The 72089-nt window shown below is 41.9% G+C and overlaps 1 protein-coding gene across 1 annotated transcript; it reads left to right on the top strand.

The window, feature by feature from the left end:
• The first annotated feature begins 10530 nt into the window (after window positions 1-10530).
• On the top strand, window positions 10531-49838 carry LOC121862049 (histidine-rich glycoprotein-like). Its single transcript, XM_042359981.1, has 2 exons — window positions 10531-10698; window positions 49164-49838. The coding sequence occupies exons 1-2, from the start codon at window positions 10531-10533 to the stop codon at window positions 49836-49838; spliced, it is 843 nt and encodes a 280-aa protein (XP_042215915.1).
• The last annotated feature ends 22251 nt before the right edge of the window (window positions 49839-72089 follow it).

Below are 72089 nucleotides of genomic sequence, written 5' to 3' on the forward strand. Positions count from 1 at the left end.
CTAGGACCGCCTCCCGAGGACCTCCGCGTCATGGCAGATGGTTCACAGATGGCCCCAGCCCTGGGTTCACTCTATGCACATGTCACCTTTGGCAACAGGTCGTGTCAGGCCTGGATTGACGTGCATAATGGTGTCCCGACTCCCTTGCTGTCCTACAGACATTGTCAAGAGTTGGCCATCATCTCCCAGGACTTCCCAACACCGATTCTCGAGGTAAATTACGCCAACAGGGTGCACGAAGGGAGCAGCAATTACCCTGCTGCCGCCCTACCCCTACCTCTGGCCAGTGACACCTCTCCTTCGGTAGTTGTCCCTGCTGCATCACGTCCCCACGCCTTGGCTCGCCTTCACGACAGTCACCGTGGAGCTGAGGCCACCAAACGACGTGCACGACAGACTGTGTTCCGGCCTGGCATCGACCCCGACATCTCCAATGCTGTCCAGGTGTGTAAGCCCCGCCACGTATTACAACCCAGCCAGCAGCAGGTACCCTTCATGAGTGACGACAACCCCACCCGCCCCTTTGAGTCTGTGTCGGCCGACTTTTTCTGTGTGTCAGGAAAGTCCTTCCTGGTTATCGTCGACCGTCTCTCTGGTTGGCCGGTTGTCATCAAGGGCGGTAATGACACGACGTCTGCCGCCACCATCAGCAAGTTCCGCCACTACTTCCGTGACGTGGGCGTTCCTGTACGCCTGCGAACCGACGGAGGGCCTCAGTTCACAAGCCGGGACTTTGCTGCGTTCCTTGACCGATGGGGAGTCCGGCATGTGTTGTCATCGCCCCATTACCCGCAGTCCAACGGCCACGCTGAGGCTGCTGTCAAATCTTTGAAGCACCTCATCCTTAAGGTGGCCCCTTTTGGGAATATTGACTGCGAGGCCTTCGACCGGGGTCTTCTTGAACTCCGCAACACACCTAACTACACCGGACGCTCCCCTGCCCAGGTTTTGTATGGACGCCCCCTTCGTTCTTGTGTCCCTGCTCACCCTCAATCCTTCTCCAAGGAGTGGCAGGCTAAGACAGAGGATTGTGATCGCCGAGCCGCCGAACGTGTTCAGGACGTCGTCGCCCGCTACAACGACCACGCCCGTTCTCTCCCCAGGTTGAGTGTCGGTACCCAAGTCCGTGTTCAGGACCCGACCTCCCTACGTTGGGACAAAGTAGGCGTAGTCATGGGTCTCGGCAGGTCACGGGACTACCAGGTGCGGTTACCCAGTGGTCGCGTGTGGTGGAGGAACCGCCGTTTTCTCCGCCCCGTAACACTGCCTTCTGCTGGCCCCGCCACCAGTGTTGAGTCCCACACCCTTCCCAGTGATGAAGTCCCTCGACGCTCAGAACGGACCCAGAAGAAGAGGTCCGCTCAAGACTTTGCTATGAGCGTATAGGGGGGAGGGAGGTGTATGTATATTATGTATGCTGGATTATGTATTATGTATGTATATTATGTATGTGCTCCATTTATATTTATTCAGCCTAGCTAGCAGCGTGTGGCAATGTTATTACCATATCCCACACGCTTAATTAATGTGCCTGGCGACGTATGGAAGCTGCTAATGTATCACTTGCCATACGTCGTCTAGGGTAGTTGACCAGGACCTTAGCTAGGGAGCAGTGCTATCCACCTCTGTGTACATACTCTTATCCAGTAAACCGAACCTACAAAACTATACAGGTGTTTGTGTTCTCTCCTGTATATAGAACTTATTACCCAGAACATCTAACAGAAACCACACCACCTAGTTTCTGAGATAAGTATAGAGTCCCAGCACCGAATTGATCCATAGCTTTGATGAAATTTTTAGCCAAACCGAGCTTTAGATGCAGTGGAGGCAAAAATATCTTTTCTGGATCTACAAGCGGATTGTGAGCACAGTTAAACCTTCCAGGCGCATCTCTTGGTCTTGTCGGCCAATCCTTTCTCACATAGTGCTCTGCATCAGCTCTGCTGTTCCACAAGCACAAAAAGCACATGTGCTTTGTGTAGCCACTCTGAAGGCCCAGTCGTAAACTGATGACTTTGAGATCGCCACATATCTTCCACTGGTGTTTTTCATACTGTATAGCGGCCAACAGAATTTTCATTGTTTCATAGCTCTCAGTCATTTTTGTTGCGTGTGCTATTGGGACAGATGGAAGCCGATTGCCATTGTGTAAAAGAACAGCTTTCAGAGAGTCTTTTCCTGAGTCTATAAACAGCCTCCAATCCTCTGTCTTGTATGTTTCAGACTTGCAGAGTTGTTGCATGAGAGATACTGCGTCCTCGCAATAACAAAGGTTGTTTGCCATCTTGAAAAATTCAGACAGCTGTCTATGTCGGTAACGCGCTGTAGTGATATGCACTCCATCTTCTAGCAGGTTACGCTGTTTTGGTCTGGATCCCAAAACTTCAGCCTTTTCTTTTGATAAGTTTAGGTCCCTGATGAAATCATGAAGCGCTTCTTGAGTAAATAGTTTAGGCCTGGTATTTTCAGAGTCATCCTGGTAGTCGTTTTCCATTGAGGTAGAGGTAGAATCGGAATCACTCAATTCTTGTTCAGTCGGTGGATTTGGGGCTGGAAGTTCAGCACTGTGCGGTACTGGTCGGATTGCAGAAGCAATATTGGGGTACTGTACCTTGCCTCGTGTCTTGATTTTTATTCCCTTAATATTTGTGAGACAGAAGTAGCAGTCACTACTGTGGTCTTTAGGTTCACGCCATATCATTGGTACAGCAAACGGCATTCCTGAACTTCGTTTACCACACATCCACTCGCTCAGGTGGTTAACACAAGACTTACAGGCTACATGAGGTGCCCATTTCTTGTCTTGGTCACCCAAATGACATTTGAAGTAACTTTTGTAGTTCAGTCGAACTGCTTTTGTGATTGGTTTCTTGAGGCTACCAGGAGTGATGGCACCACATATGTAGCAAAAACTGTCAGCACCGTTCACACACTTGCGACGTTCCATGTTTTGTTAATTTCAGAGTAATTACAAATCATGCAGGTGTAGATATGCAATATCATGAATCAGCAAACTGAAACAAACAAAAAAGCACAAATCAGGACAAAATAATTGCATAAGTGGAGCCAATGAGCATATAAATTACTGTATGAAAAGCATGGTACACTAAATATATAGATATGCTGGTTCTGGAAAACTGAGCCAGATACAACTATACGAATGTCATAATTGAGTTCAGCACATACAATTAGACTAGAATCAGACTGTTTTGATCCAGAACCATGAGAATTGTTTTTTGTTGACCAGTGTTATCAATAATAATAATATTATTATCACTTAATATTTTTATATTTTTGTTCTGTAATTTTTATTAAGTATTATATTTTTACCCCCAGGCCCTGATGTGGGTCATTGACCTGTGCTTTTACGGGATAATCTCATAAGAAAAGACTAATCATCACCGAGGCTCACTCACCGGGCAGCACTCTGGTGATACTCAACCCCTAGCTTGTAGTGACGTCATAACTCCCATTATCCTTCGCGCGGTCCACCATCTTGTAGGTATAGACGCGTTGCGAGAGGTGCGCAGCTGCAACGCTACGAGAGAGTTATGCAGCTGCAATGCTACGAGAGAGGTGTACAGCCGCAATGCTACGAGAGAGGTGTGCGGCTGCAACGCTACGAGAGAGGTGTGCAGCTGCAACGCTACAAGAGAGTTGTGCAGCTGCAACGCTACAAGAGAGTTGTGCGGCCACAACGCTACGAGAGAGTTGTGCGGCCACAACGATATGATAGAGGTGTGCGGCTGCAACGCTACGAGAGAGGTGTGCAGCTGCAACGCTACGAGAGAGTTGTGCGGCAACAACGATACGAGAGAGGTGTGCGGCCACAACGATATGATAGAGGTGTGCGGCTGCAACGCTACGAGAGAGGTGTGCAGCTGCAACGCTACGAGAGAGTTGTGCGGCCACAACGCTACGAGAGAGTTGTGCGGCTACGAGAGACAACAACGATACGAGAGAGGTGTGCGGCCACAACGATACGAGAGAGGTGTGCAGCCACAACGCTATGAGAGAGTTATGCAGCTGCAACGCTGCGAGAGAGATGCGCAGCTGCAACGCTACGAGAGAGTTATGCAGCTGCAACGCTGCGAGAGAGGTGCGCAGCTGCAGCGCTACGAGAGAGATGCGCTGCGCATGAGAGAGGAGTGCGGCCGCAACGCTATGAGAGAGGAGTGCGGCCGCAACGCTATGAGAGAGGTGTGCGGCCGCAACGCTATGAGAGAGGTGTGCGGCCACAACGCTATGAGAGAGGTGTGCGGCCACAACGCTATGAGAGAGGAGTGCGGCCGCAACGCTATGAGAGAGGTGTGCGGCCGCAACGCTATGAGAGAGGTGTGCGGCCGCAACGCTATGAGAGAGGTGTGCGGCCGCAACGCTATGAGAGAGATGCGCTGCCACAACGCTATGAGAGAGGTGTGCGGCCACAACGCTATGAGAGAGGAGTGCGGCCGCAACGCTATGAGATAGGAGTGCGGCCGCAACGCTATGAGAGAGGTGTGCGGCCGCAACGCTAAGAGAGAGGTGTGCGGCCACAACGCTATGAGAGAGGTGTGCGGCCACAACGCTATGAGAGAGGAGTGCGGCCACAACGCTATGAGAGAGGTGTGCGGCCGCAACGCTATGAGAGAGGTGTGCGGCCGCAACGCTATGAGAGAGGTGTGCGGCCGCAACGCTATGAGAGAGGTGTGCGGCCGCAACGCTATGAGAGAGGTGTGCGGCCGCAACGCTATGAGAGAGGTGTGCGGCCGCAACGCTATGAGAGAGATGTGCGGCCGCAACGCTATGAGAGAGGTGTGCGGCCACAACGCTATGAGAGAGGTGTGTGGCCACAACGCTATGAGAGAGGTGAGCGGCCACAACGCTATGATAGAGGTGTGCGGCCGCAACGCTATGAGAGAGGTGTGCGACCACAACGCTATGAGAGAGGTGTGAGGCCGCAACGCTATGAGAGAGGTGTGCGGCCTCAACGCTATGAGAGAGATGTGCGGCCTCAACGCTATGAGAGAGGTGTGCGGCCACAACGCTATGAGAGAGGTGTGCGGCCTCAACGCTATGAGAGAGATGTGCGGCCTCAACGCTATGAGAGAGGTGTGCGGCCGCAACGCTACGAGCGAAGTTGGGTCTCAACACAAAGAGTGTGTTGTTGTAACAATAACAGGATTCAAGTCCTATTTGTATTATATAATATCATAATGGTGGCCTGTGGTCCAGGGCCCCATAAAGTACAAAAGATACCTCAGACTGTGGTATCTTTTGTACTTTATGGGAAGTCATAACATTAATACTGACCCAGACTTACAGCACCCTCAGTGAGGCCAATTCAAAATTTGACCATTCCGAAATATACAGTAATTAATGAGGTTGGAATTTCTATATTTAGTAAGAAATCAAGCTCATTTTATTACTATAGTGATGACAAATGGTGTCAAGTATAGTGATGATGGATGTTGTTAGGTATAGTGATGATGGATGGCGTTATATGTCGTGATGATGGATGGTGTTTAGTATAGTGATGATGGATGGTGTTTAGGTATTGTGATGATGATGGTGTTACAAATAGTGATGGTATGGTGCTATATACAGTATAGTGATGATGGATGGTGTTATACATAGTGATGATGGATGGTGTTTATATATAGTGATGATGAATTGCGATATAGGTAATGATGATGGATGGTGTTAGAGGTAGTGATGATGAATGGTGTTACAGGTAGTGATGATGGATGGTGTTATATGTAGTGATGATGAATGGTGTTATAGGTAGTGATGATGAATGGTGTTATAGGTAGTGATGATAGATGGTGTTATAGGTAGTGATGAAGGATGGTGTTTTAGGTACTGATGATGGATGACGTTATAGGTAGTGATGATGGATGGTGTTATATGTAGTGATGATGGATGGTGTTATATGTAGTGATGATGGATGGTGTTATAGGTAGTGATGATGGATGGTGTTATAGGTAGTGATGATGAATGGTGTTATAGGTAGTGATGATGGATGGTGTTATATGTAGTGATGATGGATGGTGTTATATGTAGTGATGATGAATGGTGTTATAGGTAGTGATGATGGATGGTGCTATAGGTAGTGATGATGGATGGTGTTATAGGTAGTGATGATGGATGACGTTATAGGTAGTGATGATGGATGACATTATAGGTAGTGATGATGGATGGTGTTTTAGAAAGTGATGATGGACGGTGTTATATATGTAGTGATGATGGATGGTGTTATAGGTTTGGATGATGGATGGTGTTATAGGTAGTGATGATGGATGGTTTTTAGGTCGTGATGATGGATGGTGTTATAGGTAGTGATGATGGATGATGTTAGGTGGTGATGATGGATGGATGTTATGGGTCGTGATGATGGATGGTGTTGCGGTAGTGATGATGGATGATGTTGCCATTAGTGATGATGGATGATGTTATAGGTAGTGATGATGGATGTTTAGGTAGTGATGATGGATGATGTTATAGGTAGTGATGATGGATGGTGTTATAGGTAGTGATGATGGATGACGTTATAGGTAGTGATGATGGATGACGTTATAGGTAGTGATGATGGATGACGTTATAGGTAGTGATGATGGATGACATTATAGGTAGTGATGATGGATGGTGTTTTAGAAAGTGATGATGGACGGTGTTATAGGTAGTGATGATGGATGGTTTTTTAGGTCGTGATGATGGATGGTGTTATAGGTAGTGATGATGGATGATGTTATAGGTAGTGATGATGGATGGTGTTATAGGTCGTGATGATGGATGGTGTTATAGGTAGTGATGATGGATGATGTTATAGGTCGTGATGATGGATGATGTTATAGGTAGTGATGATGGATGATGTTATAGGTAGTGATAATGGATGATGTTTTAGGTAGTGATGATGGATGATGTTTTAGGTAGTGATGATGGATGGTGTTATAGGTAGTGATGATGGATGGGGTTATATGTAGTGAAGATGGATGGTGTTATATGTAGTGATAATGGATGGTGTTATAGGTAGTGATGCTGGATGGTGTTATAGGTAGTGATGATGGATGGTGTTTATGTAGTGATGATGGATGGTGTTTAGGTAGTGATGATGGATGATGTTTAGGTAGTGATGATGGATGGTGTTATAGGTAGTGATGATGGATGGTGTTATAGTAGTGATGATGGATGGTGTTTTAAGTAGTGATGATGGATGGTGTTATAGGTAGTGATGATGGATGGGGTTATATGTAGTGAAGATGGATGGTGTTATATGTAGTGATAATGGATGGTGTTATAGGTAGTGATGCTGGATGGTGTTATAGGTAGTGATGATGGATGGTGTTTTAGGTAGGGATGATGGATGATGTTATAGGTAGTGATGATGGATGGTGTTTTAGGTAGTGATGATGGATGATGTTTTAGGTAGTGATGATGGATGATGTTTTAGGTAGTGATGATGGATGATGTTATAGGTAGTGATGATGAATGGTGTTATAGATAGTGATGATGGATGGTGTTATAGGTAGTGATGATGGATGGTGTTATAAGTAGTGATGATGGATGGTGTTTTAAGTAGTGATGATGGATGGTGTTATAGGTAGTGATGATGGATGGTGTTTTAGGTAGTGATGATGGACGATGTTATAGGTAGTGATGATGAATGGTGTTATAGGTAGTGATGATGGATGGTGTTATAGGTAGTGATGATGGATGGTGTTTTAAGTAGGGATGATGGACGATGTTATAGGTAGTGATGATGAATGGTGTTATAGGTAGTGATGATGGATGGTGTTATAGGTAGTGATGATGGATGGTGTTTTAGGTAGTGATGATGGGTGGTGTTATATGTAGTGATGTCTGTCTGTTTGTTTGTTTGTGTGTTTGTGTGTCAGTACGAGAATCTCGGAAACTACTTTACCGATCTGTAGTGATGTTGGATGGTGTTTTAAGTAGTGATGATGGATGGTGTTATATTTAGCGATGATGGATGTTGTTATATGTAGTGATGATGGATGGTGTTATATGTAGTGATGATGGATGGTGTTATATGTAGCGATGATGGGTGGTGTTATAAGTAGTGATGATGGATGGTGTTTTAAGTAGTGATGATGGATGGTGTTATAGGTAGTGATGATGGATGGTGTTATATGTAGTGATTATGGATGGTGTTATATGCAGTGATGATTAGACAATAAAATAATAACAGTTTAGTGCTAAAAAAAATATACTTTTGTGTACCGTTGTAGTGAAAAACGTGGTGGAACTTACATACACCGTTAATGAACTATTGACGGAAGAAGAAGTTTTGAGGACTGAACAGTGAGACAATGTTGAGCCTCCCCGAGGGTGGCGTCCTACCGCGGCCTAGCGAACGAGCCGCCCGGAGGGTGGCGTTTCTGCTAGTATATATATATATATATATATATATATATATATATATATATATATATATATATATATATATATATATATATATATATATATATATATATATATTGTTACGACCGTGTCGTATTTTTATATTTTTTTTTATATAACATGCTTCCATGTTCCATATTATTCCTGTAATGATGTGTTGTATTTACTATTATATACTCTAGTCACCTTAACCCTGTGCTGTTAAGGTTTTAACCGTTATTATTTGTTCTCTAACGACCATCTGCATCGTTAAGCGACCCACCGGCGGGTCGCGTGGCGGGAACCGACCTTATAGATAGGACCCACCAACTGACAGAGTTAGTTCAGTCCTCTTGTCATACAGTCCACATCCTTTGAGTGACACTCGTCACCTGTTACTTATACTTAATTTATTTGTGTTGTTCCTGTCGCCACCAATGTGGTATATCTATGTGAGTACCTATTTATGTCTCTATTTATGTCCATCAGTATTTGCTTCGTTACATTTAAGTAATTCAGTGTTGTTTCACGTTAGTTAATTTCAGTGTTAGTTTTTATATGTTTATGCTGTGTTAACGTAATCCAATGCTTTATTATTATTCTTTTGATGTTTCGATGTTTAGTATCATTTGTGTCTTAAAAGTTTCGATGGTGAATCAATTTGTGACAGCCTACGAGGCTCTTTATTGTGTTGATATTTAATTAATTTAATTCTTAAAGGTTTACTTTATTTATTTTTATTCCCTTTTAATTTACTTCACTTTTTTGTTTGGTTACGCCTAGAACCTGGATATTGAAGTAAATTAAGAGACGGCGTAACTATATATATATATATATATATATATATATATATATATATATATATATATATATATATATATATATATATATATATATATATATATATATATATATATATATATGTGTGTGTGTGTGTGTCACGCTAAATAGAGATAATTGCAGATTAAGCTTTAAAGGCATTCGAAGTTTTTGTTTTCATTGTTGTAACTCAGTGGAAATTAATTCGTTTATCGTACAATTTGTTTTGTTTCATTTAAGGTGTCGTTTACTACCATATAAATACTATAACTAGAGTAGGTTAGGTTAATTTTGGTTTGATTTCGTATGAAACTATTAATTTATATGTATTTTTATGATCTTGATTATTTTTGGCCAGTCAGAAGCTTCCAAAAAACGATGAATATTTATAACTCAGGAAATATTTATAACTCAGGGTACCGCACAGTGCCTCCTGGTTTCTTTTCGAGCTTTGCTGATCTTCCTGCTCCAGCCACACTAAATGAGAGGTAGCTGCCAGGTTGGAATCACGTGTGTAGTGTCATATGAACTGTTTACCGTTTCCTCAGGGCAACGGTGTGATTCTGTCTGGTCACTTTTTGATAGCTGCATATATCTTCCGTACTCTGCAGCCAGTGGTGGGCAGGGTCCTCTTCAAATGACGTTGTTAACTTTATTAAGCCTCACATTCTATCGCCCAGATGACCCTTGTTGCAGACGTGATTGCAGTGTTGGCCATTCCACTCGTTGTCACAGAGACTCGTAAAGAGTGTGAATAGAGGCTGCAAGACAACGGGCTACTCCAGGACAGAAGGCAATTGCTCAAGAAAGAATTTACAGTGGCCAGTGGGAAGTCCCCAGCGTGATGTGGATTCGCCAGCTGCAGACAACCCCTCTCCATGTCTGAGGCGATTTCTCTGATGCTCTTTTCCCAGTCGGGTAGTTTGCCATTATCCTCTGGGGGCGTTGGTATGGCTGCTTAGGTTTGTGATGGTCCCACACTGGGTGACTGCTTCCCTAAAACTTTGGTCATTAAACTCCTGCATCCGTTTTAATGTGTTCTGGATTGATCTGTCTTGTCAGTTTATAGGAGGCCATGTAGGAGGAGAGAAACTTCGGTAAATCAATTTAGGAGGCATTCCACCCAAGCAGACTCGAAGAGTTGCTTAATCCCATTGAGAGTCTTCTATAAGGGAAATGTTGAGGGCTTTTGCGAACATGGATTTTAATTGCTTACAGTAATCTCTAAATTAGTGGTTGTTGAAGGGCTGGACGCACACTAGGAAGTACGTTGGCCTAAGAAAGGAGAGATACTTTTTGAGAATGTATAAGGTATCCTCTACAATCTACATGTCATCCAGCTATGGCACTGACGTCCAGGAGAGTCACGAACAGACGCTGTCGGGTGGATGGGTGCTTTGGGCGTCAGGCAAGACGCTCCACACTCGTTTGGTCGTGTATTCATCAGTCGAGATGGTTACTGCTGGAGGCGACGGCTGTATCCACACGGCCGTTCATGTAACAATACTTCACTCCTTTTTCCTGATTTAAATGCTAATTCGAAGATGCCCTTCCTTTGAAGAACCAAAGTTCTTATCCTTCGATTTTCAACACATTTAGTATGTTTTTACGATGTATTGGAAGAGCCAAATTCACTGAGAAAGTTTCTGTTAGAATTAGTCTTGTGTCTCGAGAGTAACTAACTCCACCAATCAAATGAGGCATTTAGCTAGTAGTGTCCGCAACGACCACGACATTCACGGACGCCACGATTGGTACAATTGTTTAAATTGTTCTAGTGAGGTCTACCACACGGTCGCCTAATATGTTGGCCAGGATAGTATTGAACACGGAACTGTGTGGCAAGGTAGTGATGAATACGGAGTTCTCTGACAAGTGAGGGGACACAGAGAAGAAGGATACTCGCTGATGATTGTAATAAGGAGACACATTTTCCAAGGACATTAAGTACACAGCTGCTGTGTCATATCGTCAAAAACTTTACAGCGAACTTTTGCCTTTCCAAGAAACTTACAAATTTAAAATGAAATGACTCTTTATTAGCGAGTTCGGCGAACATTCATAAATACCTTATCCCAACGCCACAAGTCTGTCTTAACAACAAACTCCACACCTTTCAAGTTCTTTTTTTTTTATTCCTCTCCACCAGCAGTATGGAACAATTACCACAACAATCATCAATAAAATACTATCAACAGACAAGTGATGTTGATAGATCTAGGAAGAGGGTCTTCCCCTCCTCAGCATCACCTTCCTTACCTACATAAAAACAAGAGGGAACATTAAGTCAAGAAGTCTTCTTCATAGGAGTGAACGCCAAAAGAGATTGATATTAAACTAATAACTCATAAATCCATTCACCAGTTGTAAGAATCAAAACCTGAGAGTACTGTACAGTAGTTACATCTAATCAGGTTTTTGTTTTAAGAATATATTAACAATATAATAGTAAGATCTTGTGAAAATTTTTAGTAAGTAGCATGATTACGTTTTGTGTGAAGTTACTGTGTTCGTGAAACTTTTAAACAGCTAATATTGTAATGTAAAGAACCAGTTTCTAATATTTAATGTTATGTGAGGAAGTGCTTGTATTATGGATGTAAAAAAAAAAGGTGGTTCTTAATTCACTGTTGCCATCAGGCAATCCAGACACAGGTACACGATCATGATCTAATGTTTCAGATATATCTTGTGGGAAAATATAATGTTGCCTCATTTCTCAAGTATTCAATGATCCGCTTACTGACTCCCGCTGGTGACGATCAGCTGAAATGGTCTGCTGTAAACGAACAGAATTGGTTCTCGTGTTGTCATTTACATACTCAACAGTGATGGATTGGTGAAGCGACGGCGTGTGATTGGTTGATTAGTTAACCAGAAAGACGCGGGAATATGAGCTAGAGAACAGTTAACTATCATTTTATTCAGTGTGAAATAATATTACAAATTTCTTTTAATGCTAACTAAATACATAAACTATTCATATTCGTAACAAGATAATACATTATTTGTAAGCTAGCCATCGAAACTGGTGTACGGCAGCGAGAGGCGTCCTTATATAAAACATTTTTGCAATTTATATTTAATTGGTGGAGACTAGACTTTATAGTGGATAATATCATGTTTGTAGTCATAAATAATCAATTACCTTATAATACTGAAATAAGCTTAGCTTCTACCAATCCGAACAGTTGTTCGCTAGCACCCATGTTAGGTTTATATAAAATAACAAACACGAGAACCATTTCAGGAACGTACAGTACAGTACAGTACACACCTGACCTCGTATAACAAGTGAGTAGCAGGTCCTGGCAGTGGTCAGCAGCACCTGCAAAATACCTGGGCTGAGTGACCTAATGGTTGAGTCACGTGACGAGTGCTTTGTGCAACTGGCAAGTCATCTGTGCGAGATATTCACACCATGACGCTGGGCATTTTAAAGTTGTTTTGTGTTTAACCAGCGCTCAGGGCGGACGTGAATGATTCAGACCCCAGATCTGATACTTTGATTGTATTTTAGTGTTGCACAATCTTGACAATATTTTTATATCTAGTAATAAATGCAATAAATAGGGTGCGGCGGCCGAGTCGATACAACTCTCCTCCCCTATCCTGAGGGTCCATCCAACTTAATACCTAACTCTACAGCTGGGAAAGTGAAGATGGTTGAGTGCATTATCGACTACGCTGCCTCCTTTTGTATCGAAGTCTTAAATTACAGTTTGCTGCACCTGCACTGTCCCTAACGATTCGTCAGGTCTATGGAACCCATTTCCCAATAAATACCACGTTAACCTTATCGCACTGCCTTTATTGACCCATAAGTACTACTGGATCTCATCGCTAATTCTGTTTTTATCAGGAAATAAATGACACCGGCCCGTGTCGGACAACCACGCTATCCCTTCTTGAACTAAATAATCTAAAACAGACAGAATTCGACAATCATGATTTTTCCCAATTATTATTGTTATTATTATTATAATTATTATTATATATAGACTGAAGATATATATCCACAAAAACAACATCCCAAGTAAAGAGTCAAGTCAAGAACATCTTCCTTAATTTCCACATTCAGATCGGTCATAATATGCTGCTTGAACTTTGATGGAGCAATCACAAAACCCTCCAAACCTTGTCCAACTATCTATCAATATACCATAAACCAACTTACTAGTCATTCAGGTTATCCTAGTGTTAAAAAGTAACATCAGAATCTCGCAGCTCAGCTTATTACTGATGTAGTATTTATATTTTTTTTATAAAGTAGATTAATCCATAAGAGAGAGATGATATCAAGTTATTCGTTCTTGAGATTAGTACAACTTTACGACAAATAGAACTTTTATTATTCAAAGGTGGAGGTCCATCTATGGCTACCACAGACGCGAGAATGTCTTTTTTAGGTGTTCCTGGAAAAAGTCATAGGTAATTTGTTCCTCAATTCTAAAAGTGTCTGATGTTCATTTAAAGCGAACAGTAAATATTTATTTATGTTGTAGATACACAACGGTAGCGTGGAGAAGATAAATATTTATTCAAAAGTGTATATACAGTACAGTATATCGCCACCATGTCATGCCAAGAGTATATTTACGAGCAGTCTTTAACACAGAGCACACTACACCCCAGCAGGATTTTACCAGCTGGAAGTCACGAACGGTAAAATAAACGTGAGGAAAGAACTCGGGCTGCTTTCTCTCACTGTAAGAATATTTGTACTTAATACCATGTTCTGGTCGCCCCACCCAAGTAATGGTGAGTGACGGCTGGGGTTCTCCAGCTCATGTTGTGGACCAGCCTCACCCAAAAGCCCTTCCAAATAACAGAATAAATGAATGTGGATCGCTTAATGGCTCCTACGTTGTGAGTAACCCTTGTGTCTCGTTTAATGGCTCGCTACGTTGTGAGTAACCTTTGTGTTTCGTTTAATGGCTCCTACGTTGTGAGTAACCCTTGTGTCTCGTTTAATGGCTCGCTACGTTGTGAGTAACCTTTGTGTTTCGTTTAATGGCTCGCTACGTTGTGAGTAACCCTTGTGTCTCGTTTAATGGCTCGCTACGTTGTGAGTAACATTTGTGTCTCGCTCCATAATGACCAAAGTAAACACAATTACTCAAAGAAAAAAAAATCGTCTAGACCAGTAAGTAAATTACGCTTTTCCATAATTCATGTGACGTGTCACACACACACACACACACACACACACACACACACACACACACACACACACACACACTACTACTACTACTAATATTACTACTTTGCTGTCACTCGGAATCGAGTATGACGATCATCCAGCTATGACACAATGATATTAGTTATTAAGGATGTCACCTAGGTTGGTGAGTTCTGAAGTGGCGAAAGAGGCCGATACGGGACGGGCAGGATCGATCACAGATGTTGCACATGTGAGGGCTACATCTAGTGCGGGAGGGGCGGCGGCAGCATCTTTCCGGCGCTGGCGCTTGTCTGCCTCGTTATGCAGTCGGGCTAACTCGAAAGTATTGACACCTTCTTGTGTAGTGATCCTCCAAGCGCTACGGTGTGGAGTAATCATCTCCCAGGTGAGGGGGTCGATTTCACACTTTTTCAGGTTTGTCTTTAGACTATGCTTATACCTTTTCAGTTGCCCACCACCGTTATGATTACTAGTCGTTAGGTGACTGTAAAGTAGCTGCTTTGGCAGTCTACCTTCGTCCATGGGAGTAACATGGCCAGTTCAGCGTAGTTGTTCATAGATAATGGTACCCTCGATGCTTCTACAGTTGGTATCAGCAAGAATATTGACATTTGTTCAAGAATATTGGCATTTGTTCTCTTGTCTTCCCAGCGAACTGGGAGGATGGAACGTAGATTATGTTGGTGAAAGTTTTCAAGTGCTTTGATGTGCCACCGGTATGTGACCCATGTCTCGTTGCCATATAGCAGGGCGAGGAGGACCACTGCTCAATATACGTGTAACTTTGTAAATGAGTTCAGCTTCCTACAGCTGAATACACGGTTTCGGAGTCTGCCAAAGGCTTGAGATGCACATCTGATCGATGCTGAATCTCTTATTCGATGTCCGCAGTGGTGGACGGGTCGAGATACCGAAAGTGGGTATTATTAGAGAGGGTAGTACCATTAAGCTGGCTGGATGAATAGTAGAGGTGTGACTGAATCAGGGGCAGGCTAAAAGAGAATCTGAGTGTTACGCACATTCACCTCAAGAGTGAAGTGTGCATCTGCATAGGTGTTCTGGATCTCTTGTAGGTCGCGTTCAGTGTGAGCGACAAAGCGTGAGGTCGTCTGCATACTGAAGCTCAATAATGGAAGCTGCAGACACCTTTGTTCCTGCCTGGAGTCATCTTATTTTGAAAAGACCTTTCATCTGGCACTCGATTTCAACCCTCCGGCTAGATTGCAGCTGGCACGAGTAAGGAAGGCAGCCAAGAAAATGGAAAAGAGAGTTGGTACCAGTACACACCCTTTTTTAACCCCCGTTTGGATGGGGAAGAACTGAGGCTGAGTGCCACTGGTCAGGACACTGTCGTTCATGCCATCGTGGAATTGCCTCACAATGGCGATGAATTTTGGTGGCCAGCTAAAACGGCTGAAGGTCAGCCAGAGGACTTCCCTGTTGACCGACTCGGAGGCGTTGGTTAGGTCGATGAAGGTCATGTGTAGGTTACTTAACTGTTCTCTGCACTTTTCCTGCATCTGGCAGACAGCAAAGATCATGTCAGTGGTGCCACGTTATGGTCTAAGGCCACATTGAGATTCTGGGAGGAAGTTTTCCGCCCCAGGAAGAAGTCTGTTTAGGAGCACTCGGGCGATAATCTTGCCAGCTACGGACAGCAGCGAGATCCCGCGGTAGTTGCCACGGTTCTGACTGGTGTCCTTTGTTCTTATAAATATTGATGAGGGAGGCATCTTTAAGAGCTTGGGGGATTTCCTCCTTTTCCCATATATTCTCCAGGAGAGTGGAGAGGGCTGGTAAGTAACAGGTCCTCCTGCTTTATACACATCGGCTTTGTTAATTTTTTTCTGTTTGATGGCAGTAGCTACCACATCCAGGGATGGAGGATAGCTGAGGTGGGATCAGCTCTGGATGCTGAGGGACCTCCGGTGTAGTCAGGATATCCACATAAGTGTTTCGGTTGAGTAGTGAATGGTAGTGCTCTTTCCAGCGCTGAAGAACGCCTTTATCGTCTTTAATTATGCAGTTACCGTCAGGTGAGCGGAGGGAGATGTGGCACGAGCGATTGGCCCATAAAATGTTTCAGTGGAATTGAAACATTCGCTCGAGCATCTTGTGCTGATCTGCAAATTGTTGTGTTTCACATGCTTTATTTTTAAACCAGTCGTTCTCTAGGCTGCGAAGTTCCCTCTGGACTGCCTGATGGTTGTTCTGCCAGTCAGTTAAAGCAGCGGGTTTATCATCGACGAGTACATTGATTGCCGGGTCATTTTCATCAAACCAGTCTTGGTGTATTTTTGTGATCTGGCCAAGGGTCTCTCTACAGGTTTTTGTCATGACACTGTCGAGAATATCCCATTAGGCACTTGAAATTGGGATGTTTGTTGTCGGGTTGTTTATCAGCCCATGTTTTAGCTGCTCTCTGAAAGCATGTGCTACCGCTGGATCCTCCAGATGTTTAGTGTTAAAGCCTCTATTGGAGGATTGCTGCCTTCGTCGTTTTGGGGCGATGTAAAGTGAGAGCTTGGCTCTGACGAGCCGATGATCAATGTCGCAGTGGTCCGAGACACGCATGGCACACGTGATGAGAACATCTCGGCGATCTCTTTCTCTGACAATGATGTAGTCAATGAGAAGCCAGTTTTTGGATTGTGGGTGTTGCCACAAACCCTTGAACGTGTAGGCTTGCCTAAACAAGGTATTGGTGATAGTGAGATTGTGTGCAGCACACTTGCTGAGGAGGAGTAAGCCGTTGGGGATACACTTGCCTAGTCCATTTCTTCCTAGGGTTCTCTGCCAAATGTCAGCATTTCTGCCAACTCTGGCTTTGAAATCACCAAGGAGCACAACCTTATATTCTCCTGGGATAGAAATTAGCATTCTGTCAAGGTCGGCGTAAAAGCCTCCTTGATGTCATCCTCTGCATCCAGTGTTGGGCGTATGCACTGATGAAAAGGGCATGACGTGAGTGATTCAGTGGGACTCGGAGCGTCATGAGGCGCTCGTTGATCCCAATACGCATTTCAATTAGCCTGTGTAGGATGCATTGGCGGACGGCAAAGCCAACTCCATAAATGCGGTTTATCTTCGCAGCAGGCTTAACCTTTCCAGAAGAAAGTATAGTCAGACCCTCGTTCTGTGAGTTGACTCTCGCATGGGAGCCAGGACTCACTAATGGCTGCTATGTCGATGTTATACCTAGCCAGCTCTTTTACCTGAAGGGCGATTCTTTTTTGAGGACGCTCATTTGTGCCAGTATCCAGAAGGGTCTTGACATTCCATGCAGCGACCATAAGAGGTTTTTGTTTGAATCTGTGATTTTGATTGTGTTTTTGACCGCATGAGAGTGACCTAACTGGGTGCAGTTGCCAAGTCAGGTTGGCGTTTTGGCAGGCTCTGTTTAGGGTACCTTTTGTAGCCCCCTCCCCATGTGGGGGTTAGCAGAGTGCTTCTTAGAAAGGGCTGCTCAGTTGCGCAGACAGGGCCGGATTGCACTGCTGCCTAGATCTTATGTGTGGCGCCCAACAGTCATCTCTGCCTGTCCCCGTCGCCACTAGTCCGTCGCCGTAGGACTTTTGGGGGTATAGGAGTTTTGATGATGATGAGAGGTATGATGAGCTGGATGATGGCTGCGCGTGAGTTGATTTATGTGGTGAGGCAGAACCGCAAGCTGCAACCACACATCTTGGCTCTCCCTTTTCTTGGTCCAGTGGTGCAAGTGTTGCAACGACTGGGGAGAGGGACTGCCGATAGTCCAGTTTGTTGGGTTTCGCTTTAGTAGCCTGTCCATTAGGCATTGCCTTTGTCCACCGGTGAAGTTGTTGGGTTCCCATGGTTGTCACCTTTTCCGCCTATGCTGCCGTTGGGGTCTTGTTGGAGCTCTGTAAGCATGTCTGCCTGATGCGGGGCTCCACCGCGGATTTTTCGTTCAGGGATTACTCCCACAACCTTATTCCTAGCAAGATTAATGTGCAAGGCAGCGGGGCAATGGTTGGTAGTCACCAGGACGTGTCCAAATGTCAGTGAGCCTATGCGCCGTCCCACTAGAGCCCTTATATATATATATATATATATATATATATATATATATATATATATATATATATATATATATATATATATATATATATATATATATATATATATTTATTTATTTATTTATTTATTTATTTATTTATTTATTTATTTATTTATTTATTTATTTATTTATTTATTTATTTATTTATTTATTTATTTATTTATTTATTTATTTATTTATTTATTTATTTATTTATTTATTTATTTATTTATTTATTTATTATTATTATTATTATTATTATATATATATATATATATATATATATATATATATATATATATATATATATATATATATATATATATATATATATATATATATATATATATATATATATATATATATATATATATATATATTTTTTTTTTTTTTTAAAGGATTTGCAGGAATATTACCCACGCGGACTTTAAGCTAAAATGCTTGTCCGCCCACTGCTGGGATAAAACACCAGCATCTTTTTAGTTAACTGTACATCTCTACCACTAGCGTGGGGGTGGATGCTCGGTTAGAAACTGGAGAGTTTCTTGAGAATGGTTGGTGGTTAGCCTTTTGGTAACCTTTTCTGCTGTGATAGGGGGATGTATGTTTCTCCTAGCTAATTGTGTTCCAGGGCACTCTATGAGGTAGTGGCTGCATTAAGTTTTCTGCTTCATTGTAGCAGGTCTTGTACATGTGCTGCTCTGCTGGTACTTGTACGATGATTTCCCATTTGCTTATGTATCTTAGTCTCAGTCGGTGGAAGTTGACTTCTTCTCTTCTTGTTATATCCTTCATGAGTGGTGGTCTCTCATAATTCGTGACCAGATAGTACCACCTGGCCGATCGTGATACTGGTGTTAAACTTCTGTTTGTCTATTTTCCACTGGGCAGTTCGTGTTATTGTGGTCTTCTTTATCTGCTCCTGACTGGGCGGGATGTTCATCTCAATGTTTCGCTGTCCTAACGCAGCCTTGGCAGCAGTATCAGCTCGTTCATTTCCTGGGATTATGATATGACTGGGCACCCAGATAATGATAACTTGCCGGTCTTGTCGTCTTAACCTTTGCAGTAGACCAACAACTGATGTTATGAGATGAATGTTGTCTCTAGGGTCTCTGCATTGTAGTGCTTCAATAGCACATCGTGACTCTGCTACTCCGAGATCCCCTGCTGGTCTAGCCTGGGCCCACGACGCACCCAGTTACCGTGTGTTGCTACGAGGAGGCACAGAAAGAGTCTTGATGGTAAAGAGGATGTGTACTGGCACGGGAAGACTTATGCAAGATTGCTTCCCTGTTCGCCACGAGGGCTAGCCAGCGGCGAGAGGAGCAAGCAGTGCTTGCAACTTAACACTAACATAATGTTGCCACACTAGAAGCATTTTACTGCACACACACACACACACACACACACACACACACACACACACACACACAAACACACACACACACACTTACAACATGCCGACACACATATTCAAGCAGTTAGGCGTTATCTCTTCATTAACCACTTTTCAATAAATAATTTGATATAAAACTTCCCCGAAACCCGATGTCAATAGCTTTGTTGATGATTAAATTGTGGTCTACTAGGTCAAATGCCTTGGTGAAGTCAATGAAGGCGACAGTCACTGGCGTCTTTCGTTTTTCAGATGGCGGTATATGTAGTCGAGAAAGCTGACAGGACAATGAGTGTTGGAGGAAGTTTTCATTTTGCCAAATTGCTGAGGATCTATGGAGCCTACAATATCAGCATAAGCCCAGTCAAACATGAAACTTTCGCAGATTAAGCTGGGTATTAGGGTGATGGCAATGGGTCGTAGCTCAAGCATTGTGGTTGATTTGGGCTCTGGTGGCACATATGAGGTCTTTCAATCAGTTGGGCATCTTGCTTGGCTGAGGGAAGCATTGATGATGGAGGAGGGTGGTTCAGCTATTTCTAGGAAGAACTCCTTGTAGAGTTTCTTTGGTAAGTCAATGGGGGAGGTACAGCGCTTTAACTTCAGTTTGTCCACACTTTTTGCTACTTCAAAATATTTCACTAGATCAGTGGGAGAGGAGACTGGTAGTGTCATGCTGGGGGAACGAAATGTTTGTTAGTTAGCTCAGCTGCGTCCCATTAGTGAGGTGGCTAAGGAAGGGAGGGGGTGTCTTATTGTTTAGTCCACAGAGCTCATAAAACTTACCATACCACTGACTGATGTTGGTCTGCTTCAGGTGTTGCAGCTTGAAGGGGTATAAGACTTCTTTACGGCTCGTGTTAGAGTGGTGTAAGTGTGTTAGTGTAGTGTAGGTGTGTTAGTGTGGTGTAAGTGTGTTAGTGTGGTGTAAGTGTGTTAGTGTGGTGTAAGTGTGTTAGTGTGGTATAGGTGTGTTAGTGGGGTGTAGGTGTGTTGGTGTGGTGTAGGTGTGTTAGCGTAGTGTAGTGTATGTGTGTTAGTGTGTTGGTGTGGTGTAGGTGTTAGTGTGGTGTAGGTGTGTTAGTGGGGTGTAGGTGTGTTAGTGGGTGTAGGTGTGTTAGTGGGGTGTAGGTGTGTTAGTGGGGTGTAGGTGTGTTAGTGGGGTGTCGTGATCCCAATATCCTTTATACCTGGGGAGTGAAACCTACCCCAAGTTATTATCAAATATAGGAACAAATAGGGAACACGGCAATAATTATCCCCACAAAAACCTACTCAACTAAATGTACTTGAATAAGTATGAACAAGTTGAAATAAGTGAATCACAAAAGGGAAGATAATTAATTAATTCAATTCATGTTCTAAAGGGAGTACTGACTAGCAAACAAGAATTTAAGGGAATAAGTGATTATATACTAAAATAAGAGTGATGCCGGAAAGGTGAAAATATACCGTAAGGAGTTAGACCAAACGAATATTACTTAACATAACTATATTCCATAGACATACAAAATATATATATACAACAATCCCTACAAAATAGTTATTTCCTACCAAACAGGAGATTCCTTACCACCAGGATCCCTTCCTAGGCCTAACTAAACGTGTCACTAATACCTGATACCCCTAAGGCATTGCAGAAGACTGGACAAGGCACTAGACAAGGGTCAAGGCTAGAGAACGAATGGACACGTCTACCATATGCCACGGTTTTTCGCTACTGGGGAAGCGTGGGGCACGCCGTGGAGCGCGTCTCATATCACGTGATCCAGGACATTTGCTAGATAATTTATATAATAAATTAATACTACTCTTGAGTTGACTTAACAGAGTAACACAATGATGCATATTAATAACATACATAAATATACAATTAACCAAAGTAACTAAGAACAATAATAATATAATAAGTACAATTAACAAGTTAATAGCTTGTGTGGAATAGAGGCGTGAACATATGCCTCACGCTATGCGAGTTCCCGAGCGCTCAGGCACGTGACAGTGGTGTAGGTGTGTTAGTGTGGTGTAGTGTATGTGTGTTAGTGTGTTGGTGTGGTGTAGGTGTGTTAGTGTGGTGTAGGTGTGTTAGTGTGGTGTAGGTGTGTTGTAGGTGTGTTAGTGTGGTTTAGGTGTGTTAGTGTGGTGTAGGTGTGTTAGTGTGATGTAGGTGTGTTAGTGTGATGTAGGTGTGTTAGTGTGGTGTAGGTGTGTTAGTGTGGTGTAGGTGTGTGTTGGTGTGGTGGAGGGTGTGTTGGCGTGGTGTAGGTGTGTTAGCGTGGTGTAGGTGTGTTAGCGCGGTGTAGGTGTGGTGTGGTGTAGGTGTGTTGGTGTGGTGTGGGTGTGTTGTAGGTGTGTTGGTGGGGTGTGGGCGTGTTACTGTGGTGTGGGTGTGTTAGTGTGGTGTAGGTGTGTTGGTGTGGTGTGGGTGTGTTGGTGTGGTGCAGGTGTGAGTGTGGCATGGGTGTGTTAGTGTGGTGTAGGTGTGTTAGTGTGGTGTGGGTGTGTTGGTGTGGTGTAGGTGTGGGTGTGGTGTAGGGGTGTTAGTGTGGTGTAGGGGTGTTAGTGTGGTGTGTGTGTGTGGGTAAGTGTTTTGGTGTGGTGTGGGTGTGTTGGTGTGGAGTGGGTGTGTTAGTGTGGAGTGGGTGTGTTGGTGTGGGTGTGTTGGTGTGGAGTAGGTGTGGTGTGGTGTGGGTGTGTTGGTGTGGGTGTGGGTGTGTTGGTGGTGTGGGTGTGTTGTGTGTGGTGTGGGGTGTTGGTGTGGTGTGGGTGTGTTGGTGTGGTGTGGGTGTGTTGGTGTGGTGTAGGTGTGTTAGTGTGGTGTGTGTGTTGGTGTGGTGTGGGTGTGTTGGTGTGGTGTAGGTGTGTTGGTGTGCGTGGTGTGTTGGTGTAGGTGTGTTGGTGTGGCGTGGGGTGTGTTGGTGTGCGTGGGTGTGTTGGTGTGGCGTGGGTGTGTTGGTGTGGCGTAGGTGTGTTGGTGTGGCGTAGGTGTGTTGGTGTGGCGTAGGTGTGTTGGTGTGGCGTAGGTGTGTTGGTGTGGCGTAGGTGTGTTAGTGTGGTGTAGGTAGGTATGTGTGGTGCGGCGTAATGTGTTATGGAGGAGGGTGTTGTGGAGGTGGAAAGAGGATGTGGTAAAGGGGTGCAGGGTGTGGTAGAAGAGGTAGGGTGTGGTAGAAGAGGTAGGGTGTGGTAGAAGAGGTAGGGTGTGGTAGAAGAGGGAGGGTGTTGTAGAAGAGGTAGGGTGTGTGCCTCTGGGGGAAATGCTTACCTCATTAGTAAGATCCCTCTCTCTCCAGGTGCCTTGCCGCTTGCTTCCCTTATGTTATGTTTCAACGCTACCACTACGCTATTTTACGTGGCATAGGTTCGGTTTTAATGCTATCCCGTCACATTCACTGTAAAGTGAACATCTAAATACCCCTTCTTGCTATATTGTTGTTTTTAAATAAATACGAAATGTTCTCTACTAGTAATGTAACTGTCGCTGTATGGCATCAAAATTTATCGTAATTATTCTACTTGGTTTAGCTTTGTGTGATTACTATGTAGAGGCTCATATGCCCCAGATAATGCACAACAATGTATTACATCAAACTTATGAAGGTGATCCACGAGCAAATACTTTCTGTTTTGTTTCTTACTAAGTGAAGCTATTTATTATTCACTTTCCGTAATGAGTGTTCAGTCTCTTAATGAAATGAATGAGGATAACTTACAAGATAAGTAAAACTACATCAGTGGGACCATTTAGCCCGTTCTGCAAATTTGTTCCTAGAAATACTTTCTAAATTATGAAACAATTTATCAGTTCTTATGCTTCTGAACACACCACACATATAGGGTAAAGTCTCATTTCCATTCTCACAAATGATGTACACGGAACACGTACACGCCCACGCAAACACGCTCACGACTAGTCCCGAGGGCAGGACCGCGGCAAGAGGAGCTTATAGAGCTTCATTACCTAACACGAGGCCCTGTGGCACTAAGGTAACGAGAGGAAATTTATTCTGGAGGAAAGACGGCACTTTAAGCTAAGATTTTACCCATGTGTGCCGTCATCTATCCCTGTAACACCAGACAAACTGTTAGTAATACGCCTAAAGTTCGGTCGCTGGTTTGTGGTACACACACAAGGAGCCCACCGGGCTTATGGTACACACACAAGGAGCCCACCGGGTTCGTGATACACACACAAGGAGCCCACCGTGTTCGTGGTACACACACAAGGAGCCCACCGGGTTCGTGGTTCACACACAAGGAGCCCACTGGATTCGTTATTTGCAGGACTCGTAATTATTACCGTATCATTAATTTGGTGACATTTTTCACCATAAAGACACTGCACGTACAGTACACCAGCAACACCTCGCCGCGACTAGTGAAGTGGTCGCGAGCAAGACTAGGAGGTGGGATGACGACGATGACTGCGGTAACACTATAATTAGGATGGGCAAAGAAAATTAACATAAATAATGACGTGGCATCTGTATCAGTTGAGTGACAGCGGTCGAGCCTGACAAGAGTGCGGAAACTTTTTATTTACATTATTTTTTTACTGTGTTTCCTACTTTATCTTATTTTAATGTACAGATAAATAACATATTTATCAACTTATGCCTTTGGAACTATCAACGGTAACTGGTGAAACACATCAAGTCTACGATAGATCCTGATACCCCCACACACACACACACACCAAAAAATAAGTTAAAGTGCACACGCAGAACATGCGCGCCCTCATTTCATAAACAAAGAGAATAATTTTGGTGGCTTCACACTCGAACCTCGAAACTTCGCTGCTACTGAAGGGAACTGTACCAAGGTTCTTCATCGTGTTTTTTTCGGAATATAACGATAGGTGGATATAACATGACATTTTCTATGACTGTACAACATAAGGTGCCCACTGGGTTTGTGGTTTATACACAAGTAGCGCCTCCCGGAAATATAGAACATGAAGAAGAATCGCCTCAAGGTTGCAAACTGCAACTCCCAAACGATTTCCACGCATTAATTGGTCCCTGTGATGTGCTGCTTCACTGAACCTCACTTGATCACTCGTGCACCTGTCCTTCGAGTTGACTCATTCCCGTTCACACAGAGAGAGTCAAGAAAAGTCATGTTTGTCAGTATCCTGTCAGATGTCAAGAAGTATGGACACATATTCTCTCGCAAAATTACATGTCCTCTTGTGGATTTTGTGTATATAAAAGTACGATTAGTGAGTAACTTATGTGAATTATTTGCCAATTATTCATTAATAATATTCTAGGCTATTATGTCAATACATAATCTAACCCGTAGATTTCAATTCAGTACCAGCTTCTTGGATCATAAAGAGCAGGACACTCCCGAACAAGATTTATCATACCCTCCAGCTGTATGACTAGGCTTCCCTCCACCACAACTGACTATAGATAACTAACGAAAAAATGGGTCTGGCCTTATTCATGAGACTCGACTCGACTCCCCTAGTGTGAACGGTTTCTGTAAAATTACAAACAAAATAAAGTGCGCTTGAATGGCGAATCATGTCAAGTCATAATTCGATGTGAATCGACTCATTTGGTGTGAACGCAGCCTTACTCTAGTCTAGTGTAAGGCGACCCTCGCTAGGCTTAATGTAAGGAGACTGTGTTCACGTGATATACAGTATGTATCACCGATTTACTTGTGATGAAAATAATGAGTTCAATGGTACTAAAAGTTTCTGAGGTAATGACGGTATTATTTTATATTACTTGTACTACTTAATCCAATCGAAGCTATTTAGTTGCTCCTAATCTACCGTAACATATAAACTGAACCAATTTATCCCTCTTTTTTGTTCAGTTCTAGTAGCATATCCTTACCCAGCTTAACCTTTCAGCTAATTTCGATTATTCTTGTTTTGATTTTATACTATTACTGGCGCTTATGACCATTGTGTTATAATATTCACACTCAATTCTATGCCCCAAAAGCTGTTCCCTAAGACGAAAAAACAATATGGTGCTTGCAACGTCTTGAGTTACGGTGGGTCAGTGCCCGGAAGATTACAACGATCGGAGAAGGTTTTGCATGGGTGAGTTTACCGCATGAAATAGCCTCATTAATAAGACATACTGTTGAGACTTGCCTCATCTGATGAACCTCTGCCACACCCACAGTCCTTGAAAACGAAAGCGTCCATATTTGTGTTAATTTCTATTTCTAGTTCTATGATATACTCTAGGCGCGCTAGGCCGAAAAGTCGTCTAGAAAAGGTCAGCGGGAAGTTAAGCTCAAATTGGGTAACTGGATTTTTAAGACGAATTTGACCTTGGTAACTATGAAATAACTGTTGCCAAGCTCAATTTTCAACCGGAAGCTTACAATTCAATATATAGTGGACAATGTGGCCTCCATAAATGATACAACCATACCTTAGCTTCTGTTAGTAATGGGGATATATTCTTAATACCAATTATTACTTTTTGTGATTGACCAAAAAAAGCTCCATTCATCTCTATTACAAATTTTCTTCGTTTCCTAGGACATTTTTGTCATAGTGACTTAATTAACTTGTTTCAAGTAATGGTGATTGGGTGAGATAATAATGACAGCACTTTATAATGAATCAGCAAATAGAAACTTCGGTCTCTGCATATTTTGTCAAAAGAAAAAAGCAGTGGTGAGATAAACCAACTAGTCTTGGCGGAAAATGATTACGAGCCTTAGAAACTGTAGCAGAAGAGAGGAAAACAGTTTCTGATACAGCAAACGTTACTGCAGTTTAGGAGATCAACGAGTCGCTTCGGAGTATTGGGTCTCGAATTATGCATCATCATTCTTGTTATGCTTCCTTCATGAGAGACGTGATACAGACCAAGATGTCCTAGATGATGAGAATATGTTTAAAAGCGACACAGGAGCGCATGCCTTGGGGTCGCTGTATTATCTGTCAAGAGTGCGGGAAAGAAACACTTCACAAAGTGTTAACAAATATTAGAAATCAGACTCTAATGGACCTTGCTAAGTTTGACTACAAATTATAGGTACACGGTCTGCCAATGATGAGCGACTTGATTGCAGCAAATGCATTATATCATTCTTGCTGTTTGGTACTCCTACAAAGATGTCAAGAACGCAAAGCATTAAATTCGTTTTTTGTAGTGTACGACCTTTCGTTCATTGGTGTGTGTCAAGAACTTATATTATTATTTCAAATATTTTCATCTTTCATAAGCATTACATTACAATTTTTATCGCGTTATTGTTGCCCTTGTTAATTGTTGTCACTGTAGTTGTTTTTATTTTTGTTGTTGTCCTCGTTGTCATTTTTGTCTTTGTCGTCATCATTTTGTCACTGTCGTCTTCATTGTTTTAGTTATCTTTATCGTCGCTCTTGTTGTTGTTCGTGTTAGAATCAATATTACCGTTCGTAATACTGTACTCAAGCCGCACAGTCCTAAAGCATTTTTAATTTCATTTTGTTCAGGTCTTTCCCCTTTCTGAGATCCAGCTTTCTTCACCACCAGACGAGCAACCTTCAAAGGCAAGCTAGAATCAACTCTTTGTAATTGCTATCAGTTCGTCCAGCCCTTAACTAAAGAAAAAAAAATAATATGAAACTTTACTAATTCCACTTATTAAGTATCGTTTGATTGCATCGCCTTATTTTTCACATTCAACCAGTGATGACAACGTTCTAGACATGGTTCAAGCAGCATTATTGATTCGTGGAGAACTTTGCTGGTCATACTGGTGTAAATTTTAGTGTAGAAGGCACTGCTAAAGTTATCCTAAAGAAATTGTACATCTTGGTGTTCTCTTTGGTGGGAAGCAAGAAATTTCTGGTGAGCTACACCCTTGCAGAGAGAATGGGTTTAGTATCCTTCTCATACCTTTACTCTACAAGAGGGTATATAAATATCTTCAAAACGCTTAGCATGGCAAAGGGTATGCCAGCTTTGCCAAGACCTCTACCAAATAAAAGAGTATATGAGTACATATAAGACCCCTAGTCTGCGAAAGGCTATATCAAGGTGAAGAAAAGTCCTATGAATATAACTCGACACTGATCCGTCTCACAGTAGCATTTGTATGCTGCTTTGGCCTATCCTCTTCCACCGTCCAGTGACCGCTGGGTGCAGAGTCATAATATTACATTTAGACTTTGCAATAGTCCATTCCTGCAAAAACGGACAATGACTTCTCTTTTTCGCACGCCCACGCCCTTCACCAACCCTATCACTCTCTGACGAACTCATTGTAAGTAAAAATAATAATTTTTTATTTAAAAATAGTTCCGAAAACAAAGGCGTCGTCTTGGCTTGCTATCACGACAAAAATTAGAACGGCGGGTTCGGTGTCACTAAACGCTGATTGGCTCGCTCGGTATATTCGAAACCGAAGGTGTTTTTAATATCTTCGCTTATCCTATGTCTCATTCTTTCCAATCTTACTTAATTTTCTCCTCCTCTTTCTCTTGTACAGGTGTACAGTAGAGTTACTTAGGTTAAACATGATCTACTAGTAAGACGGGATGTTACATGTTAAGTTATTAAATTACCAACATTATACTTCCATCTTCTCTTCACCACACATTGTCATGATTATATTCTGCCAAGATGACTCAAGTATCACATGTAATTAATAAATATAATTTTCTATCCAAATTATTTTTTTTTCAGCTCACTAGTTTACAAATTAAATTAGGAGAAACAGTATGTCGTGGGATGAAAGTGGTATTGACAACTTTATGAGCCATTATGCCACTTGTCAAAATAAAAGAAAATTTTATTCTGATAAAATACTATGTAGTTCATTTAAAGAAAAAAAAATATGGGTATTAATGTTTCGGTACACACTCGAATGTTATATTCCAAGCGTTTAAAAAGAGACTGAATGGAACATATATAGAGACAAAGAAAAAATTACCCGTGGGCAATAGTGTCAGAACCAATTGCAACTTAAAGGGTATTATTGACAGCAATATACCCCGTCATTTCCGATAAAGGGCATTCTACATATCAAGGGGTATTTTGCAGTAAACACCATTTTATACCCTACATTATTTTACAGTGTAGACGATTAAGAGGCAACTAATGAAGATGATGACACTGAGGCATACGGTGGTGCAAACCTAAAAACAACAACAACAGAATGATCAGCATTGCACGCGGTGAAAAGAATTGAACCCCAAGCATATTGGCTTAGCTTCATTACTGCGCCAAATGACAGTCATGCAGACTATTAGGGTTTTTTAATAGTGCTGATCATTGCACAAGTTATCGTCAGCTCATGAGTATTGATACTGCACTAACTGGTACCACTCCGAAATCAACACTGTAGATCACTATTGTGGTGCAGTTGCTCCTCTAAATCTACTACCAGCGGATCTTGAAAAACTGGTGAAATCAGTAAAAAATTCGTCCGTGTGACTGTTGGCAATATTGGTATACTAAACGATGCACTCGATGGCTAGAATACGTTCTATCCTACATACTGTAGATTGTGGCACTCCAACAAGGAGGAACATCCACTGATGGTATTTTGAACAAAATTATGCCCTAAAAACTGTCAGTACCCAATACAATTGAAAATATTCCACCTGGATGTTTCACAGGAAAGCAAGAACCAATATTCCAGGAAGATGTTGACAAAGAAAACGTTTTCAAGTAGCCTGTACTAAGCTATTTTCGAAAAGTTAGTAAAGAAATTGGGCACATATTTAAAAAAAAAATACAATATCAATATGCAGTTCACAGTTAATTTATTTTCATTTTTTACAAAAGTTATAAAGAAGTGCTCATCCACTTTGTAATTTCCCAGTGTTTTCTTAAATCATGTGGTTCATGTATAAATTTTCATTATTTTTAATTCCATGGAAGTAATTTTGTATGCTCTGTGTATCAATATATATATATATATTTTTTTGTATGTCACAGAAAACCCCACTTCCTATATAGATATTGCATGTAAAATGATTTCATAACCTTTGCAACCATCTTAAATTTTGAGGTTCTGGTTGAAGGTCAGCTTAGCAACAATCATTTTCATAATTAACAGGATCAAATTAATCCAAAAAAGTTTGTTGTCATGTTTGAAGATAATTTGCCACAGACATTAAATTATTCATACTTTGTGCCAACACCAGCTTCCCATAACATTTCTGTTATGACCCATAAGGGGTTCAGTTCTAACTAGTTACTACTTTCATTTCATTCCCTTCGACCTGTAAATGAAAACAGTCATAATATTGCCTAAGAACTTTAAAAAAAAATAATCTTGAAAATGATGAAAAACGGAAACAAAATTAAAAGTTATCGTACAAAAATCCCAACATGAACGCCGAAGGCACCTGGGGCACAGCCAGACACATTCACCAGACATATTCATTTGAATGTTAATGGTAATCTTGCATCTTTATCTAATAGGAATACTTAATGTATACACCTTTATCACACACTGCATAGCTCGCGGAAGTTTTCTTAAGGTGGAATTTTACGGATTTAGCCCCAGGTCCCGCACCCCAAAGGCCAAATCCCCTCATTAAAAGCACTTTATTTTTCTGTTTATTTGCCATGCACAGTCACGGTTATTAAGATAGAGAATTTAAATTTGCATGTGTATCGGTAATTAAATTTGGTTCGGGACGGGCATAAGCTTTTCTGTACTGTAATGACTGCGCTTTTTTTTCTTGGCTCGCACCGTATGCAACTTAAGAACATAAGAATGGAGGAAACTGCAGCGGGCCTATTGGTCCATACTGGGCAGTCCCATTTACACCCAACCCCTATTGCTCATATATCCATCCAACCTATGTTTGAAGCTATCCAACGTATTCGAGTTAATGATGATGTTTGGTAACTTATTCCATTCATCCACTACTGTTTTCAAACCAATGTTTACCTATTTCGCGCCTAAATCTAAATTTGTCATATTTAAAACCATTGTTAGCAGTACGCTCCTGGTTGGATAGTTTGAGTACCTTTGTAATGCCCCCTTTGTTCAGCCATGACTTCCATTTATACACCTCTATCATATCGCCCCTCACTCTACGCATCGTTTGCAACATAATCTACTGAAACTTGGTATGGTTGTGTAGTTGTAGATGTTTCCGTCAATTGAAGCACGGCTGTGAGTCGTTATATGGCCCTTATGTTAATATGTGCCTTTCGTATTTGTTCTTGTGGTTTATATAATTATGATACGTATTTAATGCAACTCCTAATCATGCCAAATAGTGTAATAAATTCGTTTGATCGTAAAGAAAATGTTTGAGCATAAAAAGGTCGGTTTATACTATACAGTATTTAGTACTAACTCAGTCACTGTGGTTTACTTAGGTAAGTTCATGAGTATTGCACTTAAGTTATATAATGTAAGTTCTACATGTTTTCTCCTCTGACATAGTTATTTTGACTTGGCCTTAGTCTTCAGGCATATAGCCTTTGTGTTCAGGCACATGGTTAGTGTTCAGGTCATGGTCATGGTGCCCAACAAAGCTTAGAGTACACTTTCAGGTCGTAATGGCTGTGACCAACAACTGACTGTGGTAATCTAAACATATGAAATGCCACGTAACAAGTGTCAGAGGCACAACTACAGTATATTTAATTTCAGTGGGAGAGAAGCTTCAAAATAAATTGTAACAAGTGAAGTGAATTAATGGGAACTAACGTTAAACAACGCGCATTCCGTCAAGTCAATATATTATTGACTACATTGATTACAGTATTTAGGAAATTTTCGCAAAATCTAAAAAAATTAAATAAAAATCTACTCAGAAAACAGAGCTTAATCATTGTAAATCAAGGCGACTAACTATCTGACCAGGCGCAAGTATGGAACCATTGAAGCCTTTAGTGTGATATACTGTATTCGCTGCTGAAGAGGTTCTCATGTTATCGATATCTTTTACTACTAAAAACCCTCCGTTTTTTCTTTCTTGACTTCTGTAAAACTCAATTGCCACGGCAATACCCGGTCAGTTTTGGTGTGATATACAACAAAAGGTCTTCATTTGGACCTTGCAACGTGTTGATCACATTTACCATTCTTGGTGCAAATTCGCAAACAAGTCCCTGAGTTTTGTTGGGGACATACTGTCACATACACACAAATTGGATCGAAGGTAATACTTAACCCCAACAAATACGGGTAAAGTGAGTAACTTTTATCTCTTACTCGTCCCAGAAAATGACACCCGTTTCGGCACCCAACAATTGTCTTAGGTTTACTGATGTTTAATGAAGTCAATTACCTCACCTCCAACACCGTCTTCAGCTGCTGTGCGAAACTCTGGGGCCAATAACATCCGGCAATAACACCCGCCAACAACACCCTCCAACAACACCCGCCACACAACACCCGCTAATAAAACCCGCCACACAACACCCGCCAACAACACCGGCTAATAAAACCCGCCAACAACACCCTCCAACAACACCCTCCAACAACACCCGCTAACAACACCCGCCAAAAACAGTTAACACCCTGAGTACTTATAGGTGTAACAGTTAACACCCTGAGTCCTCTCTCTCTCTCTCTCTCTCTCTCTCTCTCTATGTACCTCTTTCTCTTAACACGTTTATCCCCGTTACTCTTGAAAACACATTCCTATTCATATGGATGTTTGCATTCTCCTCTCACTCTGTTGTTATTGTTCGGGTTCCTCGTCTTTCTCCTTCTCCTCATCTCTCTCCCCCCCACACAGATCTTAAGCTCTTACTTCACCACTTCTATCCACTTCTATCTTCTTCTCCCTCTTTCTTTTTTGTATACATGTCATCTGACGGAGTGTTATTTCGTGTACGGGTTCAAGGAGAATAGTTTGTCACGTGTATAGAAATATGCTCCCATGCATTGTACTGTACTTTCTTTATGGATGGATGGATGGATGGTTAGAAGAATGGTTTGATGGATGGAAGGATGGTTAGACGGAGAGAGAGATATAGATATATATATATATATATATATATATATATATATATATATATATATATATATATATATATATATATATATATATATATAGAGAGAGAGAGAGAGAGAGAGAGAGAGAGAGAGAGAGAGAGAGAGAGAGAGAGAGAGAGAGAGATGGTTAGATAGATAGATAGACTGATAGATAGATAGATAGATAGATAGATAGATAGATAGACAGACGGATGGACAGACAGACAGACTTTCTGATTTACTTTTCATTGTTGGGACAGTCTTCCGTGCTCTGAGATCACAGTCAATTGCCTTGGGTTATATTAAAATTCTGTTCTTCCCCTTCTCGTGTAGTCCACCCTGGGTGATATTGGGGATCTGTCCTGTACGGTATTGGTGATGTAGCCGATGCAATATCTGGGCAAATCCTTAGTGCCATCAACGAAATGCCATTAACAGTAAAGGGGATTTGTACTGAAACAGGGAGGACTTTGTTCTTTACTGTAGGGATGTTTCTAGACATCAAGATAATGGCTGGAACGTGTTTGTACTATAAGGACACTTCAAATGAAGAATATTTTTTAAGTACCAATATTTTCACTTGATATACTGATACTCTACCATCACTGTTAAAAGAACAGTCACGTAAATCTTGGCAGGAGCGTTGACTACCCAACAACCAAGACCTCCATTCAATCTTCCTTCTCGTTCTTTTTTTTTTTAATTCATGTTGTAATCAGGACGTCCACACATTTCCTCGATAACGACTCGCCTGTGATAAAAAAATAGTGGATGAGTCCGCTAACAAGAAGAGTGACGGAGGACGTAAGCGTAGAAGTACATGGTTCCAGGTCCTTTAAGTCGACCCCCAGAATATATTATAGACAGAGAGGGTTTATTGTGTCCCATGATGATAAACTGGAGACATATGCTACTCACTAACATTACACTCTCTCACTCTTACTAACATGACACTCTCTCACTCTTACTAACATGACGCTCTCTCACTCTTACTAACATGACGCTCTCACTCTTACTAACATGACGCTCTCTCACTCTTACTAACATGACGCTCTCTCACTCTTACAAACATGACACTCCTTCACTCTCACTAACATGAAACTCCTTCACTCTCACTAACATGACACTCCTTCACTCTCACTACCATGAAACTCATTCATTCTCACTAACACGACACTCCTTCACTCTCACTAACATGACACTTCTTCACTCTCATAAACACAACACTCCATCACTCTCACTAACATGACACTCTCACTAACATGACACTCTCACAAACATGACTCTCCTTCACTCTCACTAACATGGCACTCCTTCACTCTCACTAACATGACTCCGTCCCACATTCTCATTAACATGATATTTTCACACCCCCACCTTCATCGTCTCTCACCCTAATATCCGAACCATTAAATAGATGATTTCTTTATTCTCACCAATAAATCACTAATGAGATTCAACTTTAATATTCGCCAATGAACCGCCAATGAAACGCGATTCTTTTATCCTCACTAACGATGCACAACTATCTCACACTCGCTAACGAATAACTAACGAGAATAAACTCTCATCTTCACTTACATACCACTAACGTAACACGACTTTCTTAATCCTTGCTAACCGAACCACTAACGAAAATCAACTCATGTTCACCAAAAGACCTCTAACGAGACGCGACGATGTCATCTGTTTTGCCGCCTCGTCTCTCGACACACAGGACGACCAGATTCACAGAAATCGTAATTTATGAAGACAACCAGATAGGAAGTAGACAAGAGAAGTCGGATTGACACAAATCACCTACTATATAACCAGTGACACACACCACCAAGTAAATCTATGGTCGGCAAGTGTAACATGGTTGGCATACCAATTAGAATCATGGCCAGTGATATGTATGGTTGAATTTAACTATCAAGTATGATTATGCATTGTGGAGAATAATGTGGTTAGAGTGTGACGTGATTGGTAGGAAATAGCATCAAGTAATATCAGGGTTTGTGTTGTGAGTGGATTATGGTTGGCATTAACAATGTGGCTATGTAGCTGGTCTAGCGGTTGTTTGTTTCTTTGTTTCTTTGTTTATAATTTTTTGTCTCTTGTTAGTATAGGAGAAATCAGAAGGCACTGACTAAACCTGCGATGTTTGGTTGAGTTACAGTACTGATCAATTCCATATGAAAACAGACATTAAAAATTCTCATTGGATCGGCTATTTTATTCCCGGTCATATCACTAAGCAAAATGGATAGCGGTTTCCCTCCCCCGGTACCTTACTCGGGACGTTGCTCTCGACCTGCCAGGGACCCGAGGCGGTTCATCAAATCATATCTGTTGGCTTCCATAATTGTTTTATTGAGAAACAGCTTACCGAGAACTCGGCCTGTAAGTGTAGCGTAGTTGGTAGGTTAAAATGGCGCCAGTATAACCACGGCCTGCGGAGTGAGTCTCGTGGTTGGCAGGCATCTACACCGCATTGTACAGTAAGTACAACTCACAAGCGCCTGCCAAACTTTACTGGACAATAAAGGCGGCGTTCATTATGCTGTTGGTTCATTACACATGCTGGTGATAGTGCAGCCCTGCCTGGCGGGGCCCACAAAGCCTTCCTTGATCTTGAAGGTTCAGGGCGAGTGGTGGATGAGGAGTAAGAGGTGTAAGCATCAGTATACGGGACTCTTCATTACCAACAAAACATATCATCAACACTAATGCAAAACATCGCCAAACACTAATTCTCAACACCACCATCACCTCATATTATCCACACTACCACCACCAACACTCGTCATCATCACCCATACACAAGCATAACCTACAACTCATATCATCATCATCACCACCACCACCACAAATCCACAGCATCACCCCCAACACACCTCATCATCAATAAATCACACCACCGCCACCACCACCGCCACCATTCATTAACTTCACCAACATGTAATCACTATACATGCACATAATCACCAATATGCACCATCACCACTTATAAACATCCTCACCACTGATAAATCTTTCTCACCACTAAGCATAAGCATAGACAAGTGACATCTACATGCCATCACCACTATAAAATATCACGACCATTTACGAACACCAAGGCCATTTCAATGTTCAATACCACGATTATTACTTATTGTCACCTCCAACACATAGGGTCATTAAAAATATCATCAATATACCACATCAACACACAGCATTATCATCAACACTTAGCATCATCATCAACATCAATATACCACATCAACACACAGCATCATCATCAACACATAGCATCATCATCATCATCATTAATATACCATGTCAGCACACAGCATCATCATCAACACATAGCATCATCATCAACACATAGCATCATCATCAACACATAGCATCATCATCAACACACTGCAGCATCATCACCACATAGCATCATCATCAACACATAGCATCATCATCAAAATATAGCATCATCATCATCAATATACCACATCAACACACAGCATAATCATCAACATATAGCATCATCATCAACACACAGCAGCAGCATCATCAACATATAGCATCATCATCAATATACCACATCAACACATAGCATCATCATCAACACATAGCATCATCATCAACACATAGCATCATTATCAACACATAGCATCATCAACACATAGCATCATCATCATCAACACATAGCATCATCATCAACACACAGCATCACCATTATCATTACACCATATCAACACACAGCTACATCATCACAATTACACCACATCAACACACATCATCATCATCATCAATCACAACATCATCATTACACCATATCAACACAAAGCAACATCATCATCATTACACCATATCAACACACATCATCATGATCAACATTCACAGCATCATCATCATCATCATCATTACACCACATCAACACACATCATCATCATCATCATCAATCGCAGGATCATCATCATTACACCACATTAACACACAACATTACCATCAATCACAGCATCATCATTACACCACATCAACACACATCATCATTATTACACCACATCAACACACAGCATCATCATCAACACACATCATCATCATCATCATCAATCACAGCATCATCAACAACACACAACATCATCATCAATCACAGCATCATCATCATTACACCACATCAACACACAGCATCATCATCAACACACATCATCATCATTAATCACAGCATCATCAACAACACACAACATCATCATCAATCACAGCATCATCATCATTACACCACATCAACACACAGCATCATCATCAACACACATCATCATCATCATTACACCACATCAACACACATCATCAATCACAGCATCATCATCATTACACCACATCAACACACATCATCATCATCATCATCAATCACAGCATCATCATCATTACACCACATCAACATACAGCATCATCATCAACACACAATATCATCATCAATATGAACACCTCAACACACAACATCACCATCAATACACCACATCAACACAGCATCAACACACAGCATCATCAACACATAACATCACCATCAATACAGCACATTGTAGTGATGGGTTGTCAGACCACAGCTTACATCTCAGAAACAGTCCAGACCTGACCCGACATTAGGGGGGTCAAGTGTAAGGGTAACCCTGGCAGCCACTCAAGAAGTTACAAATCAACTAGCTCCCCTTCCCATGTCACACGGCCCCAACAAACATGTAAGAAGCCACCTGCCGACTCTCTCCCAATATACACAACTACAGTACAATTCAGACAAGGCCCAGACCTACCCTCACGTTAGCCAGGTAAAATGTAACCCTCGAGCCCAAGTCATGGGGCCACAAATCAACCGGAGCCTCTCATGTCACACGGCCCCACCAACGATGTTAACAGGCAAGCATTCATCTGAAGATTTCTCCAGAATATACAACAACTTATAGTCTCAGAAAAAGTCCAGACCTGACCCTACATTAGCGAGGGCAAATGTAAGGAGACCCTTCGCCGCCTCCCCGATCAGCTCAACCTGACGGCTGGTCTTCCAATATATAGGACGTCCTAGTCCTCCCTCACGAGAGTGTGTATTGTAACCAAGAAGGGCCAGCAACTACGTCCCCAGTCCCGCTCGTAGCCCTCCCTCAGGGGAGCAGCGAGAGGGAGTCAGAGAGACAGAATCGGGGAGAAAGAGACACACAGGGATCGGAGGAGGAGGTTCACCACAGCCCAGTCCCGCTCACGGGAGGAGAGTCACGCAAGACTTTCCTCCCCGACTTCCCTCCGGTGCCCAGCTAAGCAATCTCCCATAGAGACAACCCAGGACCACCTGCTAGACCTTCCCCAGGTCACGTGAGTTTTTGTCAGAGCTTTCCATGGGATGAGTTACTTAAGTGGGAAGTGTATTCATTTCATGTTCGTGTCCGAGAATCAGTGTCTAGTAACGTAATATGATGTCCTAGTAACGTAAATAAAATGTCCTAGTAACTTCGATAGAAGGTGTTATTAATGTGTCCATGTCATTGTCGTAATTAATAAACAGTTGTAACGAAGCGGTGTTTGAGAAGTCGTCCTTAAGAACGTAATAGATGTGTATTGACATATAAGATAAGTTAAGTGTATTGACAGAGTAAATAAACAACACGGCCACGCTACCAAAGTCTTCCTCTCTTTACATTTCTCTTACTATCAATATTCTACCTATATGTAATCTTCTTCCTGTGAGTTTGTCTCATTATAACATCAACACACAGTATCAACAGAGAGCATCGTCATCAACACACAGTATCAACAGAAAGCATCATCATCAACACACAGCATCACCATGAACACGTAACATCGTCATCAACACACTGCATCGTCATCAATATAGCAGGACCACACCACAGCAGCATCATACCACAGTAACATCACACCACAGCAGCACCACACCACAGCAACATCACACCACAATAGCACCACACCACAGCAACATCACACCACAATAGCATCACACCACAACAGCATCACGCCACAGCAGCATCAAGCACAGCAGCATCAAGCACAGCAGCATCACACTACAGCATCATCACACCACATCAGTCAGCTCTCAGTGAGACAAGACGGGCCCTGTAGGTACTCCTAATTGGCAGCCAGACCAAGTCTGTTTGGCCTCCCCCCCTCCCGATATATCCCAACTCCCTACCTTACCTCACTACTCCGGGATTTATCAGCAAAAACTCTCAAGTGATCAGTGCAATGATTGGTTACCAAACAGTGATCCGATAGTGTATTCTAAGGAAAACCAGAAAAACAAGCGTAGTTGTAACAGCAGTGTAACACCAGACTGTGGGCACTTTGTCGGTCACCTTCAAAGTGCCAGTGACAAGTGTTATGCCATGTATTTCACTGTTGCACAGGAGAGCCTAATGGCACACAGAGATACTAAAATGCTTATGGGTTCAGTTGAAATTCCATAAAGCCCTCATTAATTAAGTGCGGCTTTGGTTTCGGGTCTTGTAAAATCCTTTAACATTTTAATAGCTTAATGGTTAAATGGTATACAGTATTACAATATGGAATATGGACATGGAATCGGTAACTTAATAAATATGTATTTGTAAGATCCTGGGAGTAGAGGTAACAACAACAAATGGGCAGGTTCGTTGACTGCTTCAAGGGGGGGGGGGGGTGTTAGGGTTCACATTCCAAGATTTTACCTCACACTTATATAAATAGAGTGAATTTACTGGTCACAGCAATGCCAGTGGTACTTTGCTTAACAGATGATAAATCAAAGATAAAATAAACTAGTGTATGGTATATCATAAGCTGGACCTTGATCATTCAAAGTCACTGGTTCAACTCTTCCTAACTAGGCTACAATCACAGAAATATAATTCTTCAACTCTCAATACACATATATAACACTTGTTACGAACCCCTCCACCCAGCACTACGAACCACGCCATCTATTGTCCTGATCTACCTACCCAGCACCACGAGCAACGCCATCTAGGGACGAGACACGAGTATGACTCGTCTTAGTTAACACTCCGGGGTTTCCCTTCTCCATATCCTGGTTGTTGCGTCACTTCCTCCAAGTCTTCTTCGTGAGCTCCAATTCGAGGAGAGAGCACTTGGCTCTGGGGAGTGACCACAGGATCATCTATCCTCTAAACCTACGGGCAGTGACTACCTACCGTCTTCTACAATACTCAGCCTTACTCGTCAGCCATCTCAGCTCCTCACTTAAGTACTTGTATCTTGTATTGCCTCCCCCACGTCCACTTGCTTCAAGATTGTTTTATGTTTTATTAATATGTATATACTGTTAATGTTTAGGTTAAGTTTGGTTAAGGGTAATTTATAAGCTGAATATTTTGTTAGGGATTTATGGTACTCTATTATACACAACGAAAACTCGCATCCTTTGTCTACCCTTTTATAGTCCGATTGTCTTTGTTTTGTTTTTTTTTGTTACCTGTTGGGATCTGGGTAGACGTATAACTATATTCTAAATCCCCAACTAGTAACACACTAGTGTAAGAAAATTTCTTGATAGATTTTCGGAGCTTATCTCTATCATAAGTTCACAGAGGAAATTTTGCTACATTACAGGAGATTTCAACCTCGATCTATTAAAATCAGAAACCGACAATTCAGTATTAGACCTTCTTGCTCCCTGTCGTTCTAAGCTCTTCTTCAACACTATAACCAAACCCACTAGAGTAACTGCCACCTCTGCCACTATGATAGATCATATCTGGACTAAAAACACTCCTAACAATCTTGCAAGTGGAGTTATTTATAACAATATCTCAGATCACTTCCCAGTTTTTGCCATGTATAAGACAGCCACAAGACCTGAAAGGTCTAGTAGTGTCTCAGTACAATACAGAGACTACTGCTCCGACAACATTCTCCTTTTTTAAAACAACCTAATGGATGCAAAGTGGGATCTTGTCTATGCCTCCAACAACCCTAACGTGAACAGCTGCAACTTCTCTTGCATCTTCAATGCTTGCTTTGATAAATGCTTCCCCCTCAAGACTAATTCAGTGAAAACTGTATCCATTTCCAAACCCTATATAACAAGCGAAATTAAGATAATGATAAAAGAAAAAGACAAACTCCAAAGGAAATTTGCAAAAGAACCATAAATTTCGGTGATGCTTACCGAAGTATCAGAAATAGCGTAACTCAAGCAGTTAGAAAAGTTAGACGTAGCTATTATACAAATAAGCTCCAGTCAGCATCAGGCGACAGTAGGAAAACCTGGAATGTCATAAATTCTATTCAGAACAGGAACACTCAGCCTTACAGTCCCCCACTCAGCTTTTATGATAAATGATTCAGGTGTAACGGAACCCTCCCTCATTGCCAACCACTTCAATGAATATTTTATTAATGTTGGCAAAAATCTTGCAGAGAGCATCCCTGATCAACATGAGGAATTTAGAGCCTACCTGCAAAACAGACAGCAAAATGAGCTGTTCTTATCCCCTGTCACAGCAGATGAATTACTTGCCATCATAAAAATGTCCAAAGATGTAGCAGCAGGCGGAGACAATATATTAATGATCATCATTAAGAAAGTAGCCCACTTATTACTACCTGTTCTCCTACACATTTGTAACTCCTCCTTCACTAGTGGTGTCTTTCCGGATAAACTGAAAATTGCTAAAGTTCACCCAGCATAAAAAAAAATCTAGGGACAAAGATCTCTTCAAGAATTACTGCCCCATATCAGTCCTCCCACCCTTGAGTAAGATACTGGAGAAGCTAGCATGTAATAGACTAAATTCCTTCTGCAATGCCAATTACATCTTTACAGACTCCCAGTTTGGATTTAAAGCTAGAAGGTCGACTGAGAGTGTTCTGCTATCTTTTACTAATGACATCTAAAATTCCTTGGATGACAGTCAGTTAACAGTCGGTATATTCTTGGACCCTCTAAAGCCTTCGTTACTGTCGACCATACCATTCTCCTTTCAAAGCTTGAACACTATGGCGTTAGGGGGCCTATCCCACAATTGGTTTACCTCATATCTGTCCAACAGGAAGCAATATGTCTGCTATAATAATCACCAATGTGACTCCTCACCAATCTTGTATGGCGTCCCCCAAGGTTCCATTCTTTGTCTAGTACCGTTTTTGTTGTACATAAACGACATAGTCCACGCCAGCACACTCATAAAATACTTATTTGCAGACGATAGTAATCTCTATGCAAGCAACTCAGACCTCCATTACTTGATGAGAGCTATGAACACTGAATTGACTAAAATCAGGACCTAGGTAATACGTAATAAACTGACCTTAAACCTAGAGAAAACCAACTACCTTGGTAATACAGTCCACAAACGCGAACAAAATACTAAATTCATCTGAGTTATTGTTGAGAAATTTAACTGGAGAAACCACATACAAGCGATTCACATTAAAATCAATAAACAGTGCGGTATCATGTATCACACTCGACAGTCACTCACTCTCATAGCAATGAAAGAAATCTATCATGATCTTGTTTACCAACACCTGATGCACTGCCACACACTGTGGGGGGCCTCTGGCTCTTCAAAAACACAATTCCTGGTTACTGCACAAAAGAGAGTTGTACGGACAATGACCTACTTGGAAAAAACAGATCACACAATCGAAAAATTTGCTAAATTGAAAAAGTTAAAACTCGAAGATATTAACACCTACTGCTGAGTCCTCTTTGTTTACAAATCTATCAATCACTTGCTTGATAATAATTATTTCCAGTTCCAGAATAATCATCGATACAACTTAAGGCACCCAGAGCTACTAAGACCACCCCCCCCCCCATGCGCTTCTCTTAGTCCCAGACCTCCATAAAATATCACGGTGTGAAGGTGTGGAACAACTTACCCCCACCCATCCGAGCAACGACTACGCTCCCTTCCTATAAATCATCTCTTAAAAAATATCTATTGTCTAAGTATTAATATTTCTTGTAACACCTACTATATATACAGTACCTGCTTTTACTGTACCATCAAAACCGTTTTATCGGATATTATCATGTAAATAGATAAGTAATTACAATTGCAATAAATATATTTGCCAACTAGACATAATCCTGACAGCTCTGTCCTCTTGTTCAACCTTAATACTGTACAACCCATGTTCTACTGCTTCACCATTATATTTATGTTTTTCAATTCCACTGTAATTTATGTATAATACTTATAATATTAAAAAATAGAATAAAAAAAATAAATAAATAAAAAAAATAAATAATGAAGTGATAACCGTGGTAACATTCTGAGATGGTCTTATTACCACCATGCTATTTACTGTTCCAGATGTTATTAAATGTTACATAATACTTGCTTGAGATAAATGAACAGTATATATCAGGTGCCTTCAGGAGAGCTCAGGTTCTCAACTGGCTCAGCCAAGTTAATATTGTTATTATTATCCACTCTGTATCTGTGTTTTTCTGGCTAAATAAACTGTTTCGTTTCAATTAAATTAAATTAAATTCAATTCAATTCAATGGTCCCGCGTTTAACTCACTCACTCACTCACTCACTCACCCGTCTGAGGGATCCCAACCTACCAATTTTTAGTATGGAACTTAATTTGGCCAGTCCTCTACAAAAGTGTCAGTTATTTAACACAATTGCTTGTCTTAAACATTACATTACATAGAGCATCACATAACAATAACAGAAACAATAATATTATATAGCAGTACACTTTACATATAAAAATGCTAAAATTAAACCCAACCACCGCGGTATTTACATATACCGTGAGTACTGTGTCGGCGACCCCTAAGTGCCAGAGACAATGACTCGTGGTGTTTACGACTAGACAAATATTAACAGATGTCTACCAGTGTCAGTGGCCGTCAAAGTGTCGCCATTGAGGTTATGGACACCGAAGATAAACACTGCCGTCCGTCCACACCAGATGTCAACAGATGTCCACCAGTGACGTACTCCAGACGCGCTCTATACAATTTAAACCATAGTAACGCAGTGTTTTTGCGCGACTAAAATCACTGAACATATTTCATTCTCGCAGCCGTAGACTAGGACGTCATAAACAGAAGCCCATCAGGACCATCACCTCCACTAGAAAACCAGAGAAACCTACTCCTGACAGACAGTACAAATACACTAAAGTTCCTTGGAAATGGTGTGATCTCCCCTCCTTACTGCTCTGCAACGTCACTTCCTTAGGTAATAAATTCAATAAAAGTGATGAAATGACAACCACTGTCCGATCAGTCGCTGCCAACGTCGTTGCCATATTAGGGTGTGTCATAGGAGGGAAGATCAGCTAAAACTAATGGCCCATCACTTTTTTGGTAGATTTTAGTGTATATAAACAGAAAATAATTTCAGTTTCAATATTTTGCAACCTTTTGCTAGGTAAATTTTAGCGTGAAATTTATCGAAAATCTAACGTACAGCTGCATTAGTGCATTACAATTAAATAGTGAACATTGCTTTCTGACTTCATTCTTTAACAACCCAACTAACAATATTTTTTCTGTTTCAGATTCTGATGCATTTAGAAGTTGATAATATTTGCGATGGCTGCTTGTTCAGGACGAGGAACCAAAAATCCAGCCATCTCAGTCACTATCTTGGGTCTGGGAGAGAGCTCCTGAAGTCGGAGTTGCCTACATTGAGATGCTTTGAGATACGGTGTTTTAATCAGGCAAATCAGTGAAAAGAACCAAAGAACTTACACACAAACAAAGACATTGCCAGTGATATGACCAAAGCTGTCTTGGCACAGTACACTCTGGCTAACGCTCAGTTCAAGCCTCCAGTCATAACAAGTCAGAAGAAGATTAGTGAGAGACTGCTAGCCAGTTGGGAAAAGGCAAGAGATATCTCTCTTGGGAGAGGAAAACTTGCAGTTAAGGACAGCTTTGCCAAGCAACTGGACCAGTTATTTGACATAATTACTTGCAAGTGCCCAATTGTTCTCTGTCCTGAGTTTGGATGCGATCGTGACTGTAAATCCGAGGCCCACATCTCCTGTATTTGCAAGCGTGAACTGAAGATTCCTGTGATCGAACTGGCATTTGTCAAAGCACAGAGAGAGAAGACTGGCAGTATAGGGGCTCTCATGATTTCTAGCCAAGATATTCCGGAGTCCAAGAGACAGGAGGCTGCCACAGAGAGACAGAAGAGGAGAAGAGTTGCCGAGGAAAAGAGACTTGAGAAGGCCCAGGGTGAGGTAAAAAAGGCCGATGATTGGAGTCAAGCTGATTCAGAGTTTAATGACTTCCCCATGGCTGATCCGAGTGCTGACCAGGAGAATGGTGACTTTGTCCCTAACCCAGAAAATAATGATCCCAAACCTTCCAGGCATAAGATTCGAAATAGGAAAGATATCCTGAGCATAGCTCTGGCCAGCATGCGACACCACACTGGTCTCAGAGAAACTGCAGAGATAGCAACAGCTGCCTGGATTGACGGTGGTTTGATAACACCTGATGATGTTCACCTGGTGATAGATCATAACAAAGTAAGGAGAGCTCAGGAGAAACTTGTCAGTAACCTAGAAGAGGAGTTTGATAAGGGGACAAGAGAAAATGGAATCAATTGTTTGTTCTTTGATGGGAGAAGGGATGACACTAAAGTGTTCATGAAAGTTGGAGATTCTGACAAGTTGTTCCCTGCCATGGTGAAGGAGGAACACTACTCCTGCTGCAGTGAACCAGGAGGGAAGTATTTGTGGCATTTCACTCCAGAGAAAGATGACATCAGGAAACCAGCTGAGATAGTGGCAGATAACATTGTGAACTGGCTCAGAGAGAGGAACGTAGACCAGACCCTGCAGGCCATTGGAGGGGACAGCACCAACACGAACACAGGGTGGCAAGGGGCCAATACAGTGGATAGAGCGGAAGATTGGGAGGAAGCTGGTCTGGATTGTTTGTGACCTCCACACCAACGAGTTGCCACTCAGACATCTGATCCAGGAGCTGGATGGCAAGACTCTTCAAACAACAGATGGTCTGGTCCTCTTGGCAAGATGCTGGACTCTGCCACTGAGTTAGAAATAAATCCGAGCTTTGAAAAAATCACAGTTGGCCCTCCACTCGTTGAGCTTGCACATACTGTCATTGACGACCTGAGTACTGACCAGTACTATGGTTACATGATTTGCAGTGCCATCAAAACTGGGGTCATGCCTTATAGACTTGCTTACCTGCAGATAGGTCCAGTCTCACATTCTAGGTGGCTCACAACGGCTCTCAGGTTCTGCAGAATTTGGGTCGCTCATCATAAACTGAAAGGGAACCAGCTTCACAACCTGAAACTTATTGTCCAATTCATCGTGAGTGTCTACTTGCCAAATTGGTTCAACACCAAGGTCAAGTCATCGTTCTCCGAAGGTCCGAGGCATGTTCTCTTCCAGCTTGAGCTTCTGAGGAGTCAGCCAAGGAAGGTTGTTCAGATTGTGGAGCAGACTGTGAGGAGATCTTCCTGGTATGCTCATCCCGAGGCAGTTCTGCAGACAATGCTCTACAGTAAGGATGAGGAGGAGAGAAGAGTGGCAGTCAAAAAGATCTTGGATATGAGACTTATGAGAGGATCTGGGCATGACGAATCAGTTGGTGACGATTCCTTCAGGGTCAGGAAGACTCCTGAAGTCAATCTAGGTGCCAAGACCCTCACTGATCTCATTGATCTGGATAACATCCAGGCTGGCAGTGAGCTCCCTCTTACCTGCAGCCTCACCAATGTTCAAGTCAGAGCTTTCCTGGACAACCCCATGCATGTCCCTGCCTGGCCCTAGCACACCCAGAGTATAGAGCGTTGTGTACAGCAAGTGAGCGAGGCCAACAGTCACGTGTACAGCCAGGAGAGGAGGGAAGGCTACATCCGAGCTCAGGTGGTCAGCAGGGAGGTGATGAGTAGAAACAGAAGCAAGACAGACATGTTCTTTATGGTGTGCAGCAACACCGGGTCGTAGTAGTAAAACCGGTTTTTGTATTTGATGATTTTGTTTTCTAAAGGAATATTAAATTTAATAAATGTGTCAAGATCATTCGTTTCACTATTCTGGATCATTTTCATCCTAATAAATTAACCTGATACATTTACTTTACTTTAAATAAGCTATTTAGTGGTGTTGGCAAAAGGGTGGGAATACTGAATTTTCATAAGATTTCAAGTAAAAATTTACCTAGCAAAAAATGAAAACTTTTCAAATCTGAAGATATCACATGATTCTGCACATAGAACTACATCATTAATACCATGGGCCGATTTTTCAAACTCAAAAAAAAAAAATTCGCCTCCGTATGACACACCCTAGTGTAGCAGTGTTCTGGTCTCCAGCTCCCAGAAACTGCCAAGTGAAGAGACCCTACATCAAGACCTGCAGGCCGATTACTGACTCTTGCAGTGTCTCTCTTCGGGCAGTGGATTGTTCTCCATCCCTGGACTGAAGTACTAACTGTAGTGTGGATGACGTGGATACCAAATGGATAGCTTATACCAACACCACCACGGAAGCTCACCACCACTTCCTTCCCGAGAACTCCGTCAGATCACACCCAGCTGACTTGCTCTGGTTCATACCTCGGATCAAAAGACTTATGCAATAGAAAGACAGCACCTTTTATCTCAATGACCACAACCGCTACAGGTCCCTTCGCAAGCAAGTCATTCAAGAAATACGCACTGTGAAGAAGTCCCACTACCTAACCAAGTTGCAACACCTGAAGCAGGCCAACATCAGTCAGTGGTATGGTAAGCTTAAAGAACTCTGTGGGCTAAACAACAAGACACACCCCTTCCCCTTCCTTAGCCTTATCACTAATGGTGACGCAGCTGAGCAATCAAACAGTCATTTCGGAACTGACTTAATGGAATAATTTGTAGTAGCAAAACGTCTGGACAAACTAAAGTTAAAGCGCTCCACCACCCTCATTGACTTACCAGTGAAATTCAACAAGGAGCTCTCCCTGGAACTAGCTAAACCCCTCTGCTCCATCATCAATGCTTCCTTCAGCCAAGCAAGATGCCCAGCTGACTGGAAGACTAAGTCACCAGCCCACAATCCTTGAATGAGCTTCGAACCATTGCCAGCACCCCAATACCCTGCTTAATCTGCAAAAGTGTCGTGTTTGACTGGGCCTATGCTTATATTGCAGAAATTTGGCAATATTGAAACTTCTTCCACCACTCACTGTCCTGTCAGCTTTCTCGACTACATATACCACCATCTGGAAAAACGAAAGACGTCTGTGGCTGTCGCCTTCATTGACTTTATCAAAGCATTTGACCTAGTCGACCACAATTTAATCATCAACAAAGCTATCGACCTCGGGTTTCGACAACTCTTATGCCATGGTTTACAGACTTTCTTAGCGACCGACGCCAAGCCTTATGCTTCCGAGGAGCTGGCTTCACTTTTCAATCACTCATCTGTGGCAATCCCCAAGGCACCAGTATGGGACCGCTCTGCTTTCTTAGTCTTATCAATGATGCTCTAAGAGAAATCTCTGCTCGCTGGAAATATGTCGACGACTCCACCATTGGGATCAGTGTCAACAACTCGGCTCCCGACTACACCGCCCTCCAGGATTTATTGAAGATTCTCCAAAAATGGGCCACGAGCAACCACGTCACCATCAGCCATACCAAGACCATGGTTAATGGTTATGCACATCAACCTCTCCTCTGACCATATCCCACCTCCCTCAATTACTGTGGGCCCCAACACACTCCTCGGCTTCACCTTAGATAACAAACTAAGTTGGAAACCACACGTCAGTACAGTTGTTAAATCCTCCAGTTTTCGTTTCCACCTCCTCTGCCGACTCAAGTCCCTGGAAGTTCCTGCGCCCGAGCTCCTCAGTGTTTATTCAACATTCATACTTCCTAAGCTCACCTATGCCTCCCCTGCCTGACCTTCCTCCCAAAATGCCATACAACGGAAACACCGAGAAAAAGTGCAAAGGAGGGCATGCAAGATTATTCTCCCCCTCCTCCCACTCCACATAACGAGAAGCACTGAATACACTGACCCTCTAGGCTCTCTCTGATTAATCACCACGACATCATCCAAAAGTTTGGTGAGAAGCATCTGCACTATCCTCAACACCGGCTCCTTCTTCCACCCGAGATCCCTCGTCCGCGAATTGCTGTTTGACACCTCAACAGCATCCAGCCCATACCGGCACGAACTGATCACTATAAGAACAGCCCAGTCCCAACAATTGTAAAAATTATCAACAACTCGTAATCAACCAGTGTATCCACTCCCAGTCAATCTTATCTTTTTTGCACTGTCACTATGTTGAAATGCCCTACAGTATAACCTTCTCCACATTTAGTTATTATATATCATATTTGTATGACTTATGTTACTTGTGTATAATTAGTCAATCAAGTGACCCATTCCCCATTTATGTAACTGTAAGAGTATATTTTCAGCGGCATCACATCACAGCGGTGTCCCACCACAGCAGTATCACACCACAACAGTATCACACCACAGCAGCATCACAAAACAGAAGCATCATACCTCAACGGCATCACACCACAGCGGCATCACACCACAGCGGCAGCACATCACAGCAGCATCAAACAATAGAAGCATCACACCTCAGCGGCATCACACCACAGCAGCATCATACGACAGAAGCATTAAACCTCAACGGCATCATACCACAACGGCATCACACAACAGAGGCATCACACAAAAAAAGCATCACACCACAACAGCATCATACCACAACAGCATCACACCACAGCAGCATCACACCACGGCGGCATCACCACAGCAGCATCACACCACGGCAGCATCACACCACAGCGGCATCACACCAGAGCAGCATCACACCACAGCAGCATCACACCACAACAGCATCACACCACAACAGCATCACACCACAGCAGCATCACCCCACAGCAGCATCACCCCACAGCGGCATCACCCCACAGCGGCATCACACCACAGCAGCATCACACAACAGAAGCATCACACCACAGCAGCATCACACCGCGACGGCATCACACCATAGCAGCATCAAACCTCAGTGCCATCACATAACAGCAGCATCACACCGCAACATCACACCACAGCAGCATCACAGAACAGAAGCATGAAACATCAACGGCATCACGCCACAGCGGCACCACACAACAGAAACATCACACAACAGCAGCATCGCACCACAGCAGCAGCAACAAACAACAAAAGCATGACACCTCAACGGCATCACACCACAGCAGCATCAAACAATAGAAGCATCACACCACAGCAGCATCACACCACAGCAGCATCACACCACAGCAGCATCACACCACAGCAGCATCACACCTCAACAGCATCACACCGCAGCAGCATCACACCGCAGCAGCAGCATCACACCCACAGCAGCATCACACCACAACAGCATCACACCACAACAGCATCACACCACAACAGCATCACACCACAACAGCATCACACCGCAGCAGCATCACACCACAACAGCATCACACCACAACAGCATCACACCACAGCATCATCACACCACAGCAGCATCACACCACAACAGCATCACACCGCAGCAGCACCACACCAACATCACCACAAAACACAGTATCTGGCATCATCAGGATCAACACCCGGGTTATGGAGGAGCATTCGGGTTCACCTGCTCTCCGCTGTGTTATTACGCGCTGTTAACATTATTCAACCGTGTTATCATCTTCTATTGTGGAATACGGAACCAGTTTTATAGAGCTGGTGCTGATCTTATAAGGCACGAGAGAAGTTGTGGTAATTTTTCTATTATTAAATTCCTTGAAATTTATTAATGGTAAAAAAAAGTATTAATGAAACTAATATAAATAAACAATCTAAAAAAAAACACGCTAGCATATTGGTCCACACACACACACACACACACACACACGAAAACGCAGGTGAGACATACATCTGGATGAAGGATACGACCTTAACACCTAATATCTTATTTACAGTAAGACTACAGTTTGTTAATATCACGCAAACAATGGAGCCAGTGATGTAGATGATTTGCAATTTGTGTAGATCGTTGACTCGGGTATCTACCACACGCCACATCATTATATCAACCTAAAACTTTAACTCACCGAGAACAACACTATCACTACACACGGGCGTCCCTTGTTAACCGTACTCCTGATTCGTTTTACAAATTATCGGTTGAATGTAACGGTCAGGTCACTATAAAAAGAAAGCATACCAAGGGGTCAAGTCAGAGATCAGCCAGAGCCAAGATCTGCTTCAGACGGAGGAGTAAAACCAACGGTCTACGTCAACTCTGTGAATGTAAACCAAAAGATCTATCCTAGACCGATGTATAAAAGCCAATATTTGCCACAGCCGGATCATTATAAAGAAAGATCTATGTCAGTCAGATAAAAGAGTCAAGACTGATACTGAACGTGTGGTATTAATTCAGATAGATATACAAGAAACGTAACGTAGTCATCTAAGCATCTAACTAATTAAAAACTTAAGCATTTCTCTCACTCCTTCACTCAACATAGCTGGGATATAAAATTTTTATTCTATTTATAGGATGGGGAAGAATATTTGTGTGTATTCCAGTATATTGTCAGGGTTACGGTTATCCTCTTCTGAATTACAATGTAACCTATTCACTGTATTGTCATATTTATTGCTATCCTCGCAGGAGTTTATTCTTTGACAAAACAAACAAGTAGAATTGTATATTTGAGTAGAGTAACAAGTAGTGAAATCATCGCCTTGTTTCCAGTGTTCGAATAGAGGTTTTTTAATTTATTCTGTTAACATAATTATTTAATATTAGTCAAGCATGCACTCTGACGGAGGTGAGGCGGCGTGCTTGGTATAGGACACGGGTGGGAGGGGGGGGGTGGACAATGAGGTCCCGGTGCTGGACTCAGGTGTGCCGGGAGGTTCGACAAGTGGACTGGACAAGATTATTACATTTCGATATGAAGATGTTCCAGAGTGGCTTAAGTGACGAATTGCATTGATTGGTGAAGCTGCACTGCATATAATAAAATTAAAACTCTGCGTACAAATGTTTTCTCTCTCACGTTAATGGTAAAGTAATATCAAATACACTCCATGCAGATGATACTGCTCTTATCACACATAGTGAAGAGCCATTACAAAATATCGTTAAAAGTGTAATGGAAAAGTTGAAAAATATGGTTTATGAGTTAATGCTGTAAAGACGAAAGTAATGGTTGCTTCAAAATTGGAAATAAATCTTAAAATAAAAATTATGGTAGGCAACAGGGAACTTAGACAAGTGGAAATTTTGTGTATTTGGGAAGTAACATTACCTGTGATGGTAGATGTACGGAAGATATAAAAACAAGAATAGCGCAAGCAAAAAGGAATTTAATAATCTAAAAGTCCTAATGAAATGGGACATTAACTTAAATATGAGAAAAAAATTGCCGAAAAGCTTTTCAAAAGTATATGGCAAGGACTGATGTAAGGGTCAGAGGCGTGGACACTTTCAACAGACACCAGAAAGAGGTTGGAGGCCTTTGAAATGAGGTGTCAGGCGAATGCTAAGAATACGTTACACTGACAGGAAAACAAATGAATAAGTACTAAGATTAGCAAAAACTTCAAGATAAATACTTGAAATATACAGATAAAGAAAAATTAGATACTTTGGTTATATAATTAGGGAGAGGCATTAATAACTAAACTATTAATAGGCAAAGTTGTGGGTAGGAGGGCCAGGGGAAGGCAGAAACTGGGATGGATGAATTAAATTAAAAACTGGGTTCCCAGAGAGATACAAGACTTGAGAGGTTAGGCAAAAACAGCCAGAAAACGTTTAAAGTGGAGGACTGTGGTCGCCAACCCTCAGATATGAGCACGGTTCTTATTGTATATTACCTGTAATCTTTAAAATGTTTTATGTTTTCTAGGCTCTGAAGATGGAAAATGATTTTCCGAAACGTTAGTAATTAAAGAAACGTAACTTAGTCAAAATGTTTGTGTTTTCCCTGTTTCTAAAAGTACTCTTTCCACCGTAACCATTCCATTGCTGAAGTTTTATTATATATATATATATATATATATATATATATATATATATATATATATATATATATATATATATATATATATATATATATATATATTATTTACGTTTCAGGAAGAGGTATGGATGAAAATATTAAGTCATCCAGTTTCCTCCTAGTTTCAACATCCCATTGGTCTACAAACCATCCCAGTGCCTGCCAAGGCTAAGCTAGTTAGTAAGAATCGTTGGCATCTATTACTTCCCTCTCCATTTATTCAATTTCTATTTAATTTTTTCGTCTCTAAATTATATACTTTCTTCCCCGGTTCTTCTGTTCTCCCCCAAAAAAAAATCACCCATGGGCCAGCAGCCTCACACCTTCCCGCACTCCCGCCCAGCCATCTACTCTCCCCCACTCTACCTCTGTCATCACGCCACTCACATAACGCAAAACAGCGGTAATGTTCATTCTAAAAAAATATATAAAAAATAATACTACCTTTAGAATTAAGATATCCTTGCCACGCCCATCGTACGATAAAGATGAATATCCCAGTCTAGCTTTGGTCTGGCGCGTCACCTCATGCCTACTGCCTACCAAACAGTCAGGCCTCGTTTAACCAAACGTTGGAAAAAAAAAACTCCAAGATTAACTGAAAAACTTGCACCATTCGCAAACGCAGTGACTGGCATGGCGAGCGGAAGCCTCCGGCAGAGAGAACCGTCCAACACCCTCTCCAAGACCCTGATTGTTCCGCCATGCTGACCCTACAACCGTTAGAAATCAAATGGAGGCGATCAAAACAACTAATACCACCATCTTACTTCACATCCCGAAAGCAACTCGCCCACATGCAGCCTTTAAATTTATTGAACTTCCTAAAAATGAACGAAGGCTCGACAAATCTTGCTGCTGAAGACAGTCTTCAACGTGGCGTTACCTATAATTATTTGGTAAAGTGTGTCTTGCCACGCCAACGCGTGAGGGCAAAACACTAGCATCGACAGTTATCAGGATGATTAACGCTTTTCCTAGAGCTGACAACTACATTGGACACCCACGCCAAGGAATATCCAGAATTGATTCTCTCAAATATCTCAACTGAGGGCAGGAAACCGAACAAAATATTGAGGAGTAAAACACGGGAGGCATCCACTACAAACAACCAATGAGCAGCCTGAGGACTTTACTATCGAGAACCTTTTATTGCTGCAAGAATGAAAAGTGTACAAAGTTCCCGCCAGACTTAGGGATTATACAGGCTTAAAGCTCCAGCATTTAAAAGAAATGATCAACCCGTCTCCTGGCTGACATGACGAGGTTTGTGAATAACTGTCTTTAGGACTTAACACCAAACACCGCTACTGCCCGCTTCATAATGTTCTGACTTCACAATGAGGAAGGACTTGCTGGCATTTGGGTGGTACCCTACTTGTGGACCACGTGATGTTAACAGGTCCCACCACTATTTGATGTCCTCCCCTTTTCAAAAATCCCAAATTCTTGTAAAGATACATGATTCAATTGTAGTTTTCCTCAGCTATTCAAAAAAAGTATGTATATCTTTGGTGAAATTATAAGAAAGTATAAAAAATAAGTTTAAAAGCTACTCAGGGAAGTTTTTCAATAGAATATAAACGACTTCTTATCTCATGCAAAGCCCCCAAAATGGGATGGAATATTTTTTTCGTAATATTAGTTTTTACGATTTTATCCACAACGAATTAATAAATTTTCATAAAGAAGCCTGGAATCTTCTTTGCTTGATGTACTATTTAATCAGCGCCAATAAGTACAGCAGATTCATGCATTTCTACTAAAATAACATTTCACCAATTGGTAGTTAGGTAGTAGAAAGCTATCAAACAAGGAGGTACTACCGCCTGGGAAGATATTGGAAGCATAATGTATTCTCTAATGGTAGACCCTGCTCCCATATGGCATCACAAAAATTGTGACCAAGTCCCAGGCTGCTGATCTAACTTTCTGCCTCATTTACACACAATTGCAGGGTCTCAATTGTTTCTCTTACTATTGACAGCACAAAATATATCTTGTTTCTCACTTTTGATCTTTTTTTTTCATTTTCGTATTTCTTTATTATAATTATTATTACTACTACATTTTCACCCCCCAGGCACCGATGTGGATCAGTGACCTGTGCCCAGGTGACAATCCCCGTAAAAAACAGATTGTAGTCAATTTGTTAATTTGTCAGTAAAGAATTATATATATATATATATATATATATATATATATATATATATATATATATATATATTATATATATATATATATATATATATATATATATATATATATATATGCTGATAACCACACTGAAACAAGAAAACACGAAGTTCCCAAGCGCTTTCGTGTAATTCACATCTTCAGGGGTGAGTACAGACTAAGGAGAAGTACAAAACAGGATGTATACCTGGATCAGCGCACCCACAGTGATTTACTTGCATATATATATATATATTTATATATATATATATATATATTTATATATATATACATATATGAATACTCGCTTCACATATAAATATGAGACACATATACACATATACATATATATATTTATGCATATGCATGTATATAAAATAGCATATGTATATGTATGTGTATGTAAATATATGAATATAAATATGTATATGTGTGTGTGTGTGTGTGTGTGTGGAAATAGTGTGTGTGTGTATTATATATATATATATATATATATATATATAGTGTTTAAAAAAAATTCATAAACAGGTTTGAAAATTAAGCTCTCTTAATGCGAATTTCTCAAATCTAAAGTTCAATTCCTTGGACACGTAGTTGATGGGAACGGCATCCATACTATGGACTGCAAGGTTAAAGCAGTTGAACGATTTCCCTGTCCTACAAATGTAGACAAAGTGCGTAGTTTCCTCGGACTTTCCGGCTACTATCGCTCATTCATTCACGGGTATGCTAAGTTAGCCACCCCGCTGACAAAATTACTAAAAATAGATGCAACATTTGTTTGGAACAATGAACAGGAAAACAGCTTTAATGCATTAAAGGAAGCATTGACCAATGCACCAGTATTGGCATTCCCTGATTACACTCAACCTTTCACCCTGTGCACCGACTTCTCCGGACAAGGGCTAGGAGCTGTTCTCATGCAGCTAGACACTAGAGGGAAAAATAGAGTAATTGCTTATGCAAGCCGTAAACTTAATGATGCAGAAACACGCTATTCAGTAACTCATCTAGAGGTGTTAGCTGTTGTCTGGTCTTTAAAGAAGTTCAAAGATGTGATATTTGGTTATCAAATAACAGTCTATACGGATCATGCAGCAGTAACGGAGTTATTCCATGGAAAGAACCTCTCTGGCAGACTTAAACGTTGGTACTTGACCATTCAAGAATTCGAACCCGTCTTTAAACACTTACCAGGACGCGCGAATGTGGTTGCCGACACACTGTCTAGACACATAGCTCCAGTCATACCAATGCCCTTGTTCACTCCACAAAAATTAAGAGAGGAACCACGGCAAGATCCAATGTGGTCTAAAGTAATTTATGCTCTAGAATCAGGTGAGGAGTACAATCTACCAAAGTTACCTCTTCCGTTCAAACAGTTTGAACTGCAACAAGACATACTGCACCGTACAACAAAAACAGTGCAGGATACTGTCACACAAATTGTCGTACCTGACAACCTACGAGACACGGTACTCACTCTTTACCACAATACACCTCAAGCAGGCCATCCAGGGCGTGACAAATGCCTTGCAGAAATAAGAAAATCTTACTATTGGTACGCCTTAGTGACGCATCTCATATGTCCGTTCACTACACCTAAGGTTATTCTATCCGACAACGGATCAGAATTTAAGAATCATCTTCTTGCAACCATATACCAACAATACGGCATTCAACAAAGCTTCACAGCAGCTTATCACCCACAATCAAATGGCCTAGTTGAGCGGACCAACCGCAAAATCCTAGAGATTCTCAGACATATAGTGAATCCAATGCAGGTAGCATGGGAGGATTGGTTACCTCAAGTAGCAGCGTCAATAAATGGGTCAATAAATAGCTTCACAGGCAAAGCACCTTACTATATCATATATGGGACCGATAAAAGGTTACCCTATGACATACTTACAGGACCTAAACAACCTGTATATAACATGGATGATTATGGAAAGAAGCAAATCAATACCTTCACTGACATCAATGGAAAAGTGCGTAAAGAATTAGCAGCATCGCGCGCTGAAATGATTTACACACAACATAAACATGCTAAGCCTATCAAGCTTCAAATAGGCGACGCTGTCATGATAAGAGAACCTGAAAGAATCTCTAAACTTTCGCCAACATTTTCAAGACCCTTCCCGATAATTGCCAGATACTCAAATTACCGACGTAGTACACGTGGATAGATTAAAAAAGGGTAGCTCTGACTTGCTTCCCACCATTGTACGCGACGTTCTACAATGAACTCAACGTCTTTAAAATAAAGCAAAACGCCCAAGACGCCCAGTCACGTTCAAGATTCTTCGAACACTGCTGGAGACCTTTGGCAACTCGAACCGCAATCTGTAAAGCCAATGACCAATTGTGAAGGTATCGGACTCTACGGTAAGAAATAAGAAATACGACATATTATTATCTTTATATAATATAATCCACTCCTACTACCACCGATCCACCCCAAAACCATGACAATTGGCGCCCGAACAGGGACACAGACCGCGGATAATTGCACTCTTGTCAGCAGTTTGTGCAAACGCGTATATTGTACTACGAAATGATTACTAGTACATTTGAGGGGACTCTAAGAAATTTTGAATGTGAAGTTAAAGGTGGAAAATAAAGAAACAGAAGAGGACTTGTGATGTTTGCCAGAACCAGCGACGGAGGGCGAGTTCTACCTGCACCCCTGTGGCCTCTCACAGTGATCCCCGAACCCTTGAGAGGGTGGCGGCGGACGCTGTGGTCAGCAAACCCAGTTCCACATCAGCCAGCTGATTCAGTACGAGGCGGTGGACTGCACACCCAAGGGTGAGTGACGGGAAGAGTACCTCCACACCTTTGGGGGTCCTCATCAACGGAGGGACCCAGTTCCACCTCAGCCTCCCGATTCACTACGAGGCGGTGGACAGTAAACCCAAGGGCGAGTGACGGACAGATTTACATCTTCATTTTGGTGGACTTCAGCTTGAGGCGGTGGACAGTAGACCCAATGGTGAGTGATGGGCAGAGTACACCCTCACCTTGGGGGCCCTCAGCGAAAGAGGGACCCAGTTCCACATCAGCCGGCTGGAGGAGTCCTTCTCTTCACCACCGGGAAAGTTCATTCGACATTGCAGAGCGTGTCTAGGACCTGACCTATGTGTGGGAGTGTCCATATGTTCCGGTCAACTCGAACCTCCACGCATCTGACGACTCTTCAAATGTTATGTAAACCTTTTCACACCTCTCTACATTTAAGAACATAACACGACACCTGTACCACCTAAACAATGTCTACATACCCTACACTACACAACACGTTGCTGTAACATAAATGTAGCGTGTTTACGCTTAGCATGAACTATTGCTCGGGAATTGTCACCCTCACCTCGGAGTTTTCCTCCAGCCTGAAAATCTAAAGTAAATGTTGAGGTTTTCCCTCAGTGGCGATTGGCGACTACATCCCGTTGCAGTGTTAGTGTCACACACACACCACAGTGTGAATGTTGAATTGTGTGTCTGGGCTAGGCATTCTCTTGATTGTATACAGGTGCTGAAATTTTTATTCTCCGAAGAAAAATTTTTCTTAGTAGGGGCGATTGTCATGGGTTGCGTTAGGCTTACCCACGCAACCAACTCCAAAGTTTGTTTTACCAGAGATAAGACGCCCGGCGAGGCATAACTGGGACATGTATTTTTCCATTAGTGTATGTTAGCCAGCCTTTAGGGGGGTGGGCAGTGAAACAGTGTTGTACTGTTCATCGCTTCACACCCAAAAACCTCATTTTAAGTAGTATCCCCTGAGCCATGGGTTAGTGAAGAAGTCGTCTTGACTCTCTCCCTCCTGAAAGGGAGCGGGGCACCACACCACACAGAGTCCTCCACCGCACTCCGTCCTGTGAACCGTCGTCGACACGAGACTAAGTGTGTTAACCTAGGTTGTTATCCCCGTGGAAATATCACGTGTGGATGCCTGGTTGCGACAAGAGCAATCCAGGCTGGCCTATCAAACCTACAGTAAATGGTTAATTAATTCACGCTTACAGAGTTCTCCTGCACGACACCCGTCTACCGTGACCGTGATCGACACGAGACTAAGTGTGTTAACCTAGGTTTGTTATCCCCGTGGAAATATCACGTGTGGAAGCCTGGTTGCGACAAAAGCAATCCAGGCTGGTCTATTGCACCTAAATGGTTAATTCAAGTCACGCTTACCAGTTCTACTTGCCGCGATAACCGTCCACAGTGATTGTCAGTGACGCGAGACTATGTGTGGTACACCAAGAGTACCTTTTGTTGTTATGGCCGTGGAAGGTCGACACGAGACTAAGCGTGTTAACCTAGGTTTGTTATCCCCGTGGAAATATCACGTGTGGAAGCCTGGTTGCGACAAAAGCAATCCAGGCTGGTCTATTGCACCTAGATGGTTAATTCAAGTCACGCTTACAGAGTTCTCCTGCACGACACCATGTGTGGTAACCCAAGAGTACTTTTTGTTGCTGTGGCCCGTGGAAAGAAGTCCTTGTGCGGAAGCCTGGTTGCAACAAAAGCAATCCAGGCTGGCAGTAAATGTATCACTTGAAGAATTAAGGCTCTGTTAAGTTATACCCATAGTAGAGTAATCACATGTGTCCCCAAGTTAAAATTCTCTTTTAGAAGATTAATTTTATTGCAGCGTGAACATGAGTGAATCATATATCCATGCAAATTGTAAATCATTGTATGGAAGCTTGACAAATAAATGTAAGTGCAATTATCTGCCCGTATCTGTGATCCTATCTTATTATTACTAAAGGTAATGACTGATTGGTTATGACAAAGTATAACCAGTAACTTAGATGGAAGTGAAAATTTAATGAATTCATTAAATCATCATTTATCAAGTATAAATCATGGAATGTCGAGTGGTGGAGTGAACTTCTACGTAGATACGCCATAATCTCCTCCGTAAGTAATCAGTGTGAAGGTATCGGACCTCATTGCAAGAAATAAGAAATACGACATATTATTATCTTTATATAATATAATCCACCCTACTACACCGATTCATACCAAAACCATGACAGTTAGCATTCATGTTCCATTGAAATGGTTTATAACTACATATCAGCGGTATATAGTATTATTCAGCTATTTATGCCTATTATTCGATGGTGTATTACTTTATACTAAATATCGACCACATGATGTTAGCTAACACGAGGCGAGCTTATTTGGGCGAGTGTCATTCGTGTGGAAAACGTATTTGTATACGCTTATATTTCAGACAATGACTCATTCTCGAGAGAACCTCGACCAGGATGAGATTGATAATGAGCTTAGAAGGCTTGAGGAAGAAGATTCAGGAGGATAACCTGAAGGTAGAGGAACAGTACGATAGTGAGGAGGGTGAGGTGAACTCATCGTGTCCAGCGATGATGACAACGAAGTGAGTGAGTAAGCTGATGACCCAAGACCTCCACCACCACACCAGCTAATAAGAGGCGCCGCATCACTTTCTTGCTGCTACTTCTCCTGCTACTTCAGTTTCAGGCACCTCTGTTTGATAACACTGGTACTGCTGCCACCGCTCCTGCTACTTCTGCACTTGTTACATTCTCCAATACATATTAACATGGACGTAATGGTCACCGATGGAGTGCTATTCCTGCTGCTAGGAGAAATGCCAAGACGCTCAGCAGAAACATAAGTCACTGAGGGTAAACCGGCTCATAGGACGTGCCACTCTTGCTGACACCCAGTGTCTGGAACTATTCATAGACGAGGAGATGATCCAGAAATTGTGTCATATACAAAACGTAATCTCATCCAGGTTCCTGTCAACTAAGTTCAGAAAAAAGACGGCAACTACTGGGGAGACATGTATCGAGGAGATAAGAGCCTTGTTTGGAATCCTTATCTTCAGCGGCTGCAGGCGCGACAACCACCTGTCATCGGCAGAAATGTGGCACCATCACTGTAAAAGGCTGCCACGAGCGAAAGATGCTTCGCTTTTCGCTGAGGTGACTTCGTTTTGATGATACAGCTACAAGACGTGAGCGGAGGTTGACTGATAGGTTGGCTCCCATCCGGAAATTTCTGATGAGTTTGTCAGCAAGTGCCATACACATTATATAACTGATGATACACTCACTGTTGATGAGCAGCTTCTCGCTTTTCGTGGAGATGCAGTTTCGCACGTATATACCCAACAAGCCTGCAAAGTAAGGGATCAAACTTATCATGGTGTGTGACGTTGACAAAAAATATTGCCGAATGCCATTCCATACTTGGGCAAACAATCCGGCAACTTATAGTCTTGTAAAGGGCTTCACCAGGCACACTTATTTTACCAAAGAGCTTACCAAACCCTACGGGGAATGGGTGAATATTACTACTGATAACTGGTTTTCATCAGTTGAATTGTCAAAGGACATGCTCACGCTGGCACTTTGCGTCTCAATAAGCCACATATTCCAACTGAGATGAGGTGAAACCAGGACGAGAGGCAGGAGCAGCACATTCTGCTTCGACAACAACATGACAATGGTATCCTACATGCCTCGACCAAGAAGGCTAGCTCGCCATCCCTCTCTACCATGCACAGCCAGCTCACTATTGATAGTAATGGGAAACCAGAAATCATCAATTATAACATCAAAACTAAGGGCAGTGGATCCATTTGACCAGATGTAGCTTGTATCTCGCAGCCGCAAAACCAGGAGATAGCAGCACATATGTCTCTTCTAGGATAGTCACTGCTGCAACAATCAATGCACAGATTATCTACTCAAAGAAATGGAATAGCAGCAGGAGTGTGCAAGAGCGGCGCTTGTTCATGCAGGACCTAGTTTTGCAGCTGGTGACACCTGGACCCAGAAACTCAACACACCACACTTAAAACGGAATACCACAGGCCATAGCAAATATGCTGCAGGTCATCGTCCCAATGCCAACCCTTACACCTGCCCACCTGTAAAGAAAAGGTGTTTAAAGTGCACAAGAATGAAGATAGGAAAACCAAGAGTGTATGCAACAGTTGCAGGCAGCCTGAGTGTGTAATGTCTGCATCGCCTGTGTGTAAACTGAACATTGTGTGTCTGTAGTATAGTGCCAAATTCCATCTTCTGGCCTGGCCAGACCACTGGCCCTATGATGCTGTCACTGGTAAAATATTGAGTATCACCCTTTACCTGTATGCTACTATATAATATCCATGATAGCAATAATGTTTTTTGTCTATTGTATCATATTGTACGTGTATTTTGTCGTTTTTTCATGATATTTTTTTTAATTTGATATGAAAGGTGGTAAATATTTTCATACTTTCCTACTGTTTATTGGAAAACTCCCAAAGAGGTTCCATTTTCAAAGGAAGATAAATGTCAGTTTTAAAATGGTAGTTTTTATTATATTTATTAGTGGGTCCGTAAGACCCACTCATTACCTATTGTAACTTCAAATAAGATTACCTATCTAGGTTTTTCTCAGGGAAAGAGTTGAATGTTTCTAACTTCTTAAAGAACATTTCAAGAGAAGATATCGCCCTAAATTCGATCTCATCACAATTAATAGGAAATTAAACCTTTAGCCAATATGGATTTTCAGTGGGGACAACGTTTTATCAGTCTTGATAGTTCAGGTCTGTGTGTATTTAGTGTTTTATCAGATATCTAGTTCATTTGATTTCATACAGTATTGTCTTTAAGTTAGACTTGTTTAATTTTATGTTTATTAGTGTCTTGCCGGAAGAATAATTAGAAGGTGGTTATTAGAGAATCACTAACAATCGTAAATGAAATTTATCCAAATACTCTATCTGGATACATTATATCTTGAACTTAATTCATTCATAAAACTAATCTGATTTTCCAAGAACATTAGTTATCCATTTGATTTTTATAACTCTTAGAATGTCAGCTTCAAATGCCAAATCGTTTACGACTTTCTCAAAGAGGGTAATATGTGAAAGGAAAAATCTTGAGTTGTGTAGTTGCACTCTGGTGATCCGTAACCTGTAATGGTCTTTTTTTTAATAAAATTATTTTTGGTTGGTGACTTTAGTTTTTTTGTAGCAAGTGAATCAAAACATTGTTGGGTAAATGCTAGGACGTTCGGCGTTATAATGACTGCACAACATTATATGAAAATGAGAGAGCTGTATAACACTGTAGCGTTACTTTGTGGATTTACAGGTGCCTGTTGGTTGAATAATTAATGTTCGACTTTCTCCGTTCGCGAGGTCAAGCAGTGCAGGTGATGTGAACAGTAGTTTGTAACTTCCGTAATTTGAACATGTCCGACCTTCAGGCTCAGACCTGAGCTACATTACTAAGACCATTGAGCTGACTTACCCACAACATTACCTAAACAGCTACTCTCCCATAATAAGATCAGCGAGATGGTTTAATCAAGGCTAATATAGAGACCACAGGGTTGGCGCTCTCTGGTCAATGGGGAAAGGAAGAGGGTATACTGTCGATGCTTGAGGAAGAATTCAAATATTAAATAGCCTCGTAGTCAGTTAAATTTCTCGACAATAAAAGTGCGAAAATACGTCAGTGAAATGCTAAGTTTACCGACACTTAAAAACGGCAATAGTAATATGTGAATTAGATATCTAGTTAAGAGGTAAATAACAAACTTCCACAAATTGGATAATAACAGATGTAAGGTCAGTGACTTGGGAATGGTAGAGGAAACCTGAAAGTTCTGGATATGAAAAGTGTTTGATACAAGTCAAGACGATGGCAGGAAAAGGAGGGTGAATGAGGCAAGTTAGATTGGGAGAGGTGACGTATTACATCAATTAACGACTGGACGATGGCAGAGTGAGACGCACTTCTGTGACAACTACGAACACACAGATGACGACAGGCTGGGGGCTCTACTGATCCACTATTTATATTACGTGTAGTGGATCTCGATGATCCACCAGTTATAACGAGATGCTAGTAGTTCTAGTGATCCACCAGTTATAACGAGATGCTAGTAGTTCTAGTGATCCACCAGCTATATCGAGATGCTAGTAGTTCTAGTGATCCACCAGTTATATCGAGATACTAGGAGTTCTAGTTACCACCATTTATAATCAGAGGCTGGGCATTACCTGTATAACAAGAGGTTGGTGGGTCTAACGATCCATCACTTACAAAAAACAAAACAATGATCCAACAGTTAGAAAAAGAAGGTGGTCCTCAAGTGATATGCTGCTTATAACAACAAACTTTAAAACCCACGAGCCAAAGAGAATAGTGGCATCAGTTATACACGAGGCAAGGGACAAGCTCTAGTAGTTCAGTCCATGTAACCTAACCTAACCTAACCTAACCTAACCTGAAATTGGTGGTTTTAGATATTAACTAACTTCAAGAGAAGAAAACTCGTTATAGTGATTTAGGACGTTCTAAGGCATTGGGTGAGCCTTTTAATCGTACATTGTAAGTTGGCGTGGTGACCTGTGGTGCACGTTCAGCATGCTCGCCTCGCAAGCTAGTGAACCCAAGTTCGATTCCTGGCAGGAAACTATCAGCAAGTATCTTTACGCCATTTGCCTCGTCTACCCAGCAGTTATTGGGAACCTGCATGTTAATCGATTTGCGGATCGCCTGGGGTAAGGTCAACCAGTGTTGCCGAATTGTCCGGTCTTCTCGGACTATTCCTGACATGCAGCGCGTTAACTTAGGGTGTGGTTGTTGTGTTGGTGACAGCTTCAACGCCTTAAACAAATTCACCTAGGTGACCTGAGGGCCGGCCATCTCGTTACACGAGGGGTAACATTAATTGTTTGACAAGTTACAAATTAGCAACAGGATAGAGACTCCCTGTCAATAATTAGTTCTTGATATATTACAACATGGGATCTCATTTCACCCCAATGATTAGGTAAATTCGGTTATGTTAGGTTAGGTTAGGTTAGTTAGGTTAGGGTTTTGGACAAGAATGATACTGAAGAAATATTGAAAAAGAGAGAAGTGATTACTTAACATGCTATAAAGATGTTGGGTTGTTGTAAACTTTGAGGACCGAAACTCATGAAAGGACGCGCCCAGCACAGTACTAAACTATAGGCAAAATACATTAAAAGAGAAACTTCACTTTTTGGTCACTAACAAGATCGTCCAAGAAGTTGGGAGACCTGGCTGACCCTTAAACTGGTCCTCTCACAATTTTCGTCCATTGTTATGATCCCCACCTGAAAAGAAAAGGAAGAATATTATTGTTTCTAAGATGAGTGACCTATCGTGACCTATGAGAAACCTTGCACAAAAGCAATTACCTTGATACCACTCAATCTACTCATTTTATGTACTTGTTTTTACCTTATTTCAGCTCATATGGAAATTTTTCACTGAAGATGGAAGTGTTAGATCCCGAGTAAATTTATATATAATGTTCATAGGTGTACACACTATTATGACATGCGTTCGAAAGTAGTTAACTTGTAGACTAATAAATTATTATATAATTTGTAAGTAAAGAGCAAATCTAAAATATCAGTACAGAAATTCACTGGTTTCAATATGCTGTTGTGACCGTTAACATTTATCAGAGCAGCTTTAGATGACAAAGTTATCCAACAATCTCAAAACTTATTACAGATGAATGACACTGAATGACGATAACGCGGTCCTCGGTATCAGCACGCGCTACTTCTCCTGTTTACATTATTTATAATTCCCCTGCAGCTAAAGGATAACTCGGCGGTAGATGATCATCCCTGACAGTATCCCCCACAACTGAGCCAACAAGAGATGTCAATATTACCTGGTGTAAACTTTTTTAAACAAATATCTGCCAACACCAACTGCTGCTCTTTTTGTAATTGGCGAACACGCGTAACATCATGAACGTATTTTATTTCGACTTACTATAACTACGTAAAATAAATACAATACTCACATTTTTTTATGCATGAATCTATGATGCCTAATCTATATATGATGATGATAATGTCTTGCTTTAAAGGTAATATATGCCAAGATATGAGAGAGGGAAAGGGGAAGTAGAGAGCTTATGTTGTGCATCCACTGTTCTTCTGGCCAAGTGATGATGTTTCAGACACGGATCTAAGACGGTGTGAATAAGAAGATATATGAACGGTGTTTCAATACCCCTGATTTATCTGCTAGAACTCCATCAACACAAGTCCATCTGGGAACTCACATCAAACTTGAGTCGTCCAACTGTACAGTCCAACTCCAAAAGCTTAGGTAGAAAGATAAAATAAAATATCAGAGGTCCTTAGAGTGTCATTTCTGACGGAAAATAGCAGATTTGCAGCGATTTATCTCTTCTACGTATGTGATGTATTTTTCACAGATGACTATTATGAGTACAGCTTTTATGAGGTTAGGTTTGGTTAAGTGAACTATAAGCAACAATAACCTTTTTGTGGAGATAGCGTTGACAACACCAAACTTACCCATCTCATGTTCTTAGACACTCTGTGACGCACATGATCTTTTCTATATTGCCCACTTCACATTGCAATGAAAATATATACAATAGCTAAAACAACTATATGTGCAGGTGGGGGTCGATATGCTCCGAAATTTTACGTGTGACAAGTGACAGACTTCATGTACCAAAATTTATAGTCCATGGTTTCATATTGTTTCCCACAAAGTATGCACAAATAGCTGTTTTAGCTACTGTAGTGCGTACATCTGAAGGAAACGTGACTGTGCAAGTCCTTTGTGGTAATGGCATGCAGCCTACGAGAATTTTCGAGGAATATTTGTACGTGTAGAGGCACCAACGGTAGACAAGCTCTCTGACCTTGCTTCAAAAGCGACGTTAATATGATAACAATTTGGCTCCAAAAATTTAAAGCATTGCTTAAACATTATTTTTCCTGCAAAATGTGTTACGGATTTTTCCCCAGAATAGCCTTCAGAGGTATTTTCCAAGTCTAGTGATTAAAACTCATGATCCAAACAGTCCTTTCCAGGAGCCATTCTGCTCACCCCACATAGGAAGGAGTCTAGGAAGGGTGCTCTAAACATAATCTACTTGAAGAACCAACCTGACTGGGCAACTGCACCCAGTAAGGTCACCCTTATGCAGTCGAAAACAATCATAATCACAGGTCAAAGCAAAAACACATTATGCAACCTCTTTTGGTTGCTGCATGGAATGTCAGGACCCTTCTGGATTCTGGCACAATTGAGAGTCCTGAAAGGACAACTGCCGTTGAGACAAAAGAGTTGTCTAGGTATAACATCGATATAGCAGCCATTATTCAGTCCGGGCTCCGAGAGGAGCCCTCAGCTCACAGAACGGGGTCCGGCTATACCTCCTTCTGGAAGGGTAAGCCTGCTACGGAGGAAAACCTCATTTATGGAGTTGACTTTGCCATTCGCCAATCCATCCTACATAGGCTAACTGAAATTGCTGTTGGGGTCAACGAGCGCTTCTTGACGCTCAGAGTCCCACTGAATTACTCATATCATGCCTTCTTCATCAGTGCATACGCCCTAACACTGGATGCAGAGGATGATACCAAGGAGGCATTTTACGCCGACCTTGGCAGACTGCTAATCTCTATCTAAATAAAGATAAAGTTGTGCTCCTAGGTGACTTCAATGCCAGAATTAGCAGAGATGCTGACTTATGGCAGGAAACCATAAGGAAAAATGTAGTAGGCAAGTGTAATCCCAACGGCTTACTCCTCAATAAGTGTGCTGAACACAACCTCATTATCACCAACACCTTGTTTAGACAGGCCGACAAGTTCAAGAGCTCTTGGCAACACCCACGATCTAGACACTAGAGCATCTCATTGACTACATGGTTGTCAAAGAAAGAGATCGCCGGGATGTCCTCACCAACCAAGCGATGCGTGGCTCGAACCACTGTGTCACAGATCTTCGGCTCGTCAGAGCCAAACTCTCCCTTCATGTCGCCCCATAACGGAGAAGGCAACAAGCCTCCATAAGAGGTTTTAATACCAAATATCTGGAGGAACCAGCGGTAGTACAGACTTTCAGACAGCAGCTCGACGAAGGGCTGATAAGCAATCCAACAACAAACAACCTAAATCCGAGTGACGAATGGGGTATGCTCGACCCTGTCATCACAAAAACCTGCAGCGAATCCCTCGGTCGGATGAAACAATACACCAGGATTGGTTTAATGATAATAACCTAGAAATCGATGTACTCGAAATCGATGTACTCGTCAGTAGTAAACGTTATCTTTTCACTAACTGTCAGAACAATGATCAGTCTCGGACAAAAGCAGATACCTTCCACGAGAAAAAAGTGATGGCCCAGCCCGAACTTCACAATCTAAAAAACGAATGGTGGAAAAATAAAGCGTGTGAAACGCAAAAATTTACGAATCAAAACCAGATGCGTGACTTTTTCAATTCCATTAAAACAATGCATGTCCCAATTACTTATAACGCGGCCCCCCTTCGCTCATCCAAGGAAGGCAACCGTCAGTGCTGGAAAGAACAATGGTAAGCATTCGCTGCCCAAACGAAACACTCGTGTGGATATCCTGACTACCCATCAGGTCCCTCAGCACCAAGAGCTGACCCACCTTAGCTATCACCCATCCCGGGATGAGGTAGCTAATGCCATCAAGCAGATGAAAAATAACAAAGCCACAGGGCCTGATGGAATCCAAGCCTATGTGTATAAAACAGGAGGACCTCTGCTTACCAACAGTCTCCACTCTCTCCTGGAGAAAATATGGGAGAAGTTGGAATTGCCCCAAGATCTTAAAGACGCTTCAATCATCAACATTTATAAGAACAGGGGAAACCGGCCAGACTGTGGCAACTACCTAGGGATCTCGCTGTGGTCCATAGCTGGCAAGATTATCGTCCGAGTTTTCTGAAACAGACTACTTCCTGAGGTAGAAAAATTCCTCCCAGAATTTCAATGTGGCTTTAGACCATCACGTGGCACCACTGACATGATTTTAGCTGCCCCCCAGATACAGGAAAAGTGCCGAGAACAGTGTCGAAACTTGTACATAGTTTTCATCAACCTTACTAAGGCATTAGACTCGGTCAACAGGGAAGTCCTCTGGCGGACCCTCGATCATTTTGGCTGCCCATTAAAATTCAACGTCATTGTGATGCAATTTCACGATGTCATGAACGGCAGTGTCCTGCACGATGGCACCCAGTCTGAGTTCTTCCCCATCCAAACAGGGGTAAAACAAGGATGGGTACTGGCGCCAACTCTCTTTTCCATTTTCTTGTCTGCCTTCTTTACTTGTGCCAGCGCCAACTTAGCCGGCGTGGTGGACATCGGGTACCGGAAGAAGGGTCTTTTCAATATAATACGACTCCAAACAGGAACAAAGATGTTGGCCGCTTCCATCACTGAAGTTCAGTATGCAAACGACCTCACCCTGAACGCGACCTACAGGAGATCCTGAACACCTACATAGATGCGTATGCACATTTCGGACCGCCTCTGGTTCAGTCACACCTCTACCATCCATCCAATTTAACCGTACTACCCTCACTAATGTTACCCACTTTCGGTATCTTGGCTCCCACCTGTCCACCACCGCCGACATCGAAGAAGAGATTCAACATCGGATCGGATATGCATCTCAAGCCTTTGGCAGACTCCGTACCTATGTCTTCAGCTGTAGGGAGCTGAAATTATCTACCAAGCTGCAGGTCTATCGATCAGTCGTCCTCCCACCCTGCTGTATGCAGCGAGACATGTGTCACATGTGGGGAGGCACATAAAGACACTTGAAAACTTTCACCAGCGTAGTTTACGTTCCATCCCCCTAGTTCACTGGGAAGACAATAGAACAAATGCCAGTATTCTCGCTTACGCAAACTGTTGGAGCATCGAGGCAACCATTATCCATGAACAACTACGTTGGACTGGCCATGATACCCACATGGACGACAGTATAGTGCCAAAGCTACTCTTTACACACACACACACACACACACACACACACACACACACGTGTGTAACTTCCGTAACTTCCTCTGAAGACTCGCATTTAATTAGGGAATTACCAGATATTGTTAAAAAAATCGTCTGTCTTAGTTCACTTCTCAGATGGGTGGACGGATAGAAGCAGTTATATGTACAGATGTATATTTATACTTGTATCTACAGAGAGGCTGGCCACTTGATCTGGAACTGAGGACTGTGAGCTTGAGAGCAGTGTTAGAGATGCTATTTAGATCTGCTAGGACTGAGCGGGTCTCTCAGGCTACTGCTCAGTGGTAGATCCGTAATGTGTGGTGTCCAGCTCAAGACTGACTAGCTATACCTGGGCGGACCTACCCTGGCTAACTGACTAACGGCCATTTTTTTAAACATTCGGGTTACTTATTAGTAACCCGAAAGCACCCTCCGAGCCGTAATCCATTTTTAAACCAAATTTCGTCGGGTTACCATTTGATAGTCCGACAATATTATTGGAAAGTTCGGGATAAGTCCTCGGGTGTGGGTAGGCACCCGAAAGACTTATTCCGAATGTTCAAACTAGTTGTATGTGAATAGAAAACGTCTCTGAAATATAATATACGTAAATTATAAGATAATAAAGAACACAAATATTTAAATGTCCTAATAACCGGTTCCAATGGAAATGTATATATTTTTAAGAGACCGCATTGTACCCCCGTGGCGTCGTACCTTCAACTCCGAATATTTTTCATCTCCCCATTGCCCTTCTCCAATTTCATCAAGCATTGCATTCCTACCATCATCCTCTTTTATAGCTTAAAGTATGGTAAGTAACGCACTTCTGTTTGTGATAGATGTAATGCAATTTACAATTCGCCATTATATTATATAGGGAAGATATAAGATGAGCCAAATATACTAGGTACAGTAGATGCGGATGTAATAGTTTACAACAAGTGTCATCTGTGATTCATGCTGATAATTACCCTGGAAAAAAATTTCTCCTGCTATAATTCATTGTTTGTAAGTTTTGATTAGGTTACGTAAAATATATTTTTAGAAGAAATGTTCGAATTCAGGGTTAGAAAAAAGTGCCCAAATTGATTAATGATGCTTTCAATCACTCGATTTAAATCGTTTCAGTCCTATCTTACATCACTGGAACAACAATAAACAAAAGTTAAATATACTATGGACAAATTTCTTAAGGAAATTCTCTGTGATAGCAATGTGGATGACCTGTTGATTTACATTTATCTTGGATAAGGCGTACCAACCCTCTCGAGTTGCGGCCTTCGGGTTACTAAATAGTAACCCGATATTCGGGATTGATATTCGAGTTTGACGAATCCATTTGTCGGGTTACCAAACGGAAACCCGACATTCGGGATTGCTCTTCGGGCTTGCTGCCCCGAGTGTTTAATAAAATGGCAGAATGACGTCACGAAGGATGATGCATGGGTCCAAGCTTCTAGAAGCTTCTACCAGTAGGGAAGGTTGGCATGAACACCTGAATCAATGTCAGGAGCGTTAGTGAAATAGCTGTCTGGAAATGATCTCGTTAGAGCCGTGAATCATCTTTAATTGACGTTGCAAATATCTAACTAATCTGACTAATAATAATTTATATCAAATGCTTGGAAGTCTACTAGTGATAATCAATGTACCTAATCATCAAATAAGCGTCATTAATTTAATAAATAATGAGCTTCAAAGGTGATATCGTCATATTGAGACATTTCTGGTGGACACACTGTCGCCAGACCGTATACGTGACTAAAGCAGCTGCGTCGAAGCAGGCTAAATAAATGCTTATTACATGCTTGCTATGAAAACATCTCTGACCGCTGCGGGTCAATGAAAAATGCATAATGAAAACTTATTCATCCATCGTGTATAATACTTTGGTTGCTATACTGGTTAAAGACTAAACACGAATAAACTTCTTACACATGCACGCACAAGCTCGAGCTCCTCCGTGTTTACTCAACATTCATACTTCCCAAACTCACCTATGGCTCCCTGACTGGTCTACCTCACTAAATGCCACACAACGGAAACAATTAGAAAAAGTACAAGAGAGGGCATGAAAGATTATTCTCTCCTTTTCCAACTCCACATAGCAAGAAACACTCAACACACTGACAAGAGATGTGTGCGCTCGCAACGCTAATAGGGCGTCGTGAGCTTGCAATGTTAAAAGGGCGTCGTGTGCTTGTGTTGGTCACATATATATATATATATATATATATAT

The sequence above is a fragment of the Homarus americanus genome, unplaced genomic scaffold, assembly GCF_018991925.1.
Source record: "Homarus americanus isolate GMGI-L3 unplaced genomic scaffold, GMGI_Hamer_2.0 scaffold25013, whole genome shotgun sequence".
In the NCBI taxonomy this organism is placed as follows: domain Eukaryota; kingdom Metazoa; phylum Arthropoda; class Malacostraca; order Decapoda; family Nephropidae; genus Homarus; species Homarus americanus.

Coding starts and splice junctions, on each gene's coding strand:
- LOC121862049 (XM_042359981.1), top strand. CDS start 10,531: ATGTCATCCAGCTATGGCACTGACGTCCAGGAGAGTCACGAACAGACG. Junction 10,699..49,163: donor GTATCCACACGGCCGTTCAT/GTAACAATACTT, acceptor GTATATTTTCAG/CGGCATCACATCACAGCGGT.